This window comes from Solanum pennellii, chromosome 10 (assembly GCF_001406875.1).
Source record: "Solanum pennellii chromosome 10, SPENNV200".
NCBI lineage: Eukaryota > Viridiplantae > Streptophyta > Magnoliopsida > Solanales > Solanaceae > Solanum > Solanum pennellii.
The window spans coordinates 47035353-47107441 of record NC_028646.1 but is presented as its reverse complement, the minus strand read 5'-3'; the positions used below and the strand labels follow the sequence as shown (position 1 = coordinate 47107441).

At 34.2% G+C, this 72089-nt stretch overlaps 1 protein-coding gene and 3 pseudogenes across 2 annotated transcripts; 1 reads left to right on the top strand and 3 right to left on the bottom strand.

Annotated features, from left to right (window-relative positions):
* The first annotated feature begins 15712 nt into the window (after window positions 1-15712).
* LOC107032577 lies at window positions 15713-17877 on the top strand (annotated as a pseudogene).
* Window positions 17878-25038: 7161 nt separating this feature from the next.
* On the bottom strand, window positions 25039-26816 carry LOC107001294 (annotated as a pseudogene).
* On the bottom strand, window positions 26817-29173 carry LOC114073861 (annotated as a pseudogene).
* Window positions 29174-30033: 860 nt separating this feature from the next.
* LOC107002533 (potassium transporter 7) lies at window positions 30034-53112 on the bottom strand. Of its 2 annotated transcripts, XM_027912366.1 has the most exons (11): window positions 52523-52644; window positions 46536-47640; window positions 46221-46449; window positions 45874-46122; window positions 45669-45719; window positions 44780-45040; window positions 35389-35441; window positions 35111-35225; window positions 34662-34916; window positions 31418-31940; window positions 30034-31027 (listed from the first exon to the last, which is right to left on the bottom strand). In XM_027912366.1, the coding sequence occupies exons 3-11, from the start codon at window positions 46351-46353 to the stop codon at window positions 30490-30492; spliced, it is 2178 nt and encodes a 725-aa protein (XP_027768167.1). In that variant the 5' UTR covers window positions 46354-46449; window positions 46536-47640; window positions 52523-52644; the 3' UTR covers window positions 30034-30489. The 2 variants fall into 2 exon arrangements, with proteins under 2 accessions (XP_027768167.1, XP_015056076.1); XM_015200590.2 differs by lacking the exon at window positions 46536-47640 and having other exon boundaries at window positions 52523-53112.
* Between the last annotated feature and the right edge of the window lie 18977 nt (window positions 53113-72089).

The following is a 72089-nucleotide window of genomic DNA, read 5'->3' as shown; positions in this document are numbered from 1 at the left end:
GTATGTAAATATATGATATGGTCTATCATATTAGTAATAATCAATCACAAAATAAATCAATAAATTTTATTTTCAGTATTAAATTTCTATAATAATATTTTTTAAATGAACACATCCGATATCACTTTGTAAGAATACATTACATTATTGTTTTAATTAAACATATAAAGTTGACATATTTTTAATGTGAATGAAAAACACATGACAATGTGAATAAGAAATAAACTCATATAAGAATATATATAAAATTGTGAATAATAAAACCAATGAGTAGAATATTTTCATTATTGTAATTTGTTGTTTATCACGTTTTATGTTTTTTCGTTTGTTAAAACCTTTACATTTTCATTTTATCCTATTAATAAATAAGGCGAGAAACTAATCCTACAAAAATAATCAGAACTTTAAATTTATCATTCGCTAAAATTAATCTCATCAATTCTATCTTCTTAAACTAAGAAATATGTATCTCTTTTCTTCATAACTTATATTTTCATAATCTCTATGTGACACGATCCAAAACGAGTCGTGAGTGGCACCCACACTTAACCTCCTAGGTAGGCGAACCAATGAATCCAAACTCCAATGTATACCAATAATTCAACTATGAAAAACAAAAATAATGCGGAATCTTCAAAACTTATTAAGTAACCAATTAAATAAGCTTCTAAAGTTTAACACTTATATCCCCAAAATCTGAAAGTCATCACATCAAGGACATTTATTTTTAAAATACCAAGTCTAAGAGTGTTTAAGAAACCAAAATAAGAAAAAAGATGGTCCATGTTCGAAATTCAAAGACATCAAGACGTTAATGAGAGAATCCAGCATGAGCTAGAAATAATAGCTCACCCTGAACTCTGATGTGCTGGAGACTCTGAGAGCGAGTTGAAGCCGATGGTACACTTGCTGCACTCTACAAAAGAACAAAGAAGAAAATACAAGTAGGGGTCAGTACAAGGAACACGTACTGAGTAGGTATTATCGGCCAACTCAAAATAAAACTCAATATATATTGAATAATAATATAAAATCAACTACAATACTTAACAGGTGGCAAGCAACAAACACACGAACCATTGACAACACCATAGTAGGTACACCATCAATCATAACATCAAGCACACCTATGAGAACTCATGCCTCCACATCATACTCATTTGGAAAATGGGTTCTTTGAGATTGAGTATATTAAGTTAATTGAAAATTCCTTTCCTTTAATGTTATTGTGTCGGAACCTGACACTCTGATCACATATATCATGTCGGAACGTGACACTCCGATCGCATAATACCGTGTCGGAATGTGACACTTTGATCCAATAATACCGTGTCGGAACGTGACACTCCGATCCAATTATCTCATTATTTTATTTCATCAATCCTTCTTTATTCAAGGCGTCTTTTTACTAGAGAGGGTTCAAGATTAGAAATTCAACAGTCTCATAATTTTAGGCAAACCACAAACCGCACAATCAACACATACAACCACACAATAAAGTACATAGGAGACTTTACAATATTACTTAATACATATCAATTGCTATTGAGAGTTTATCTATCAAATAGAAATAAACCATAATCTACCTCCACCAAAGAATCGAAGTCAAACAACTACTTATCCAATATCTTTCCTTTCCTTATTGCCTCCGAACCGTTCCAATCTATCAAGTATATATATATATATACATAAGGTGTAAGTTAACAGGCCTATAAACACTCTTTTTATATGTCCAGCCTAGACCCAAAACTCACCTAAAATCAATATTCTAAAGTTTAAACTTATGGGTAAGTCTCAATTCTTCAAATATCATAACTTTGAATGTAATTTAAATTAATTTGATACACCTAATATTTAATTATCTATCTCAATGTATCAAATTTTAATTTATAAAATAATAATAATAAGTTATAATATCACAACGAAAGCCACTGGTGTCGAAACCAGTGGCAGTCCTCACTTTATCTCGTTTCAATGTTAACATATGTACATGTATACTAACATTTTTAAATCTATAGTAATGAATTTCATTGGCCAGCATGCTTTCCCTCAATTTTCTATCTTCATTCAGGTGGAATGAATTCTTATATATACATTATGTATACATATGACAATTTAAGATTTTAAAAAAACAATCTATGATATAGGAGAGGATAATATCCACGCAAAAATTGTCTCCTATATATTACTGTGATACATGCTTGTTTTGAGGGAAAGCAAACTGCTGGAAAAACTTGTTTGCCTTGATCATCAAGAATTTGAGAAAAGAGGAAAAGGATTTCAAAACAATAGGAACACAACTACTAGCTCAAGAATTCAAAATAAGTCCGACTGAGGTCATTAGAACCTTCCCCATCCTAACTGTTGATTAGAACTTAGAACGGAAGGCTAAGTTACAACTTAGAGGACAATTTCAGTTTTGAAAGTCAAGTAGGTCTCGCCCTTGTTGACGATTTCTCCGTAACCTAAATAGTGTATGAAAATGATTCCTCCGTTAAAAAAATAAGCATGCTCTGTATTAGACTGCCTCTTATAACATACTAATAAATCATAAATTAACCTCTAAATCATCCATAAAACTCTAATGTCCAGAACCTATAACGTTGCCGCCGAACACCGACAACAATCCTTACTAAATTCAATTTCTGCATTCTAATATAACGATCACAACACTAACATGTACAATTTTCCTACCTTTATCATTTATTCGTCTTTATTGCAAAGTAAGGAAAATTTTTGGAATACCTAAAACCGCCGGTTCAAGCCTTTTGCTATGTCTATGCAACTCTTCGATTTTTCTTTTCTTCTACAGGTTGTTTTCTACCCTAAATATTAAAACACCCATTTAAAATCTATCAAAAATTATTTAATAAAGGAAAATTTTCTAGCGCTCAAAACGATTGAATGAGTTGTTATAATAAATACCAATTTACCCATCGTTCGTCCTCGAACGATCAAAAGAAAGGCGAGGCAAGAAAAGTTACCATAATCGGTAAAAAGGTGGGGATATCTTTCGTGCGTATCATTCTCACTCTCCCAAGTGGACTCTTCAACTGACCGATTTTTCCACTGAACCTTGATAGATGCAATTTCCCTTGACCTCAACTTGTGGACCTCCCTATCTAGAATAGCTACCGGATCCTCCTCATAAGACAAATTCTTATCAAGAAAAACTGAATCCTAACGAATAATGTAGTTTCCATCACCATGATACTTTTTCAGCATAGACACATGAAATACCGAATGCACTCCTGACAACCCTGGAGGCAAGGCCAATTCATAGGCCACCTCCCTCACACGCTTAAGAACTTCAAATAGCCCAATATACCTCGGACTAAGCTTACCTCGCTTACCAAACCGCATCACACCTTTCATGGGTGAAACCTTCAGCAATACTTTTTCACCCTACATAAAATCCTAGTCCCTAACCTTTCGATCTGCATATACCTTCTGCCTACTCTGAGCTACTAAAAGCTTTTCTTGAATAAATTTCACTTTCTCTAACGATTCCCTCAGAAGTTCAGTACCCCAAGGTCTAACCTCAAATGCATCAAACCAACCAATGGGGGACCTACATCTCCTCCCATACAATGCCTCAAATGGCGCCATATCAATACTCAAGTGATAGCTATTGTTGTATGAAAACTCTGCTAATAGCAAAAATTGATCCCAATGACCACCAAAATCTATCACACACGCACGAAGCATATCCTCCAACACTTGAATTGCTCGCTCAGACTGCCCATCGGTCTGAGTGTGAAATGCAGTACTAAGATCTAGTCTAGTACCTAATTTGGCATGTAAGGTCCTCTAAAACTTAGAGGTAAATTGCGTACCTCTATCTGATATGATGGAAAGTGGAACTCTATGCAATCGAACAATCTCCGAAATATAGAGTTTGGCTAACTTCTCTGCATTGTAAGTCATCTTGACCGGAATGAAGTGAGCAGACTTAGTTAACCTATCAACAATTACCCAAATAGAACCAAACTTACCCAATGTCTTTGGAAGACCAACTATGAAATCCATTGCAATTCTTCCACACTTCCATTACGGAATGGACATTCTCTGAAGTATCCCTCCAGGCCTCTGGTGTTCATACTTTACCTGTTGACAATTTGGTCATTGCGCAACAAAATCAACAATGTTACGCTTCATTCTACTCCACCAATAATGTTGCCTTAGATCACGATACATCTTGGTTGCACCAGGATGTATTGAATACCTCAAACTATGAGCCTCTGCAAGTATAGTGAGTCAAATCATCAACACGGGGCACACATACCCTTCCCTTAATTCTTAAGATCCCTTCCTCATCAATTACTGCCTCTTTAGCCTCTCCTCGCAATACCATATCTCGAATTCGGCTCAGCTTCTCATCAACAAACTGCTTTCCCTTAATCTTGTCAAGAAAAGAAGATCTTGCCTCCACAAAGGCCAAAAATCCTCCTTTCTCTAGTACTTCCAGTCTCATAAAGTCATTAGCCAGAGTTTGAACCTCTCAAGCCAATGGGCGTCTAGAAACCTGTAAGTGGGTTAAACTACCCATGCTCCCTGCTTTTCTACTTAAGGCATCTCCCACAACATTAGCTTTTCCTGGGTGATATAAATAGTAATATCGTAGTCTTTCAATAAATCCATCCACCTCCTCTTCCTAATATTCAAGTCCTTCTAAGTAAAGACATATTGTAAGCTACGATGATCTGTATAAACTTCACACTTGACCCCAAATAGATAATGCCTCCACTGCTTCAATGCAAATACAACTACAGCCAACTCCAAATCATAGGTCGGATAGTTACGTTCATACACTTTCAATTGCCTTGAATCATAAGCAATTACATTCCTCTCCTGCACTAGCACTGCACCCAAACCAGCATAAGATGCATCATAATAAACAATAAAATTCTTACCTTCCACTGGCAAGGCAAGAATCAGTACAGTAGTCAACAAGGTCTTGAGTTTCTGGAAGCTTTCTTCACATTCGTTCGACCATACAAATGGAACATTCTGCTTAGTCAAATTGGTCAGCTGGGAAGCAATAGAAGAGAATCCCTTGACAAATCGATGGTAGTAGCTAGCTAAACCAACAAAGCTCCTTACCTCTGAAACATTAGTAGGTCTTACCCAACTCTTCACTGCTTCAATCTTAGAAGGATCCACCATCACTCCATCCTTAGAAACCACGTTCCCCAAGAAAAACACTAAATCGAGCCAAAACTCACACTTGGAGAATTTGGCATAAAACCTTTTCTCCCTTAACAACTCCAATACAATTCTCAAGTGCTCCTCATGTTCTTTCCTGCTCTTTGAGTATATCAGTATATCAGAAATAAATACAATAACAAAGAGGTACATATATGGCTTAAAAATCTCGTTCATCAGGCTCATGAGAGCAGCAGGGGAATTCATAAGCCCAAAAGACATTTCTAAGAATTCATAATGCCCATACCTGGTTCATAAAGCAGTCATTGGCACATCTGTTGCTCGTATTTTCAATTGATGATAACCGAAACTCAAATCAATTTTAGAGAAGACACAAGCACCTTGTAACTGATCGAACAAATCATCAATGCAAGGAATGGGATACTTGTTCTTAATAGTTACCTTATTCAGCTGCATGTAGTCTATGCACATACAAAAACTGCCATCCTTTTTCTTCACAAATAACACTGGAGAACCCAGAGAGATGCACTCGGTCTAATAAAACCTTTACCTAACAACTCCTGAAGTTGAGCCTTTAACTCCCTTAACTCAGTTGGGGTCATTCTATAAGGTGGAATGGAAATGGAACGAGTACCGGACTCCAGGTCAATACAAAAATCAATATCTCTATCTGGTGGCATACCAGGCAGGTCTGCAGGAAACACATCCACAAACTCACGAACTATCGAAACAGACTCGATCGAAGGCACTTTGAAGTACCATCGCTGAGATGTGCCAAGAAATCCAGGCAACCCTTACTCACCAACCTCTTAGCACAAAGAAAAGAGATAATACGAACTGGAGTGGAAATATAGTCACCCTCCCACACTAGCGGATCTGTCCGAGGCTTGGCCAAGGTCACAGTCTTAGAATTACAATATAAGATAGCAAAATTTGGAGAAAGCCAAGTCATACCCAGTTACATCAAAATCAACCATCTCTAGAATAATCAAATCTACATAAGTATTGCTCCCACAAAAGTCACAAAGCAAGACCTATACACCTTCTCAACTATCACAGACTCACCCACTGGAGTAGAGACACGAATAGGCATGTCAAGAAAATCACAATGTAAATCAAGACCAGTAGCGAATGAGGAAGATACATATGAAAATGTGTGTTGACACCAAATTTTGGTCTGATATTTTCAAAATTAATACTTTTTGAGTATGTTATTTTAAATAATTCAAAATACATGTTTTTGTCAGTTTAATGAAATTTTTTGATAATCATCCCTTTTCTCAAAGTATTAGGATTTTTATCGTTTGTTATGTTTATATTATTTTGCCACATCCAGACGTTTAAATATTTGTTCATTTCTTATAAAATTATTATTTCTGTTAAATTGCATTTTTTTACATGTAACTGATTACGTTAATTACATTTTCCTATTCATTTTTCTCTGTTACATTGTTAATATTCATTTTGATATTCTGTGCAGTCGAAGAAATTCATTCAAATTCGAAGACAATTTCCATACACGGATATTTTATCAACAAATAATTTTTGGACCACAATCTCAAGTCCATGACTTGGGACAATGTTGTTACCAATTCCTATTTAAAGAAAGGTTTGCCCATTAGGTTGAGGTTGGTGGATAAGATTTAGGATAGGGTTTTAATAATTTTCAGATACAAAAAAAAGGGTCTCTTCACTGTATTTCCTCTTTCCGGCGAGCTCACTGTCGGAGCACCATCTCCCAAAGGCCACCACCACCAGAAAATTATCTAGAACAATTCATATTTTTCGGTGTAGCTCCAACCAGCCACTAAATCGTTGCTAAACCCAACCTCATTCCTTCACGAACAACCAACCAAGCAGACCCATATACTCCTTTCTTCTTCTCTTCTCCGACCAAACATCGCTCAACCCAAACTCCCCTTTTGTTTCCAGCCAACAACACCAGAAAACATCTCCAAAACCCCCACCAAAAGCCATCGGAAATAACCATTAACTCCGACCACAACGCTTCCAACCAAAAATCCAATCAGATTTAAACCTCACTGGTCTAGCTTCGCAAAGCCACGACGCCAAATTCCGGCGAAACTAGACCCAAAACCCCGCCCTAAACAAGCTCCAACAACCAGCGAGTTCGAAGCTCGCCAACACCGTCTCAGGCGAACAACCAGCCGACCAAAACCCACCAGCAAACAACCATCCTTTTCACACCAAACCGCACTCCATTTTTCTCCACCGGAAACACCTAACACAACCAAAAACTCCGGCGAACGAAATTGGTTCTTCATTCTCACTCTTCTCTAGTTAACAGATCCAAAATCTCATAATTGGTAAAACACCAGCCCTTATTTATTAGTTTATTTTTTCATTTTTCTTTTAATCTATTTTTTTTTCTTAAATATTGATTGATATTCTATTGTTTTACTCTTTATTACTAATTGTTGTTAACTTATTTATTGTTTATAATTTTGTTAAGTTGATTTAGTGTTTGCTCATTTTGTTAAGTCGTGTTTTTCTATTTGGTTTTATCCTCCCTGATGTGTTTAATTTACTTAGCTATTATTTTATTAGTTTTAATTATTTCTTATATGGATAATAGACAAAATTTATAGGCTTAGGGCCCGTTTGGATGGACTTAACAAAAGCAACTTTAAAAAAGTACTTTTGAAAGTGCTGAAACTTATTTTTAAAATAAGCAGTTATGCGTTTGGATAAAAGTGTTGAAGTTAAAAAAAAAAGTTGTTGATGTGTTTGGCAATAAGTGCTGATAAACAGCTTTTTAAATCAAAATGTCTGAAATACCCTCAAAAGCTGTTAACATAATAAAAGTTAATTAATTTATATTTTACAGCCATAAATAATTATATTTTGCTATCATCACATATTTCTTTCTCACAAATTATTTATAAGAGGAATATAAACTTATCATAGATTTTAAAGATATATAATTTGAATAGATTAAAGAATGATTTAAATTTATTTTGGTTTCATCCATAGATAATAATAATTGTCTAAAAATATTGAGGGCAAAAATATTAAGGGTTATGGAAGAAAGAGATGTTAGGGTTATGTAGGTAATTTGGAGATTGTATAAAAATATTAAGGGCAAAAAGGTAAAAATGTGGTCAATTTAAAACAGCTTATAAGCTAAAAAAAAAAGCACCCCTACCCCAGCTTTTGACTTTTGGCTTAAAATAAGTTTTTTTTAACTTAAAATAAGTTATTTTGAGTATTGCCAAACAGCTAAATAAGTCAAAAACCAGCTTTTAAGTCAGTTTGACCAGCTTTTAAGCTGAGCCAAACAGGCTCTTAGATATGTTTGTGTGACTATTTTAATTTTGTTATTGTTGATTAATGTTATTATTAATTATTAGATTCATTAGCTAACTAAGTGCATTGTTTCCTTGGATTGTTGATTATTTCATTATTATTATCATTTATTATTATTATTATTATTTCTTATTATTATATAATTGTTATCTCTTCTTAATATTATTATTGACATTATTATTACAGTTTTTATTTTATTATTATTATTATTATTATTATTATTATTATTATTATTATTATTATTATTTCTTTACATCAATTCCTATTATTCTAAGAAGTTCCAGCAACTCTATGATTTTATTTGAATTATTAGTGTTGTTATATTATTATGTCTTTATTGTTTCTTACTCGCGGCAAGTTATTTTATTTATTCTTTGTTTTCTTTAATATTAATTTTGTGTTTGAAATATAAGTTAAAACTGGCAGATGAAGAAATTACCGTCGATTTCCAAGGCCTTCCATGTTCATAAGATGAATTTTTATTATTAAGTTATTATTTGATTAATTCGTTTTTATTCATATTTATTTATTTATTACTAACACTTTTACTAAGTGTGTTTACAGGTACACAAAGTTGTTTCCCATGAAGTTATTCGAAAAACTCGAATTATATTTTTTTATTCATTATTATGTAAATATTGACGTTAGGAAAATCTTAGGCCGTTTCTTATGTTATTATTTTATTTTATTACTAGTGTTTATTGCATATTTATATTACTTGTATATTATTATTATCTCCTCAATTTGGAAAAATAAACTCAATCGGGAATCACAGTTGTGGATTTCGAAGGATGCCTAACCCCCTCCCTTCGGAATAACTTGAACCCCTTATCTAGAATTAAATTGGTTTCATAGACTCTCTTTTAAGTTAATTAATTAATCGGTTTCTTAGTTTTCCTAAAAAATTAGGTGGCGACTCCCTTATCCTTTTAAACTCATTTACACCCTTTTCCCTTTAATCCCTTTTCCCTTTAACTCCCTTTTACCCATTTTAAAATTTTTTAACTAGAAATTCTTTTTTTTGTTGAGTCACCACAACGTTGCTCCTATTCAAAGGATGTAAAAAATGTGGATCCAGGATCAAAAAATACAGAAGCCGTGCAATCACAGACCAGAAGAGCACTTGTGATAACAGCATCATATGTCTCTGCCTCAGACCTTCCGGGGAAAGCATAACAATGGGCCCTATCACCTGCCTGTCCATTGCCCCTACCAGGCTGCGCTACAGTAGTTCCAACCTGCCCGCCACCCCGACTGAACTGGTGACCACCATTACATTGGCCACCACGTCCTCCAGAATGACGACCTCTACCATGACTATCTCTTCCTCTGACTACTGAAGATCTGTAACTCTGCCTCGGACAATATTTCCTAATATGTCCAGCCTCTCCACCATCCATAACAAATCCTGGAGTCAAGTGTGGGTCTCGGTGGAGAGGAAGAAGTCTAGAGATAACCTCAAAACTCAAAAAAAGGCTGACTGGTCTGCGATGGACCCTCAGCTAAAGCGTACAACGACGACTGAATAGGACGGGCTGGATAACCTCCTGAACTCTGACCTCTGGAGTAAGAACCACTAAACTCACCTCCCTTGCGGAACTTCTTAAATGTCGACGTCTTGGTGAAGTCGTCCTGCTTTACCCCCTCTACCTCAATCAGAATATCAACCACTTCCTGAAAGGATTTTGCTGCAGCAGCTACCTGTAAGGCTGGAATCTGCAAATCTAACCTCAATCCTTTCACAAAGCGGGGAATCATCTCTTGTAGAGTGAAGCAAAGCTGAGTGGCATACTTGGATAGTGCACGAAATTTGGCCTCATATGCGGCAACAGACATCCTTCCTTGCTCTACGCTCAGGAACTCATCTCTCCTCCTGTCCCTCAAAGTCTGGGGTATATACTTCTCCATGAATAAGATAGAAAATGATGCCCAAGTCATAGGTGGTGCCTTTGTTGGTCGACATTTAACATAAGACCGCCACCACATTTTGGCATTCCCCTGAAATTGATAGGTCACAAACTCAACACCGAATCGCTCCACTATGTCCATCTTATGTAGCAACTCATGACAATCAACTAAGAAATCATAGGGATTTTCAAATTCGGCACCCTTGAAGACTGGAGGTTTCAACTTTAAGAACTTAAGGAAGAGGTCATGTTGGTCATCTGTCATTATAGACCCTGTAGTCAATCGAGGAAACGTTTCTGTTTCCAATGATGCATCCATGCGGGGAGACACAACAGCTGCATGTTGTACTCCCTGAACCTGAGGTGCTGGTGCAGAAAACACTGGGGGTGTCTTGCCCTTATCAAATAACCCGCTAAGATAAGTGAGAACCTGATTATTCATCTCTAGGGTAGGCTGGGGTGGTACTTCCTTATCCTGAATCTGCTCATTTTCCCCTTCTTCACCCTCTCTCACTACCTCATCAGTCGGTGGAGGAGTCACTCCTCTATCCCTAGCTGGACCAGGTATTTGTCCTCTGTCTCTAGTTGGCGTCCTCCCGTGACCTCTACCACGGCCTCTTGCAGCTCCTCCTCCTCGAGTTACAGCCCCAATGGTTGGCTCAGACGCACCCTATCTTGCCGGTGTTGGTGTTGGCACAGTTGTTGCTCCAGTCCTAACCATCTATGAAATAGAGTGAGAAGGTCAGATACCAATTTGTATCACCTAGATACCAATTGGATCCAAGTAATAGCACGAAAGAAAGAAAAATATGAGTTTTCCTAGAGTCGTATAGCCTCTCAAAGGAAAGTAAAGGCGTCCTCGTACCATTCCGCAAGAGATATGGGTTAGTACAAACCACATGTACTAAGTATGGAAACATATGCAAGTAAAACAATTCAAAACATGCACAAAGGGACATTTTGTTATAACCATCCTAAGTTCACTTTAAAAGCCTTTATGCACGTTTCAAGAATCATATACAAGTCCATATCACAACAACAAGACATATTCTTAATTCAAGAGTAACATTAAGGTAGAACCATAGTCAACATTTCATAATCAGAGTCCATTTCATCAAATACATCACAAGACCTTACTCATAACCCCAATCCAAGTTTATTAGTGCAATCTATATGTGAAACCCCATAACCCCACATAAACCAAGTAAACTAACAAATAGATCATAAGCAGTGTCTTTTACCTCACACATCATCATCATAACAAATGTAGTCAATACAATGCATAACAATTTAGACCAACATCATAAATATCAAGTGAAACCAATATCATATATATCATATGAGACCAACATCATGCAATTCATTCATAACATATGTACATAAATAACTCACCCTAGAATTCCCCTCAAGGTCCACTTGTGCAATGTATAGGTAAAGTCTCATACCCTTACCTACACTAAGTGACACCTCTTAAGTAGTCCTAGTTAGTTTTCATCTTCTTACTTTCATTAATTCATTTGAACATTTGGTAACTTTGCCATAACCGACATAGACCAAGTGAGCTACATGAAATCCGGTGTCATTCCCTCACACAAAAAAGAGGGTGTCGTACTTGCCAAGTTAAGACATACACATTTGTATAGCATCTAGGTGGAGTCACTAGCCAGGGTTCCTATGGGGGCACATAGTTAAGGAACGAAGAGGTTGTAACTAGAAACTCTCTTTATGCTAATTAGCATTGTAGTTTCCACCTCATGAGAACATCGTGTGAACCTATATTCCTTTGTGAAGGAAAACCTCTCATTGTCAAGTTTACTCGGTGCTAAGATAAATTTCCTTTTTGAAGTATCTTTAAGTATTCCTTAACATTAATTCATAATATAGGTCTTAGGAGTTTAACCCCTCGTATAACATGTTCATAGCTCATAGGTTTTAGGATGAGAAAGCCCTTTCATCACAAATGCAACATCATGTGAGTACATTACATCATAGCATAACCATAAGATATACATGGAAATTACCTTCAATCCCTCGTAAAAGCACACCTATCATCATCTCACAAGCAACATATTCATAGCAAGATCATACATTCATAGCTTCATCATTCATACTTCAATAAATCAACATTACCAAAGATAAACCAACAATACTACAATAGAATGTTCAAACCTTTGAAGATCTTACCAATGGCCTCCAAGAAACCCTTTCAAGACTTCATCTTAAATACATGATATTTATCCATCAAATCAATTATCATCATCATACGATATTTAATTATACAAGAACATACTCAATCACATCACCTCTAGTCATTAATTAACATAATTCAAGAGCTAGGGTTAAGAGAAGAGGGACATTCATGGGTCTTTAAGGAATTAGGTAAAGAAACCCTAAGGTAATACATCAAATCATTCATAAACATTCATAATGTATCATTATTAATCAACTAGACCAAATAAGTCAAGTTTAAAGGTGACCCACGGAATTGAGTGAAATCTAGAAAATTAGAAGAACATTGGAAACCAATTTGAAGGAACCTCTTGGGGAAAGGAATCCCAAGAGTGAAGACTTCCAATACCTTATCAATACTTAAAGATTAATGTATAAAGGCCTTGTTCTTGAGCCCTACTTGAAGCTTTGCCCTTCTTCTTCTTCAATGGAGTCTTTGTATAGTGAGAGAATTTAGAGAATAGTAAGAGCAATTGGGTTTTCAATTTGGAGATTTCTTTTGGTGTGAGAATGGGTATAAATGACTTAAAATCAATTTATACTAAGCCCCTAAAATACCCAAAACACCCCTCACTTGGTTGGACCTTTTAATTAACTCTAACTTGACTTTTATTTTCAGAGTTTTTATCGCGGAATAAGTCGCGGCGCGTTGGTATTACCTAGAGTTTCTGGAATTATTTTTGGGATAGAAAGCTCCGAATCATTTTGGCCATTGGTGGATCTAGTCTGCGACGCAGACCCACTCCCTCTATTCACTGGACAAGCTGCCATGTGCAACTTGTTTGCCAAATGTTTGGGTCCTCTTCAGGACTCCTAGGGTGGTCCTTCGGGGGTTACACCCAGATGTTTTGATCCTAAAAGCATTATTTTACCCGTTTAAAGTATTTTTACAAGTTTCACTCTTCATATGACACTCCCAAGAATTAACAAGACCTAAGAACACCGACTAGTTCAATTTCACAAGTTTCCAGACGTCATGGTCGTTTCTTGATGTTTAGGCTCTATTACTTCCAAATCAAGTTAATTACATTAATTTAGGTCTATAAACATAATTTTAATCATTATTAATTATGTGAGGCTCTAGCCTAGGTCATTGGATTTCTGAGGTGTAACAATATCCCCCCTTGGGGAACATTCGTATTCGAATGACACTATAAACATCTTTTTGGAATTTACGACTCAAGACAAGCAGCCCAACCAACGCATGGTATATAATGATTTTGAATAACAAAGGAGAAAACATCAACTCCATTCTCAAACACAAAAATGCACCATTATAAGATATAAACTATATCTACTGCCAATTATACACTCATTNGAGGTGTAACAATATCCCCCTTTGGGGAACATTCGTATTCGAATGACACTATAAACATCTTTTTGGAATTTACGACTCAAGACAAGCAGCCCAACCAACTCATGGTATATAATGATTTTGAATAACAAAGGAGAAAACATCAACTCCATTCTCAAACACAAAAATGCACCATTATAAGATATAAACTATATCTACTGCCAATTATGCACTCATTTCATCATTTCACATTATGCAAGGAGGAATTTCCTTCTCCTTCTTATATAGCTCAACATATTCAACAAGGATGTAATACATCATTTCATCACTTCATACTTGAGAAATTTCATAATCAAGATTTTTCACATGAGATCAATTATACCAGCCACATAATCAAGTGTTATCAAGTATGAAGAACATATAATTCAAGACACATATGAAACATGAATTCTTATAAGGACATTTATAATTAAAGGAAATCATGGAAGTTGAATAGTCTTATGAACCTTTATAATCCAAAATTTATGAGGGATGACTACCTTAACCATGACTAGAAGAGTAAGGGAAAATATGAGGATATCGGGACATCATATCGACCTCGGCCTCCCAATAGCACTTTCCACAAGATGATTCTTCCAAAGAACCTTTACGGAAGCTACTTCCTTATTCCTCAACTTCTTCACTTGCCAGTCTAAAATCTTAATCGAGACCTCTTCATAGTAAAGGTTAACGAAAATTTCTAAGCCTTATAGAGGAAGGATGAAAATCGGATCGCCTATGCACTTTTTGAGCATTGATACATGGAAAACCGGATGCACCGGATCCAAATCAATGAGTAATTTTAAATTATAGTTAACACTTCCGATGCATTTTAAAATCTCATATGACCCCATATACCGGAGACTAAGTTTCCCCTTATTCCCAAACTTTATCACCCCTTTCATGGGTGATATCTTCAAATAGACCAAGTCATCTACCATAAACTCAAGTTTCTTCTTTCTATTGTCGGCATAAGATTTTTTCTGACTTTGGGCCATCTTCAATCTATCCCTTATGATTTGAACTTTCTCTATAACCTCATAAATTGCTTCGGTACCTATTAGAGCAAACTCACTTACCTAAAACCACCCAATCAGAGATCTACACCTCCTTCCATAAAGATCCTCAAATGGTGCCATGGCGATACTTGAGTAATACTTATTATTGTAGGCAAATTCAATCAATGGTAGATGATCATCCCAATTACCTTTGAAGTCAATAACACATGCCCTAAACATATCTTCTAAGGTTTGGATGGTTCACCAAACGATGTGTATGCTATTGAAATACATAATAAAAAGTTATTTTTGGTCTTAGAGAATTTGGAATAGTTACCAGCTTAAATTGTGTTAGTGATGACATTCCTATCAATGTTCCCGATTCTAAATGTAGTTTGTTGAGTAGTTATTTTTTTAGAAAAAATTACAGTTTCAAAGGAGTCATCTACATTCGTTGTTTTCAGCTAAAAAAATTAATAGATGATGACTCAACTGTTTCATTGATTGTGCTTTACTTCATTAGTGATTTTTTATTTTCATATGAGGACAACAAATACCAAATTAGTAATAGAGATTTTTACCTTGTGAAAAGTGGAAAATTCAAATCATATCTGTGGGGTTTAGATGTCTACAAGAAGTTGTCTCATTCTCTTGTCTACAAGAAATTGGAAGATATAGCTATTCGGGTTCCTGAATCAATTTCAAGAATCTTAAATTGGGGAGACAATTGCCGAAAGTCCATGACAAAAATATATTGAGAATGTCTCTTCATGCCTACAAAAAACAAGGTATTTGTATAAAGTTAATACATTTTATGACATTGTTTAGTTCAATTAAAGTTACTATATCTATTTTTATTTTGTTTATTTGGTTTTTCAATTTGAGAACATAGTGGCTAGTGAAGATGAATTGTCTAAATTAAGGCTTCCTGAACCTCGTGATTACCATGCTAAATTTTGAAATTGGAGTCTCAAGGATCAAGTCATGGTCTAGACATTTTGACCAATGAAGTTATAGAATTGAGAAAAGAACTTGTAAAGGTATACACAAACTTGACTTTAGGATTTTATTTCAAAATTGTTAAATTTTAATATTTTTGTTAGAATTTAATATCTATTAGGTGAATGAAAATAACGAAGCACTTGAAGAGAAGATTGATTTAGTATTTAATCAAATAAAAGAATTTTTGGTGAATTCAAACAAACAATTATTGGAGGACATTTCTTTGTTGTTTGCTAAGAGTTGTGGTAACAACTCGTTATCCGAGAAGTCAGGAAACATCCAAGAAGCAGGCTGGCGAGACATTTTAAGGTGGATTAGATTTTAATGGAAGTTTGTTTATATTTTCAATACATTTTTGTTATAGTCATAATATACTTTTAATATATAGTCAAGTGACTTCTTCCAGTTCATGTAGAAGTGACAGGAACTCAATATTTCATTTTCTTGTTCATCTTTCTGATCTCTCGGTGGATTACAAAATTGATGTCATACAACAATTTTAATATGTTTTTCTTATAATATGTATTAATTACATATACAATTTTCTCCCTATGTTAATGCATCTATTAAATGAATCAAGAGGGCATGATGCTCATGTTATGGGATCAAATCAAAATGAAGAATATCAGTGCTTAAAGCATCAATTGGATTTGTTGATATTGAAAATTTGAAAGAGTATCAAGTAAAATAGGTAATGAAGGGTTTTATAAAAATATATTACATATTTCATATATTTTAATTCAACTCTCTTATTTTAAATGTTCTTGTTATGTACAGATGAAGATGTTGCAGGAATCACTATTGTAAAAGTTCTTTCAGAGGTTATTGGTAATATAAATGGTATTAATTTTCATAACTTCAAATAAACTTCTTTCGTTTTATTTTAATAACATTATAAAAATTTTATTTTGCTTACAGTCCAAGAGACAGATGATGTGAATACAGTTGGGGAGCAACCTAATGGTAATGTAGTCAACAAAGCCAACATAAATAAGTGTTACATTTGTTGATTGTAAATTAATCAATATGTCTATTATATGCAGATGCCTAAGAGAATTGTCAAAAACCTTTACATACACTTGATGACTTTATTTTTCTTGATGAAGATCTTTCTCAGATCAATAGGACGGAAGAATCTTATCTAAAAAAAAAAGTCCCTATTGATCAAAACAAAAAGAAAGTGACACCGTAGAAACATGACAGAAAGAAAAATCAAAGAAAATTAACATCTTCCTTCACACAATATTTCAAATCTAGAGGAACTTTATGTGTTACACGTCAGTTTATTAAGACAAAACATCCTTTTTCATATGCAACCGGATGAGATAATGAATCTAATTTAATCGATTCATTCACTAAGTGGCTTTATACGTGTACAAAAAAGAGGTAATTCATTTTGTAGTTTTTGGGTTAATTTGTTATATTGAATAACTTACATAATTCATAATATATACAAGCTTAATTCAACCTATGGAACATTCAGTTACCTCTAATTCATAACAGATACAATTTTCTTAATTCACTCTTCTTTAGTTTCTTAGTTGTCTCTTTTTGATTTTTTGTTGTCTCGTTTTTGAGTATGTATATTTTAATTTTTTCTGTTTTGATAGGGGAAAGAAACCTTATACAGATGCTCGTAATATTATCAATCCAGCATTTGAATTAGATATTTGTAATGTAGATGAAAGACTATGATTTTTCAAATTAGCATATTCTGGACAACAATGGTGTGATGAGGCTAGTTGTATAAAGTTTAGTTAGACGTCAATATTTATCATTCATAACACTTGTCATTGTAGGAGTCATACTAGCTCTATTGTTAGATTTTCTGAATTATTTGTCTAGTGAACACATGTTTATCTTTCCCAACATCTTATCTATATGTGGTTCACACAAACTTACAACTTCTTGGAAATTAAAGTAACTCTAAGATATTGAGTTTCTTGAGGTTAATTGAATGTTGTTTCTTGAGACTTATTTTTTTTATATTTCAATTTTAATTTTTTGCAACATATTGATGTCTTTTTCTATTACCTAAGAAAGAAAGGAAAATATGAAGCCAACAGTAATGTTCGATTTACGACGACTGATTGTGTGTTCAAGACAAAGATTACTGATTCTTTGTTTCAACTTTGTGCTGCTCAGGAGGATAAGAAAAACTATAAAGTAAAAGATTCTGATGATATTGCCCGGTATATATGTGGACGTCGTTTATTGGCAAGTACCTCGTGGGATAAAATGGATTATATTCTTATTCCACTAAACATTAAAGAGAATCGTCATTGAATTTTTTGTACTATTTGATATTGGGCAAAGATCTTTGGAGGTGTATGATTCATTTCCGACCAGGGGTGGGGTGAATTTAGAGGTAAAAAATATTGTTGAGTTGCTTTTAGGTGTCTTACCATATTCGTTAAGCGTGGTCAAGTTCTATGATAAGCGTCTTAAATTTAAGGCAACACCAAAATACATTGAGATAGAAAACACTTCATTTAATACAATTGTATACATTTTTACTGCAATTATAATTCACTTTTAGTACATAGTTCAGAAATTCAATATAGAAAACACCAGTATCATATTTGAAAGTCTTACCAACTGCATCTAAGGTATTAGCGACCAGTAGTGTACCTTTGTATGCTCCTTTTAAGAAAGTTCCATCAACAACTACAATTGGTCTACAATATTCCCATCCTTTTATCGAGGTGAACAAAGCTACAAACGCATATAGAAAATGGTTATCCTCTGATTTGTGCAATTTTATATGAGAATCTGGGTAAGTTGCCTCTAGTATGTGAAAATAGCTTGGAAATTGTGCATATGATTGAATTGGGTCACCCCGGATTAATTCAAGAACTTCTTCTTTAGCTCTCCAAGCTTGCAAATATGTGAGTTGCACACCATATTCAACTTATATATCACGTTGTATATCTTTTGGTGTGTAAATAACATCTGGTTCAACACATTTACCCACAATAATATTCCCAACAACACTCTAGTTGCTTGCCTTTACGATTATGAATTATGTAACAACAAACATGTGTGTTCGCTTTCAAATTATCTAATCTTGAACATTTGAGATTTGTTCAAGCTTGTAGCTCGTAAACTCCAACTACAATTTTCTCCTAGACACTGTATCGAATAGCTGATGAAAAAAAATTAATATACAATCAATAATTTAAAATGACTTGAATTTAGGTCTTACCTGATTGAGCTTGATCTTGTTGTCTTGCATTGAAAATGCTTAAGAATGAAACGTCTTTTGAGTGCATCGGTGAGGACATATTTATTCTTATACACCTTATCTTTCTCAAATAAAGAGTGATTGGGATTAACAATGATGCATGGTGTTAATTCTTCTAGCTCATCAACTTCCTCACATGATCCAAATCCAATTAACCCTATTGCTTCACCAATATCATTAAATGTATTAGAGAAGTATGAATTGTGTATAACCCTCATATCTTCTACTGTGTTTGAACATAATAGTGGAATCAGTGTATAAGTAGTCTCCAAATTTACTAGTTCAGTTGTTGTGACACACAAAGGGCATCTTGCCATATCTCGATGTTCCTTTTTGGTTTCAACATATACTTTTAGCCCCATATCATTATGAATGTGAAATGGAGGAGATCTTTCATAAATTTTATATCTGATTTCAACTTTACTTGTTGATGTGTCTATTTACAATTGAGTAGCAATTACAGAAATAAGGGTGGCAAACGTTGATTCTGTGTGTATCAACACACCATCTTCTAAATAATTAATATATTTGTTGTCAGGATCCCATCGTTCATTAAAGTAAAGCATCACAACTAGATTAGTCATATTTTTTCTACACATTATTAAAAAGTGTATTGCACAACAATAAAGCTATATTAGTAAAAAAAGAATTAAGCATGAATTAAACAAGTAAATACTGAAATGAAAAGACTAGAGCGATATATATAGACTAATCTGCTATAAGAGCACCACTTGAAGAGAGTGGTTAGAAAAGATCATACTGATTAGAGAAGAGAACTGAACTGAATACCTGATACTCACACGAACTTGAACCAAATGAAACCTCAACATAAATGAACAAACAGAGGATGCCGCACAAAAAGAAGAAATTAAAACCTGTAAAAATCATAATTATAAGCATAGAAAGAAGGAATAGGTGCAAAGAAGGCCAACACAAATGGATTGGGAAATCATGAGAAATAACGCAAATAATATTTAGATATGCCCTTTATCTCTAAACACTAAAAAAGATATCCAAATTGCAGTGCAAGCACCCTAAATGACCAGAGTTTACCAAACACTAACCTTTAAAATTTCCAAATCATTACTATTTCACAACCCTTTTTTTCTCGAAGACCTAAGACAATATCAAGAATGCATTGAAAGCACCTACACAACCATCATACTGAACACTAACCTTAAAAAATTTCCAACTCTAATTCTCCAATACAGTCACGATTTATGGTATATACATCCTTTTAACACAGAAATTCAAGTGGTGTGATAAGCGAAAACAAAATAGAAGCCACAAAGATGAGCAGCAAGAACACAAAAGATAGATGATCATTTTTACTGGGAAAGTGAATTAAGCCTGAACTAAATCTGAATTAAAGTAGTATAACACAAATACTAACAAGTGAATTAAACTTGTATTTATTGTGATTGTGGCTTACAGATACTGCACTCAATAAATAAGCCAAAAATTGAATAAAAATGACAATTGACAAGTAAAAGTTTCAGTTAAACAAACTGCTATAAGAGCACCACTTTGAAGAGAGTGGATTAGAAAAGATCATACTAATTACATAAGATAAGAGAATTGAATACCCGATAGATTAGCAGAAAGACACAAAAGATAGATGAGCATTTTTACTGGGCAAGTGACTTAAAGCTGAATTAAATCTATATTATACAAATGCTAACAAGTGAATTAAAACTGAATCAAAGTTATATAACACAAATACTAACAAATGAATTAAACTTGTATCTATTGTGATTATAGCTTGGAGATACTTCACCCAATAAATAAGCAAGAAATTGAATAAAAATGAGCATTGACAAGTAAAAGTTTCAATTAAGCAAGTTGCTAAAGGAGCACCATTTTGAAGAGAGTGGGTTAGGAAAGATCATTCGAATTAGAGAAGAGAATTAAACTAAATACCTGATAGATTAGCAGCAAGAACACAAAAGATAGATGAGCATTTTTACTAGGCAAATAAATTAAACCTGAATTAAAGCAATATTACACAATTGCTAACAACTGAATTAAACATGAATTGAAGTTGTATTGCACAAATGCTAACAAGTGAATTAAACTTGTGCCTATTGTGATTATGGCTTGTAGATACTACATCCAATAGATAAGCTAGAATTTGAATAAAAATGATCATTGACAAGTAAAAGTTTTAGTTAAACAAACTGCTAGAAGAGCACCACTTTGAAGAGAGTGGGTTAGAAAAGATCATACTAATTAGAGAAGAGAATTAGACTGAATACCCAATAGATTAGTAGCAATAACACAAAAGATTGATGAGCACTCTTAAAGAGAAAGTGAATTAAAGCTATATTACACATGCTAATAAGTGAATTAAAACTGAATTAAAGTTGTATTACACAAATGCTAACAAGTGAATTAAACCTGTATCTATTGTGATTATAGCTTGCAGATACTACATCCAATAAATAAGCCAGAAATTGAATAAAAATGACCATTGACAAGTAAAATTTTCAGTTAAACAACTGCTAGAAGAGGACCACTTTGAAGAGAGTAGGTTAGAAGAGATCATACTGATTAGAGAAGAGAACTGAACTGAATACCCGATAGATTAGAAGCAAGAACATGGTTATTTATATTGCTGCTGATCTATCGGGTATTCAGTTCAGTTATCTTCTCTAATCAGTATGATCTCTTCTAACCCACTCTCTTCAAAGTGGTGCTCTTCTAGCAGTTTTTTTAACTGAAACTTTTACTTGTCAGTGCTCATTTTTATTCAATTTCCAGCTTATTTATTGGATGAAGTATCTGCAAGCCATAATCACAATAGATATAGGTTTAATCACTTGTTAGCGTTTGTGTAATACAACTTTAATTCAGGTTTAATTCACTTGTTAGCATTTGTGTAATATAGCTTTTATTTAGGTTTAATTCACTTGCCCAGTAGAAATTGTCATCTATCTTTTGTGTTCTTGCTGCTAATCTATCGGGTATCTGTTCAGTTCTCTTCTCTAATCAGTATGATCTCTTCTAACCCAGTCTCTTCAAAGTGGTTCTCTTCTAGCAGTTTGTTTAACTGAAACTTTTACTCGTCAATGGTCATTTTTATTCAATTTCTAACTTATTTATTGGATGTTGTATCTGCAAGCCATAATCAAAATAAATACAGGTTTAATCACTTGTTAGCATTTGAGTAATACAACTTTAATTCAGGTTTCATTCACTTGTCAGAATTTTTGTAATATATAATTCAGGTTTAATTCACTTTCCCAGTAAAAATCCTCATCTATCTTTTGTGTTCTTGCTCCTAATCTCGGGTTCTCAGTTCTCTTCTCTTCTCTAATTAGTATGATATTTTCTCACCCACTCTCTTCAAAGCGGTGCTCTTCTAGGAGTTTGTTTAACTGAAACTTTTACTTGTCAATGCTCATTTTTATTCAATTTCTGGCTTATTTATTGGGTGCAATATCTCCAAGCTATAATCAGAATAGATACAAGTTTAATTTACTTGTTAGTATTTGTGTTATACAACTTTAATTCAGATTTAATTCACTTGTTAGAGTTTGTGTAATATAGCTTTAATTCAGGTTTAATTTACTTGCCTAGTAAAATTGTTCATCTATCTTTTCTATTTTTGTTGCTAATCTATCGGATATTCAGTTCTCTTCTCTTCTCTAATTAGTATGATCTTTTCTAACCCACACTCTTCAAAGTGGTTCTCTTCTAGCAGTTTGTTTAACTGAAACTTTTACTTTTCGATGGTCATTTTTATTCAATTTCTGACTTATTTATTCGGTGCAGTATCTGGAAGCTATAATCGCAATAGTTACAATATTAATTCACTTGTTAGTATTTGTGTTATACAACTTTAGTTCATATTTATTTCAAGTTTAATTTACTTTCCAAGTTATCATGATCATCTATCTTTTGTGTTCTTGCTGCTCATCTTTGTGGCTTCCATTTTCTTTTTGCTTATCACACCAACTTGAGTTTTGTGTGTTGAAAGGATGTATATACCCTACATCATGAACTGTAATGGAGAATTGGACTTGAAAATTTTTTAAGGTTAGTGTTCAGTATGCTAGTTGTGTAGGTGATTCCAAAGCATTCTTGATATCATCTTAGGCCTTCGAGAAAAAAGGGGCTGCAAAATAGTAATGATTTGGAAATTTTAAATGTTAGTGTTCAGTTGGCTCTGGTCATTTAGGGTGCTTGCGTTGAAATTTGGGTATCTTTTTTAGTGCTTTGAGATAAAGGGCATTTCTAAATATTATTTGCGCCATTTCTCATGATTTGCCAAGCAATTTGTGTTGTCCTGTTTTGCACTTATTTGTTCCTTCTTTCTGTGCTTACAATTGTGGTCTTAAAGGTTTTCTTTTTGTGGAAAAGCCTTTGTTTGTTGATTTATGTTGAGGTTTAATTTGGTTCATGTTCCTGTGAGTATCAGGTATTCAATTCAGTTCTCTTCTCTAATCAGTATGATCTTTTCTAACCACTCTCTTCAAAGTGATGCTCTTCTAGAAGATTAGTCTATATGTCTCTCTCTAGTCTTTTCATTTAAGTAATTACTTGTTTAATTCATGATTATTCTTTTTTACTAATTTAACTTCATTGTTGTGTAATACACTTTTTAATAATGTGTAGAAAAAATATGATGCTTTACTTCAATGGACGATGGGAACCTAGCAACAAATATATTAATTACTTGGAAGATGGTATGTTGATACACACATAATCAACGTTTTCCATCCTTGTTTCTGTAATTGCTACACCATTGTCAATAGACACATCAAGTAAAGTTGAAATCAAATATAAAATTGATGAAAAGTCTCCTCCATTTCAAATTCATAATGATATGGGGGTAAAAGTATATGTTTAAACCAAAAAGGAACATCGAGATATGACAAGATACCCTTTGTGTGTCACAACAACTGAACCATTAAACTTGGAGACTAATTTTGCACTCATTCCACAATTATGTTCAAACACTTCAGAAGATATGAGGGTTATACACAATTCATACTTCTCTAATACATTCAATGGTATTGGTGAAGTAATAAGGTTTATTGGATTTTTATCATGTGAGGAAGTTGATGAGCTAGAAGAATTAACACCATGCATCATTGTTAATCCCAATCACTATTTATTTGAGAAAGATTAGGTGTATAAGAATAAATATGTCCTCAACAGTGCACTAAAACTACATTTCATTCTTAAGCATTTTCAATGCAAGACAACAAGATCAAGCTCAATTAGGTAAGACCTAAATTCAAGTCACTTTAAATTATTGTTAGTATATTAAATTTTTTTCAACAGCTATTCGATACAATGTCTAGGAGAAAACTGTAGTTGGATTTTACGAGCTTCGAGTTTGAACAATCTCAAATATTCAAGATTAGAGAATTTGAAAGCGAGCACACATGTTTGTTGCTACATAATTCATTATCGAAAAGGCAAGCAACTAAGAGTGTTGTTGGGAGTATTAGTGTGGATAAATGTGTTGAATCCGATGTTATTTACACACCAAAAGATATACAAATGTGACATGTTAGCTGAATATGTTGTGGGACTCACATATATGCAAGCTTGGAGAGCTAAAGAAGAAGCTCTTGAATTAATCTGGGGTGATCTAATTCAATCATATGCAAAGTTTCCAAGCTACTTTCACATACTAGATGCAACTTACCCTGGTTCTCATATAAGATTGCACAAATCAGAGGATGACCGTTTATTATATGCATTTGTAGTTTTGTTCACCTCGATAAAAGGATGGGAATATTGTAGACCAATTGTAGTTGTTGATGGAACTTTCTTAAAAGGAGCATACAACGGGACACTAATGACCGCTAATACCTTAGATGCAGTAGGTGAGACTTTCGAATATGATACTAGTGTTTTCTATATTGAATTTCTGAACTATGTATTAAAAGTGAATTTAAATTGCAGTAAAAATGTATTAAAATGTATTAAACAAAGTTTTTTCTATCTCACTGTATTTTGGTGTTGCCATCAACTCAGGACGCTTATCATAGAAGTTGATCACACTTAACTAATATGGTAAAACAATTGAAAGCATCTCAACAATATTTTTTGACCTCTAAATTCACCCCACCCCTAGCCGGAAATGAATCATACACCTCCAAAGAACTTTGCCCAATATCAAATACCACAAAAACTCAATAATGATTCTCTTTAATTTTTTGGTGGAATAAGAATATAATCCACTTTATCCCACGAGATACTTTCCAACAAATGACGTCCACATATATATCGAGAAATATCATCAGAGTCTTTTACTTTATAGTTCTTCTTATCCTCATGAGCATCACAAAGTTGAGAAAGAATTAGTAATTTTTGTCTTGAACACACAATTAGTCGTCGTAAATCGAACATTACTGTTAGCTTCATATTTTCCTTTCTTTCTTAGGTAATAGAAAATGACATCAATATGCTGCAAAAAAATTAGAATTGAAATGCAACAGTCTCAAGAAACAAACATTCAATTAACCTCAAGAAACTCAATATCTTGGAGTTACTTTAATCTCCAAGAAGTTTTCAGTTTGTGTCAACCACGTATAGATAAGATGTTGGAAAAGATAAACACGTGATCACTAGACAAATAATTCAAAAAATTACACAACATAGGTAGTGTGACTCTTAGAATGACAAGTGTTATGAATGAAAAATATTGACGTCCAACTAAAGCTTATACAACTAACCTCATCACATTGTTGTTCAAGATGTGCCAATTTGAAAAGCCACAGTCTTTCATCTACATTACAAATACCTAATTCAAATATTGGACTGATAACATTAAGAGCATCTGTACAAGGTTTCTTTCCCCTATCAAAATAGAAAAAAAATTAAAACATATATACTTAGAAACGGGAAAACAACAAATAAAAAAGAGGCAACTAAGAAACTAAAGAAGAGTGAATTAAGAAAATTGTATCTTTGTGAATTAGAGGTAACAGATGTTCCATAGGTTGAACTAAGCTTGTATATATTATGAATTATGTAAGTTATTCAATATAACAGATTAACCAAAAAATATCAAAATGAATTACTTCTTTTTTGTACCCGTATAAAGCCACTTAGTGAAAGAATTGATCAAATCAGATTCATTATCTCCTCTGGTTGCATATGAAAAAAGATGTTTTGTCTCAAAAAACTGATGTGTAACACATAAAGTTTCTCTAGATTCGAAATGTTGTGTGAAGGAAGATGTTATTAAGTTTTCTAAATTTTTCTTTCTGCCATGTTTCTTCAGTGTCGCTTTCTTTTTGTTTTGATCAATAGGGGCTCCTTTTTTTAGATAAGATTCTTCCGTCATATTGATTTGAGAAAGATCTTCATCAAGAAAAATAAAGTCATCAAGAGTATGCAAAGGTTTTTAACAATCCTTTGATGCATCTGCATATAATAGACATATTGATTAATTTACAATCAACTAATCCAACACTTATTTATGTTGATTTTGTTGACTACATTACCATCGGGTTGCGCCCCAACTGTATTCACAACAGCTGCCTCTTGGACTGTAAGCAAAATAAATATTTTAATAATGTTATTAAAATAAAACAAAGATGTTTATTGAAGTTAAGAAAATTGATACCATTTATATCAGCAACAATCTCTTACAGATCATCCGGTGTGTGTTTTAACTCTCTATTTACAAGGCAATGAATAACTTGCAATTGTGTGCTCGTTTTTCAAAGGTCAAGAAAGTAACCAAAACATGTATTGCTGAACAACTCAAGTTGTTTATCAGATAAAGATAGTTTGATTTGGTCATTGACACTATGATTAGTGTAAGATGACCACCTACTCGCAACATACACAACATCCGAATATTTTCAGAATTTATGATCCTGCATATGCATTAAACATAAATTAAAAATGTGTTACTGCATACTGAAGTTGAACTAAGATGAATTTCACATACTATGCAACAAAGCAAGGTAGTAAACAGTTGAATTAAAGATGAATTACAACAATGACCACTTCTGGTTCCAAATCCAGACACAAAGCTTATCAACTTCAACACAAACAGCCTAAACAGTGATCAAGTTGTTATATAGTTAAAGCTATATTTTCTATCTAAAAAACAACATCGAAAGCAACTTAAACCTACATTTTCACGTTATCCATTGGAACAAAACATTGAGTGCGGGGGAAAAGATCAGATAGAACATGAAACAATGTTATTCCAAATATATGATGTGTCGTCTCATTCAGCTTTTTCATCTGTTTTCAAATTAACACGAACAAGTGTTACCAGTTATTTGACAAGCTCCCGCTAATTCTAGACAAAATAATGGACAAAGAGAAGATATTTTGCAATTAAGTAAAACAGAAATACTTGGTCAACTATTTCCTTTTGGGGGTTCCCAGTTTAGTAACTTTAAGTATTAGTGAAAATGGTAGACTCTCTCCTTGATAAATCCCTATGTATTTAACTGAAAGTACAAATTTGGGATCTTTATATGCTAGTAATGCTAGTATTGTTAGTGTTATTCGTGATTTCTTTGATGTTTTTCCTAATTAACAAAATTTAAGGTTGTTTTATAATAATCATACTGGCCTGCTTCTTTTGGGGGTTTTGAAATTATGAATCTTTGGTTGAATAATCAACTTAAAAGGGTTCTCATGTAGTATTGATGTGATTGGAAGTATGACACAATTGTCTCAAGATCCCAACATCTCACCCAAGTTACATCTCAAGAAAATGTCTGGATGAGAGAGCCCTGAAGAGCAAAAAGTAGAAAAAATGCTTTTGAGGGAGATGTAGCTTGAAATATCTCAACTACGTAGTCACAAGAATAAAAGAATAGATGTACAAATATATTCATCCTCTCCTATTTACTATGTGATTCAACCACTTTGCTGCTAGTGCTTTCGTTTCTCTAAGACTTTCAAGCCACAAATCAAAATCTAAGATAACAATGTCAAATTCAAAGTGAGTTCTAGCTTTCTGCTATAGTACTACTCTTCATTGGAAGAGTATTGAAATAGTCATGTACTAATATACATGATTCCCACACACATTGTCCCTTTCAAATAGTATGATGGAACATTTGCTAATATTGCTTCCTGCCACTTTTTAAGAAAAACATTACGAGCCCAATATATAACCTCCTAATATATTCAATATACTACAACACTCAATCCCAAACTAGTTAACGTCAGCACTCCGGATCCTATTAATAAACAAATGCAAAACCTGCTCTATTCATTTCCTGTCATTTCTTCAGAGGATGAATCCCTTAAGCCTGAGATATAAAGCTACTAATAGATTCAAGACACCAGGACTCAATCTCAAACTAGCTAGCATTGCAACAGAAGGCATCCTAATTTAACATCTAGCATTCATATTTGAGTGTCTAAAAATAATGTATTACTACATGATAAAGTTGAATTAAAGATGAAATCCACATACCACATCTCAAAAACAAGGAAGTAATCGGTATACAATCATTCCTAAACAACAACTAACTAAGAAAAACACATAGACATAGATTCAAAATACTACCACATACCAGATATCTACTCTCTAGTAGAATGACATTTTTGGGCAATCAATTTCGTGTTTTTGCATCCTTCACTGGCTTCTTCTTCTCCGGTCCATCTTTATTTTTCAATTTTTGACTGATTAAGGAAGTAAATCCTCAAAATCGTCATCACTGTCCACGATTTTCGTCGACGTAGATGCCAAATCAACAATCTTTTTTTCGATTTCTTCACATTTTTCACCTCTTTAACTCGTTTTTTTACCTTTGTTCTGCTTCTTGTTCTGCTCCTCCTTGTTTTGCTCACCCGATACTTGTGAGATTTCCAAACTAAAACTTGGACCGTCATTAACTTCATCTGTACCAGTAGGAGATGAAATTTGACCCTTCTTTCGACTTCTTATATAAACTTTTTGATTCGAAGTATTAACATCACTAAATAGCCGTGGACTTCTTCTAGGCGATTTTCCTTTACCTTCTTCCATTAGAATTTGTGCAGAAAAATGAGGAAGAAAGAACAACAAACCCTAAACTTTCGGACAAAAGAGTAAGAAAGAAAAGAGAGAGGATATGAGCGAACATGCAACACTTTTTTGCTTAGTTTAAAAATTATATGAAAAAGGAAAAAAGAAATTGAAATTGTTTTAAGTAAGTATTGCTAAAAGTTGACAAAAAAGGTAATAAATTAAAAGTATATTTAAAATTGATAATTATAAAATAAAAGACCTTTGTTTATGTAATTTTTTCATTTTCTTTACTTATTTTTGTTTAGTGCTTCCTATTTTCTAGTTAAACTCACTCAACTTTAGTGGCGCTTTTATGGTTGTTAATGGCACATGTTTTTATCCAGTTCTCCACTTTGCAAGTGGCTACTAGATAGAGAATGGTTAGGTCTTTTCCTTTGTGTAAATTCAATATTTCTGCAAATTAATGAATAGCTGGAATTTCATAAGCACTAAAATGTTTTTCTTCAATTCAGTTTCTTGAAATCGATGACCAAAACAAGGAAAGAGCAACGGTTGTTTAACTTTCAGAACATTCAAACTAACGAGTCCTAAATCATTTTATAACAGTTAAATGATATGAGTTTTTAAGTACAATCTAGAAAGTTTCATAAAGTTTGATGTTAAGTATTTCCAACTACAACTATCATGACACGAAAAATACAAAATAGACTTTGCGTCTCACATGTATTTCAACCATTTGTGGCTGATCGTTCAAATCCAACATCAAGGACAATATGGAGTCACAAATTGCAAGACCACAAAAGTTTACCGTTCCATTCGTACAGATGAAAAACAAACAAAAACCAAAAGAAAAAAAAAATGAAAGAGCAAGACAACAATTCTCTAAGAATAAGATGAATGAACTTGTGAATGCGGTAAAAACTTCATCAGCATTTATAAGGTGATTCAATAACAAAATTATGAAAGTTAAGGGTAATAAGTGAAAAAGAATTACAATATTATGAGTTTGCATCTGTGTTGGCTTTCACTGTATATCTGTTCTTCACTTATTCCTGCTCATCTAGCTTTCAACAGATGGAAAGGCATTGAATAAGTCAACGGGTTGAGGCAGTGCCAAATGACTATGGCGATAAGTTTGTTACAGTAACTGGATCAGTGCAAAGATTTCCAGGCTATAAGACGAAGGATTTCAATTCAGCTGTGGTGTGCAAAGAATACATGGACACTTAACTGCACTCATCACTTTGATACAGGGGTCCAACAAAAAATTTGACGCTAAAACTTCCTTTTTCACCAAAATATATTAGTATGGGCCTTTTCGAGAAAGCTAATTCTCACACCATATATGTCATGCCAACCTGCATTAAATGGGAGTGTGGTACACTCAAATTGGCAATTTCCCTCCTGCAATTCTTTCTAAGGAAAGCATAGAAGTAATTTATGAAAAGCTTCTTAATGAACCAGGAACTTTTCTTTGCCCTAATATTTCCATGACCAAGGAGGTAAACCACACCAGATTCTTTGGCCTTGCGTAAGAATGAGAGCTCCTTCTCAAAGGACTGTTCAGCATCTGACGAGAGCGACTCCAACGAAGGGCCAGCCTTCAGCTCTTCTGAAATGCTTTCTTCCACAACTGCCTTGCCGGTGTCCTTAAAATCAGACAAGAGAGGAACACCAAGTGAGTAAACACTCCCATTGGGAGCAATAAGGACCCTTGAAAAGGCATGCTCTTCTTCAGAGTCTGATTCATCATTGCCATCACTTTCAAGTGACCGCTCCTGAGCATCTCTACGAATGAACTTCTCTAGACTTTCAATCAGTAGCTGCTCAAAAGCCTGCTGGTTTTCTTTGCGAACATCCTTGTAACCGTATCTGTCATTCCAAGAATTCCGACCGAAATATTAGTAGCCAAGTTCCATGGCAAATCAAACACCAAATGCAGCAAAGAAAATGCATCCATACAAAGTAAACTGTGGAATTCTCGAAATATAAATCATTGGTCCAAATAGAATCATGACAGAAGCACTGCCCATAGGAGTTAGGCAATTTAACAACCTGTTTGCAGACAAAATTAGGTATCACAACACAGGCAGGTTCCGGTTTCTCACAGTTAACTGTCCATTTTCCACATCTATTTACAGATATCAACTGTCATGCAGCAGACCTTTTTGTAAAATTTATACTAAGTTCTCCTTAGCTACGTAAATCAGACCACCTAGTCTAAATAAACAAATAGAAATGAAAATAAATTAGCATGCTTACCTGGCAATACAACGAAATATGTGGTAGCCTCTGGGGCAGACGCGGCGAAACAGGAACCTTTCATTCTGAGGTACTACAGGAACAGGAATGTATTTTATACAAACAAAAATTATCATTGAATGAACAGCAGGAAGAGTGGTGAGAAAATGTCCAAATATAGCTGGTATGCCCTTTGCCAGTTCATTATAAAGCAAGCCAATTCCAGGTGCTCTGATTGTTCCAAGGTTTGGGCCTAGTTCACGTAGCAAATCCATAGACATCTTTTGCTTGACTTCAGTTTCATACTTCAGCTTGCTTCCATAGTTCCATATGTACATAATAAAAAACAAGACTACAGCGAAAACCAGAATGATCCAACTTCCATCTCCCACACTCCATAAAACTGATGAGAAAAATATTAACTCCAATCCCAAGAAGATAACAACAAAGCTAAGCACAATAATGATATTGATCTGCCATATCAGAAGCATGACAATAGTAACTAGTATTGTTGTCATCATCATCACACCAAGCTCGGCTATTCCTGTGAGACAGCATATGCATCAGACTAGGAAGTCTAGAACAAGCCAGTCTAAATCTTCATCTAATTATGCAGTCTAGAAAGCAACAACATATCCAGTGTAATCCTATAAAGTGAGGTCTGGGGAGGGTAGAGTGTGCCCTACTTGAGAGGTAGAGAGACTATTTCCATTAGACCCTCAGCTCGAGGAAACAAAACAGTCCAAAGCAGTATAGAGAAAGAAATAGCGGAAATGAAGAAGTAACGGCAAAATACTACAGACAAACTTACAAATCATCCTTAACAATAGTCATAACAAGATAAAACAATAATGGAAGTACAAATATCAACCAATAGTAACCAAACTCAAAGGAAAACAAACTATAACAGTAACATACCACTAATAGTATGACTAATAGCACATAAGGATAAGTGAGGCAATGTTTAACTATCTAGCTAATCTTCTATCTTAATCCTTGTCCTCCATAGCATCCTATCTATGATCATGTCCTCCGTAAGTTGGCGTTCTGTCATGTCCGGTCTAATCACCTCCTCAATACTTATTCGTGCTACCTCTCCCTCTCTTGAAACCATCCATATCTAACCTCTCACATCTCCACACTGGGGCATCCATGCCTCTCCATTGCACATTCTTGAACCATCTCAGCCTCATTTCCCGCATCTTGTCCTCTATCGAGTTCACTCCTACCTTGTCCCAGATATCGTCATTCCTAATTTTTTTCTCTCCTTGGATGCACACATATCCATCTCAGCATCCTCATCTCCGAAAGTTGCATATTTTGAAAATGGGAGTTATTGACTGGCCAACTCCATATACAACTAGTCTAACCACCGCTTTGTAGATTTTTCCTTTAAATTTAGGTGGTATCTTCTTATCACACTGGACTACGGATGCGAATCTCCAATTCATCCACCCTGCACCAAGACAATATATGACATCATCATCAATCTCTCCATTTGTTGGATAATAGACCGAAGATACTTGAAACTTCCTCCCTTTTGAATAACCTGTGTATCACTAGCCTTACTTCCAGCCAGCCTCAGGCATTACATTATTAAACTTGCACTACAGGTAATTTGTCTTGGTTCTAATCAGCCTGAACCCATTAGACTCCATTAAAATTGAAAGAATCCCACTGTTTTACTACAGGACCTCTAAATTGCAATCAAAGCAGCATATGAGTATTCTTTTGCTATCTTACCTAACAGGCAAAAACCCTAGATCTTAAGTACTTTCAGTTTCCTCACGCACAAATAAATGGTCATTACATGTTACTATATCCTGTGGAACTAATTGGAACAATACACTTAGATATATTTAGATGATTAGATCCTTGTTTAACAACTGAAAAGTATAGAGTCATGACCTGCAAGTTGAATATTATTTCCTCCATCGCATTTCCAAAACACATTTGACTTCACATATATCGAAAACTGAACAAGATCAAGTGCATAGTTTTAAATTGTAAGACTAAGACTACCAAAATAAAATAAAATTGAAGGACAAGAAATTGAAGTTTAGGTTGTTTTTCTTTTTCTAATGGATGCCTTTTCATCTGTCTTTCTTTTCTGGTAAATGCACTCACAAAATTCTATTTCTCTAAAGGTGTTGTTGACCTTTTAAAGGATTTCTTTTGAATGCTCCCCTCAATGATTATCTACATGCCAGCTTCTAGCTAAGTAACACTTCTGTCCTAACTAATTGAAACTTGGTGATGACAAGATCAAATAACTGAACAGAACAAAATTATAATTGCTAAAGGGATCAAAAGTTCAAAACTGCAGCAGTGTGAGATCTCAACTCTCTTGTCAGTATTTTTGCACTAAGTTCATCGGATGTCCAGATCAGTCAGATGGGGCAGTGAATCTGACATTTCTTGACCTAGATAGGACCCAGTGGGTTAATATGTCGTATTAGAGAATGGTAGATATGGAAGACCGCTGATGGAACTGGAGGTTCTGACAATTAGAGTAGGTGAGGTAGATTTTAGGGATCAGGAGAACAAATGAATTGGTAACTGAATCTATTTCATTAAAAGCTGGATTTGGGACAGTTAGAAGCTCAAATGTAAAGGGAGGAAAAAGAAGAAAATTTGGATAAAGATGCACCCTATCAAAAATTGTTCCTGAGATATTAACAAAGATGCCGACCATAACACCAAAAAGGCCAAGATGAAATTCTTTGGGAAATCTAATGGGATTGCTATGTCCACAAAATGAAGAGAAGTTGTGCAAATTGTAACATATGATTGAAGGAAGTCATCAAATAGGAAATCTAGAACTTGACCTCTTCACATCTTTTAACTTCTTTTCTGTCAGTTGTATCATTTTTTTTATTTATTTATTGTACAAATAGGTAGGTTAAGTTTGTTTTTTTTTTTAATATTCTATCAATATAACAGTTAATTATTATTTAGTTTAAATTATATTTAAACAGGTTTAAATGTGTGTACTTTATACTCATTCAGATACTAAAAAACAAATAGTCTATTATTTTGTGTTCAGATCTCAAAACAACAACTTGATATTTAGATGTTCATTCAGATTCAGATATCTTAATCTCAATGGAAACAAATGAAGCTTACTGAAAAATAAATATCAAGACCTTCAACATATGCACCAGATACATCCAAGTAGTAATAGGGGAAAAGACCACAAGAAAGGAACCAAAAAGTAGAAGCAAAGACATTACTAAGTTCTAATGAACAAGGAACCAGGCATTACCATAAGCATTTCCTATCTCATATATGCTTGAGATAGAACAAACCATCACCAATGACAATGCAAGAAGAAACCAGTTCATCACCGGGATATATATCTGACCCATGAACTTCCGAGATGTATGAATAATTTTAAGGCGAGGGAAGCAGCCTAGGGCTGTGGATTGTTTAATGCAAGAGAAAGTTGCGGTGGTCATCGCTCTACTGGCTATCAATGCAGCTACATTAGCAATCAAGAAGATGGGCCAGAATACTCCACCTGCATCATGATTGGAAATTTTCACTTAAAAAACTTGGTTTTTTACTCCTTTTGGATTCATAAACTTTTATCACCGAAAGCATAGAGATTAAGGATTATTTGCAAGTAAAATTAAATAGAAAATAAGTGTTATCATTTTTTCTCATAGCAAGTAAACAGGGGCTATCAGGGTAAGAACAGAACCAGAAATTTACTTGGCACAGAAGAGAAGAAAGCCTGTGTTGTGTCGGCATGGTTCTCCATAAGATAAGCAGCTTGACCAAGGTAACCCAACAGAAGGCATGGCAGCACAAGGAACACAAAGGTAAGCTGTAAATAAGAAACTCAATAAATTTTTTGAAATCGTAAAAAGAAATAAAAAATTATCAAGAATATAAAAGGGGTAGGTATAATTATATTGATACACCTCCCAACTCCCACTCCAATCCCAACCCCAGCCACAAATTCTATCACCAGATCTGCTGCTGCATACCTGGACTGATCTCACAGAAAAATAACAAAGATCTGCAAACATTGCCTCGGAACCTGAGTTTTAGAAATGATGATCAGCTTCATATCCCAGAAAGTAAAGAGAAATAATGATATTATAGAACAAAAAAGTTAACCCCCTAAAAGAAGAAGATTGAGGAATTATAAATATTCTTAAAATTCGTGGAGAAAAAGAAGAAGAGAATTGCGAAAAAATGCTTACAGACACACACAGAAGTATATTTCTTCGGAAGGCCAAGAAAATGTCAAATAGTTAAGAAAGACATGTGATATAAAAGGTGAGTATAAGATGACTTCATCCAAGTGGAGAAAACGCATCAAGAAATTACGATGGCTAATATCAATGCCAAGTGGAAACGTTAAGCAATTGACCTATCTCTCAAAAGAGAGGTGGAGAGTCAAAATTTATCTGCCGCATGTTTCATCTGCATAGTTGTCCTAAACATTTAAGTGTACATTTTCGCAAAGAAAATGGAAGAGCTGCACCTAACTTTGTTAGACCAAACCCTAAAACTTAGTTCTTGAAACAGAAGGTTTTCCCAGTACACAATCACAAATGGACAATGCAAGAACAAATGGAGAGTAGCATTCAGTTATGGGTTCACCCCAAGACCACAAACCGACCCAGAGACAACCTTAATCACCTTTTGTTGCATATAGTAAACCAAATCTCAAAGCTTTTATTGGAATTCATTGCCTGTTTGGCCAAGCTTTTGGGAAGCCAAAACTGTTTCTTTTTTTTTTTTTTTTGATAATGGTAACTTTGCTTCTATATATCCCCAGGTATACTACAACCATAGTGTAGTACCCCTTCAAAAGTATTACAACTTACAACTTGTAATTCAGTTCTGTACCTTACAAAAAGTTAAAAACCTCACAAATATCTTCTGTTTGAGCTAGTAGTTTTTGCTCACACCAAATAATAAAGGCCTAAACAATTCATTTTAAGATTATGAATGTTGTTTTGAGTCCCCTCGAAGCACCTTTTGTTCCTCTTAATCCAAATTGACCACCAAATACATGCTGGGACGATCTTCCATTTTTCTTCCTTCTTGCTCACATTACCATCCATATTCCAGCATCTTAGGACGTCTGCAATGCTTCCAGGTTTCACCAAACTAATCCATTTCCAACTGATGAACATCCTCCGAAGCTGATCTGTCCATTTGCAGTGCAAAAAAATATGGTTAATTGTCTCAGCTTATTCCCACATAAAAAACAGCTAGCGGTTAGTTGGTGACCCCTTTTGTTCAGGTTATCATGAGTTAACACTGCTTCTTTGGCCAGGAGCCAGATGAAACAGTTAACTTTGTAGGGAATTTTTGGTTTCCATATCATCTTCCAAGGCCAATCTCTTTCCTTCACCACTTCTACATTTAGCTCCCTATATGCAGATTTGACAGAAAAAATTCCCTTACTGTTTCTGTTTCATTCTAGTCTGTCCACTTCGTCAGTCAGATTGTTGAAACTTGCTACTGAGCTATAGAATTCTGTTATCCTCCCAATCTCCCAATCATTCAGATATAAAGAGCTTATTTCAAAGTTAGGTGTTTTACCAAACTTTTAGGAAAAAAAGTGTATTTGAGTTGTGGCAGAAGCTATCTTTCATAAGCTGAAAAAAGTAAATTTTCCCTGAAGCAGTTTTAGATCCTTCACCAAGAATAATAACTGCTTTTATATTGACAAAGGTGCTTTAAAAATAGGTTAACAAAGCACAAACTACTACTCTCCAAAAGTACCAAACACAAACTACTTGTTGAATTTTACTTTTGTTACTGCAGTAATTTTAGTCTAGGTTTAGGAAAAATTTGAAATTTAAATTTTCCTAGGTTATTTTAGTTATTGAGAAATTTTAGCTTTTTTGAATTTTGAATAGCAGATTTTCTGCATATTATGTGCTCAAAATGGCTATTTAAAGCCCTCCCGTACTTCTTACATTATTGAGACATTTTAATCAATACTTTTTGCTGCCCCGTCTTCTAAAAAACCAACACTACTACTCTCCAGAAGTACCTTTTTAAAACACTTCTGACAAAAAGCATTTTTAGAAATAAGCAAATTTTGAAACCTTGACCAAACAAGCTAACCTTCCAAAAGTTAAAGGCCAAAAGGAAGCACTTGAAAAAAGGGTTAGGACAATAAAGGAGAAAACGATTAAATGTGAATAGCCCTGATTGCTCTAGACAATAACTTAAGAAGGCCTAGACAGATGAAGATTCAAAACGACTATCTAGTTCAAATGATATTGTTATACCTTCGTGCTTCACACGCCCATTTTAAAGAATGATTTCAATTCTTGAGATTCTATTTCATATCGCCTAACGATTGGCAACTCAAAGGCCACATCCACTTCCTTTCTGTTGAAATGTACAACAGGTATAACAATCCACGAATCATGCACAGTTGAACTCGAAAGTGCGTTCCCCATGAAGCTTGCCTTAGGCAAATCTTACATCCCAATGGGATTACAAAGTAAGGGATCATAAAAGCGCGAGTTTAGGATTCAACTGTGCTTTATTGGATAAAACCGAAGGGGAACGAAAGCGTGAGGCCCTAAAGGACCAAAGGTTGGATCAAAGAGGACAATACCATGGCAGTTGGGCAAGAGTCGTTACAAGCGGTATCAAGGCTGGTACCTCCACTTGTACAGCGGTGAAGCGAACCTAAGTGAGGACTGAGGACGCTGAATCTCTCAGGATGTGAGCCAAACAGCCTGTAGATCGTTGATTCTTAAATTTGAAAGGGAGTTTGCTGTAAAGGTTACCTTGGGTAGATCACACATCAAAATGGGAGGGAAAAGTTAGTGGTCAAATGAAAAGTTCAGGATTTAGTTGCAGAGGAGTCTTTAGGGTCAAAACCAAGGGGAAAAAACGGTGAGGCTACAAAAGTTGAGCCATAGCAAACAATACCTTGGAAGTTGGGCTAGGCTGTTACAACAGGTCACATGATTTTACTTAATACTTGATTAAATTTGCTCAACATACATTAGAAAAAGTTACAATATGCAGATTGGATTTCTATGCAATCAGAGGTGTAGCTTTGTAGTCAATAAAGTGGAAGGAAAACTGGTGAGGTCTCAAGTTCTAATTCCAGCGAAGGCAAAAAAGATTAGGTAATTTCTTCTCACTTGCTTAAGCCTTAGTTGATATAGTTACCCAATACATGTGTTGGTGAGGTAGCATGTACCTAGTGGAATAGTTGAGATGAGCACAAGCTGGCCCGGATATTGTCATAAAAAAAATAAAAGGATCCCTACAAAAAATTAAGGAATGGAGTAACGACATTTGAATAAAAGAACTATCATTATCGAGTAACACGACTAAAACTAGCATGATGCATTAGAGAGAACTCCAAGTTTGAGTATTGACTAGCATAAGGCACCAGGTTCACAAGATTCATCTATTCATTTAATAACCGAGAATTTCGACTGTAACCTGCCTTTTGGACCAATCACAGCCTTCTAAACTCAGTGGATAACGGACACGCCCCTCAACCTTTGTCCACTAAAATACCGGGCTTTGCTTTGCATGGTATGGGGCTTGAACCTGCGATCTAAGCGAAAAATCCTCCACCTTTTGCCACTCGAGCTAGACCTTGGGGGCCTGTTTTTTGGAATTATACTTCCACAAATTATGCATATACAATGTGAAGATCAAATAGAGAGCCTTGACTAAGGACAAGACTCAGAAATTGGGGGAAAAACTTGTTGGCAATGGAGCCTGGAGGAGTAGCACAGATGCGAGTTGTATGAGGTCTGCGACAACGACTTGCATTAGAGAGGCAAGAGAGGTGCTAGGGATCTCGAGGGGTTACCTTGGTAGACATAAGGGGAACTGGTGGTGGAATGAAGAGGTTCAAGGGAAAGTGGAAGCTAAGAAAGTGGCGTATGTGAAGCTAGTGGAGAGCAAGGACGAAGAGAATAAAATGATGAACAAATAGGTATAAGAAGGTGAATAAGGGACAGGTGAAGTTGGTGGTTACAATATCAAAGACGACGGCATTTGGACGTTTGTATGAAGACTTCGGGACAAAGGAGTTGTAGAGAGTAGACAAGGTGAGAGAGAGGAAGGCACATGACTTGGACCAAGTGAAGTGCATCAAAGACAAGGAAGGCGTAGTATTGGCGGACGAGGCACATATTAAATAGAAGGCAGAGTTACTTCCATAAACTCGTGAATGAAGATGGGACATGAACATTGTTCTTGGTGATCTAGACCACTCTGAGAGTTACCGAGATATTGGGTGTTGCAGGTGTTTAAGGGTTGAGGATGTGGAGGAGGCTATGAGAAGGTAAATAGGGAAACAAATGTCGGGCCATACCAAATCCAGATGGAATTTTGGAAGAACGCGAGCAAGGCAGGCTTAGGGTAGCTTACTAGGTTATTTAATACCATTTTTCGGATGACGAAGATGCAAGAAAATGGAAGTGGAGTATGGCCATTCTATTGTATAAGAACAAGAGGATATCAAAAACTGCAGCAATTATAGGGATATAACATTTCTAAGCCACACTAATATAGTTTGGGAGAGACTGGTGGAAGCTAGGTTTAGGTTGAGTGTGTCTATTCCAAAGAACCATTTTGGATTCATATGAAGGAAATTAACTATAAAAGTCATTCACCATGTGAGGAGGTTGGTAGAGCAGTATAGAAAGAGAAAAGAGGGACTTGCATATGGTGTTCATAGACCTTAAAAACATACGGAAAAGGGCCTAAAATACCCTCGAAGTATTGAAAATGGTACAAAATTACCATCCATCCACCTATTGGTTTCAAAATGCCCTTCTCATCCACCTATTGGCTCCAAAATACCCTTGTCATCCACCTTTAGGTTCAAAATTGACCACTTATTTAACTGAACTGTTTTAAAATTAAACTATTTAAATAATTTTTAAAATATTTCGCGTTCAACTATTGGTTACAATTTAATTTATTAATATAATTTATAAACCAACCCATTACCCACTCATTACCAACTAAACTCACCCAATTCACAAATCAATTATAATATCACAATCGCCATAAACACTACTAAAACACGACAAAAATTATAGATTCCTGAAAGTGACATTCAAAATTATTCGAGTCCGAGTCAAAGCCTCAATTAAATTTAGATTGAGCCACTTATTTAGGAGTACACTTTCAATAAGATTCTCTTTCAAGATTGAATTAGAATTTTACGAAAGGTAAAGAAGTAGTACATCCCGAATTAACTCATGTACTTTTTTTAATATAATTTTACAAATATTATTACTTTTTTAAAAACCAATATATTATTTTGAAAAAAAGTTATCTATGAAGTAACATCACATAATTGAGACGAACGAATAATTAACATAAACATAGTCAGACTTTTAAGTTTATCGGTAATTTTTATTTAAACACTTGAATGTATGATAATTTACTTCTATAAATATTTTCTCCTCAAATTTTAAAAACCACTCATTGGTAGTAGCTTTCCCGTTGTTGCATTAATAATGTGACAGGTTTATTAATTTGGAGGGCTGTAATTAGTAATGGGTGGGTAGTGAATTGATTTATAAATTATACTTATAAGTTAAATTATAACAAATAGTTGAGTGCCACGTATTTAAAAAAATATTTAAATAGTTTAAATTTAAAATCGTTAAATAAGTGGTCAATTTTGAATTCAAAGGTGGATGACAAGGATATTTTGGAGCCAATAGATGGGTGGGAAGGGTATTTTAGAGCCAATAGGTGGATGAAGGGTAATTTTGTACCATTTTCAATACTTCGAGGGTATTTTAGGCCCTTTTCTGAAAAACATGTGACAGAGTCCCAAGACAGGTTCTCTAGCGATACTTGGAGGCTAGAAGTGTGTCAGTATCTTACACTAGGGTGTCTAAGGATATGTATTATGGTGCTAAGACCCGAGATAGGAATGTGGAAGGCGACTTAGAACAATTCTGGTCATGATGGGTTGCAGTGCACTAAGGATCCACTTTTAGCCCTTTTCATTTGCATCAATGATGGATGTACAAACGCGACACATTCAAGGCGAGGTGTCATTGTGCACGTTATTTGCGGGCGACATAGCACTGATTGACAAGACGTGAGGCAGCGTTAACGCGAGACTAGAGGTTTGGAGACAGACCACGGAATCAAAAGGTGTCAAGTTGAGCAAGACCAAAATCGAGTACTTGGAGTGCAAGTTTAGTGACGTGACCCATGAAACGGGCATGCATGTAAGGATTCACGCATGTCATCCCCAAGAGAGGAAGTTATAAGTACCTACAGATCAATATTCAAAGTAATAGGGAAATTGATAAGGATTTCACACATTTTATTGGGACGACGTGGATGAAATGGAGGCTCGAACCGGTGTTATGTGTGATAAAGAGTGTGCCACCAAGACTTGGTGGTGAGTTCTATAGAGTGGTGGTTAGACCCACTATCGTTATATGGTGTGGAGTGTTGGCCAGTCAAGGACTCTCATGTCCAAAAGATAAGAGTAACATAGATGAAGATGTTAAGATGAATGTGTGGGCATACCAACAGATAAGATTTTGAATGAAGCTATTCGGGTCAAAGTAGTCCTATTTGGAAATCTTTGGATCTAAGCTAATTTTCAACTTCCCAAAGAATTTTGTATTATATTTACTAGTTCAAATTGATTCACTAAGCTAGTTAAAAGTCTTATTACACAATTTCACCAATGTGTAATACATCCAACATTCTCAATATTACACGTTTTTAGCAAGCCACTGCAATGAAGCCTATGGAGGATAAGATGCAGGAAGAGAGGTTGAGGTGGTTCGGGCATGTGAAGAGACGACATGTAGATGCCCCAGTAAGGACGTGCGAGAGGTTGGTCATAGTGAGCTTGGCAAAAGGTAGAGTATTAAGGGTAAGGTGATTATGCAAGACATGGTACAACTTTAGCTCACCGAGGATATAACCCTTGATTGAAAGGTGCAGAGTTCACGAATTAAGGTAAAAGATTAGTAGGTGATCGGATGTATTGCTTTCCATTGGCGGAGTATTAGTATTTTTAAGAAATATAGGAGAAAAATATTATTGAATTGCATATCTATATTATTACATTGAGACCCTATTAATAGACATTACATTAGACTCCTCTTCTAACTAGGACACTACATTACAATCCGTTTCTAAGTAGGATTCTATATACTTTTCCTATTCATATTCCTATTCTAAGTAGGATTGTACATACTATTCTTCTTCCTATCCCTACTCTAACACTACCCCTCAAGCTAGTGTATACAAGTCATAATACCTAGATTGTTACAAATATAATTAATACGAGGATCGATGAGGGCCTTGATGAAGATATTTGCAAGTTGATCACTCGATTTCACAAAATTGACACTCAATCTCAATATGCTAAGCCTTCTCATGAAATATTGGATTGATGCAGAATGTCGATAACACACAGAGTGATCAGCTCGATTATGTGTCATGCCGAACTCTTGAATTACTATGCTACCTTCCCAAACCAAGCTTGAGAAGACTATTTCAGACCATAAAATGACCTCCCAATTAACATACAAGGCTGCTAGACTCAACTTGAGCAACAAAACCAAGTGGTTGCTCCTTATAAACTTCCTCAAGATCATCGTGGAGAAAAACATTCTTAATGTCCAACTAACTAAAAGACCAATGACGAACAACAATAATAGATAGAACAAGGCGGACATATGTTACTTTAGCCATGGGAGAGAGAGTCTCACTGTTTCTGGAAAAATGCTCGAACTATATAAATCAAATCTGAGTCACCAGAAAGACGCATGGTGCTACATAACTTAGACATGAGAAAGTAGTCACCAGAAGATGTATGGTGCTGAGAAAGTGGTCACCTTAAAGATGGCACAATGCTACACAAATCAGATATGAGAAAGTACTCACCGAAAAGATGGCACGGTGCTACACAAATTAGATATGAGAAAATAGTTACCGAAAGAATAGTGAAGTGCTACACAAATTAAATATGAGAAAGTAGTCACCAGAAAAGTGGCACGATGCTACACAAATCAAATATGAGAAATTGGTCACCAAAAAGACGACACAGTGCTATACAAATCAAATATGAGAAAGTAGTCACCGAGAAGATGGCATGGTGCTACGCAGATCCTTATGGATATGGAGTTTGACATAAAAAAGTCCTAGAAAGTCATCAATAATTGACACACGATGACCTGCCTGACTGAGTTATCTTCCCTTGAATATAGGGTTCATGCATGTATCATTGGTCCTACTTTTGTTAACACAACCATCGGCCAGGTGGGCAGCATATACGATTCAATGTCACTCGTCGGCAGTAATCTCTTAAATTCTTTACCAAAATCATAGAAGCTTTGGCTCTGATACCATGTGAGAGATATATGAGAAAAATATTATTGAATTGTGTATGTACAAAGTTACATTGAGACCCTATTTATGGACACTAAATTAAACTCCTTTTTCAACTAGGACACTACATTACAATCCTTTTCCATGGAGGATTCTATATACTTTTCATATTCTTATTCCTATTCTAAGTAGGATTGTATACACTATTCTTGTTATTTATGTTCTTTTAGTTTTATTCTTTTTCTTATTCATAGATTTGTATTACTACGAGTTATTTCTTTACCCTCGATTACTGCATTATTTTGTTGTTGTTTCTACTTGTTGCTATTGTCTTCTTTTACATCTTTCTTTAAAGGGTCTATCGGAAACAACCTCTCTACCTTCTCAAGGAAGGAGGTAATGAAGGTACACTCTACCCTCCCAAACCCGCTTGTGGCCTGTGGGATTACACTAGGTTTGTTGTTGTAATGCAAAGAAAAGAAAAATTGCATATTCCAATCACAAATTGCATTACAAAGGTTAAAGGAAATGAAAACCGGAAGCAACTTGTAGTCCAATGAAAGATGTAAAGAGCATCTCAGCAAGAAGATAATTATCTTTCTTACAGGAAGCAACTTAGGGGTGGTATTCATGGTAACTGCAAGTCTTTTGTTTCTTTCCAAAGCTGACATAAGTTCATCCCACTGCCCTATTTTCAGGGGAGTTCTCTTTAACTAGCAACTCAAGGTCTCATTTGTCAGTTCCGGAACATTTACTTTTTTCTGAAAAAGTGAATAAATTTGCAGAAAGAAGCTAGTTAAGTGAGCTTTCAAATACATATCAAGCTGTAACAGTAGATGCAAAAATAGAGTCCAAACATAAGAAAGTAAACCTCGTTGCATTTCAAAATCTTCTTAATAAAGAAAAAAGAGCACCTGCATTCACTCAAGTAACCCAAGAACAAACAAAATAAAAAAGGAAACAAATAACAGTGCATTTTTAGTGTGTAATTCCGACTACAAGTTTAGTGTCAACTATCGGAAACATCCATTATCAAGAGTTTACCTGTTGCACAAAGAATACAGCCTCCAAGTGAGTACCACGCCTTTGTTGAATTGCGCTTAAAGTAATAGTATATATGAACTGGATTAAATGCTCTCCAAACACTAGAATCATACTTAATGAGGTTGTAGACGCCAATGCCACCCAGGGAACAGAACCATATAAACAAAGCAGGACCTACGAAATGCCCCATTTTACTTGTCCCATACTTCTGTACACTGAACAGAATTACAAGAAACGCCACTGATATCATCACAACTTGATCTGCAAAGACATTAGAGTATAAGAAATCTAACTGCTTAAAGGACTTCGAGTGCATCAATATAAAATAAGGTAGAAAGAGCAAATCATATCCATCCTATCATCTAAGTCATAGGGTAAGCCTAACACCTCAAGATACAAGGTATAAGCATTTCAACTCAGTGTTGTCAGTCGAAATTATCAGAGTTCACACAACTGTGCTTTCTTGGCAATTTTGAGCAGCAGAATTATTAAAATGTACAAATTCTCAATGAGCAAAACGATACAGAATGTAATATAACCATAAATTTCTCTCATTACTGAGCTAGGCAATATCAATGAGGTTTATACCTCATGTGCAATAGCAAACTGCATTTAAGAACAATCACTGACCATTCCCTCAGTTGGTGCATGTCATCCGTCAATGTGGCACACTAATCTTCCTTGTGTCATTACAATTGTAATGGATGTCGTGAAGGAATGATACTATAGAAACTATAAGCAAACTATCTACCAGAATACAGTATTCAATTTATAGAAAGCATGCTGAGTTGATAGAGAATTATGGGATCAAAAGACTTGCAGATCACATAAATTCCAAGTAGTGAACAATTCTTTAAAGGTTTGTGCTCAATAAGCAAGATTACATTACCTTGCTTAACCCCAGAGACTCCAACTCTTAAACCACCAACAGCAGACATTACTGCATCAACATAGTTGAAAGAAACTTAAACTTCAAAAAGGGGAAAATAACTAATTCATTCAAAAAAAAAGGACCTCTGAGGACCAAAAGGCAGTGCATACCCCAGTTTCCCTCAACCCACTTATTTAACAGGTAAAAAGAAGCCTACAGATACCTGACATAGCAGGTGTAACAACTCCATCAGCTATCACCATAGCAGTACCAGCAAGAACTAACATCAGAAGAAGCTTTTTCAATGTCAATGAAGCTTCAAGCCTTTCTTTTATTTTTAAAGACCTCTCAAGTTCTGGAGATGGCACCTTCAGTCTGAAGCCTGATACTCGAGCATCTGATGCTAGTTGGTTTGGAAGAAGATTAACCTTAGCATGCCTACAAAGCAGCGAGTACAAAGCAAAAGTACCACCTGCAGTTATTAACCGAAGTCATTGACTCAATCAGAAGACACAAAATATGGAGCATAATGATGTAAAACAACTTGCCAAATTTCAAATGTCAGCTCACCTTCACCATCATCATTGGCCCAAAGAACAATAAGAACATATTTAACCAAGGAAATGAGGATTAAGGTATACAAAACCAAGGATAATGCACCAAGAACATCTTCGTTGCCATTGACAGGGGCCTTGCTGAACATCACACTGAAGGTATATAGGGGACTTGTCCCCACGTCCCCAAAGACAACTCCAAGAGTCTGAAAGGCCAATAGGATTTTCCTACCTGCTGAAACGTCCTGCAAATAAACTTGAAATCACTCACTAGTTCACTCTGTTCTCTGAAACGAATGCTTATTAGATTTCATAAGGTCAAAAGAAAGACCTGGTTTCGCTAGCGATACAGACAAGACTTATTTGTAAAGTCTCTTTTGTAACAAGATCAAAAAAGAGGGAATTATCATTACAAACATCATCTCATCGGTGGTAATCCAATCATCACTGCTTGTCCAAGTTGCCCAGCTCACATGAAGGAAGAATTGCAAAAGTTAATGTTTTAGTATTGATTTTGCTTGTACTATGGTCTATGGAGGAATTTTGTGCTAACTACTTATTAATATTTAAATTGAACATGTACTTATATATATTGTCTCTGTGTAAGGTTTATTTTGGTCTTTCATTAAGAAATGTGCTACACTTCAGTGAAGCGAGCACTTTGCTTCAAGCAAAGCAGGGCCTTGTTACTTTTTCTACTTAAAAAAAAAAACACTGGTACAGAGGTTCATTTAGTATTCTCCCTCAGGAAAGGACATCCACTGAATGAAGTAAAAGAAAATAGAAACCACAAATGAAGGTTGGAGGAACAAGAGAGATAAAACTGGAATTTAGTCAGAATTTTCTCGAGTTGGGTACACGTTTGATAAGAACATACATACCTTGTTGTTACCATGTATGGACTCAAGGCAGATTCGTGCAAACTCTAGGTCAATGAATATCATGTGGAAATTCTTCTTCATATAAATAAATTTTATCCATCTTCTTAACATAAATCAGTAGTAGATCTAGCAATCATAAATCCGACCTAGCTCAAGTCTATAGTTTATCACTCTTTCCCGAAATTTCATTGAAGTGACTTATAAGTTCAATATTGTGACAACTCCTGTTACTTTGCACCTGCTTTGCTCTTGTATATCAGAACAAAGATACACTTCTTCACTCATTTGGTATTTCTCAAATGAGTGCAAATAGAGATGCCACATTCAATGGTGGACATGGACATAGAGTTTGGCTAGTGTTGAAGTAGCATTGGGTTTTGCTTGGAAACTGACAAGTTTCTCGTTTCCAAATGAGTGGTACCCCTTTCTTTAGTTACCCGTATGTCACTTAAGTTGCCTAAATCTGTTCTTTGTCTGTTGTTCTGTAGCTGTCTTCCTCGCCCCATCTTCAACTTTCAGAGTTGTGCACTAAGGGTTTGTTTGGTAGCTCAGTAGCTGGATAAAAAAAATAAGTTATCCATGTATTAATTTCCATATAACTGATACAATGTTTGGTAGGTAGCTATGAAATAAGTTATTCTTGTATAAAGTTAATTCAGCGTTTGGTTGACACTTTAGAAACCCGCAAAATTAATACATGTTTAAGTTATAAGGAAATTTATGTATTATTTTATGTAGGATAGAAGGAGAACTAACTAATACATGTATAACTAATTCATGATTAACTAATCCTTGCGTAACTGATAGAGGTGCGCTCCCTTGCCCCATGCCGTGACACCCCTGTTTAACGGATCTGGGTTCATAAAATCATAGAAGAGTTCAACCAGGATTAGGATTCTGACTCTACTAATATAAATATGCCATTTTGACTAGGATCGCGAATTATTATTAGGGATTACCCTTAGTCATAGAAGTAAAGGATTCTTATTAGCTTAAGAGTTTTCGGCATTCTTAGCTTTTTAGGATTAATTACTGTTATCTTAGAAGATTATTATGGAACGAACAAGATACTCTTACAAGAGTTGCATTAATCAAAGGTTTTTACTTTCTTTTACATATATATTTGTTAGTTCTTTAAATTCCTTTAGTTATTATATCCAACTAGTTATGAATTGCTTAACTCATAACTAAGGTTATGGAACTTAGAGTGGGGATAATGATAAAAAATTATTTACACTAAAATCTTCTCATGAAAGGGTGAACATTGTGTATTAAGGTTCTTTCATAACAACTATTTTTTAATGGTTGCAAACATTAAGAGCTCCCTTGTATTCTAACTTGCTTGACAAAAAAGTGTTAATATTAGGAAAAAGAATCATATAAGGAAGTTAGATCTCAACCTCATCTAATATCTTGAGCTAGAGATAAGCTAGCTAACCTGAGACATGTGATGAATGAACAAACTAATTTGAAACCCAAGTATCGACGTGGACATAAGGTGATATTCTCTTAATTGAGCCGAGCGGCTTTAGGAGACATCTAAATTCGCTAGTTTTACACAATTAACACACATAAATGAGCTGATAGTCAATTATCTGCTTGAATTTCGACATCTAAGAATTGTAACCTTAGTTCGTCTCTAATTCTTGATTACAAACTGAGTAATTAAGTAGTTAATAATTCCCCATTTAAAACCCACAAGTTCAATTCTAGTTACTAGTTTGACCTTTAATAGCAAATTATAAAGATCTCTCACTGGGCATTAGCGCACCTCCTCTTCACATGTCTAAACCATCTCAATCTTGTCTCCCTCATCTTGTCCGCCACAGAGTCGACTTCCACTCCACCTTCTAGCAGATAACTTCAATTCTTATCTCGCCGCTCCTAGTATGTCCATACATCTATCTCAACATCCTAATATATGCAACATGTATTTTCTGAACACGTGAGTTCTTCACTGGCCGCACTTTACCCTATACAACAAGGACGTTCTAGTTACCACTTTGTAGAACTTACCTTTTAGTTTGGGTGATACCTACTTATCATACAAGACTCAAGCCACAAGCCTCTATTTCATCCATGCCGCACCAATGCGATGTCTGACATTCGATGTCCCACTATTTTGGATTACTGACCAAAGATACTTAAAACTCTCTCTTAGGGACAGTCTATGTGGCAAGCCTTACTTCTACATGCGCTTCATCCAACACAACACTGAATTGCACTCCAAATATATTGATCTGATCTTGCTCAAACCTGAACTCTTTAGACTTAAGACTCCTGAGTTTGTCTTCAAACCTCCAACATAACATTACATTTGTTCTATGTCTCATCAAGTAGTACTATGTCGTCCACAAATAACATACACCATAGAACCTCTTCCTTAATAGACTACGTCAACTCATCCATCACCGGCGCAAATCGGAAAGCGCTACGAACTGATCTTTGATATAGCCCATCTCAACTGGGAAGTACTTCGAGTCTTCTTCCACTATTCTAACCCAAGTTTAGGCTCTAGCATATATGTCCTTTATCACACTAATATAAACCATCTGGACAACTTTTACCTCCAAACACCTCTAGAGGACATCCCTCGAGACTATCATAGGCCTTTCCAAGATCAATGAACATCATATGTAGGTTCCTCTTCCTTTCTCTATATTTCTCCACCAGTCTGTGAACAAGATGGATGACTTTAATAGTCGATAACCCAGCATGAATCCAAATTGATTTTCGAAAATGGGCACCCCTCTCCACACCCTCATCTCTACCACTCTCTCCCAAACCTTCATAGTGTGGCTTAGCAATTTGATGCCTCTGTAATTGTTACAGTTTTGGATATCACTCTTGTTCCTGTACAATGGAACCATCATAACCTCCATTCATTGGGCATTGTTGTCGTCTTAAAATAGATTAAACAACTCAATCAACCACATCAAACCTGCCTTGTTTATGCCCTTCCAAATTCCACCAGAATCTCATCAAGTCTTGTCGCTCTTCCCCTGCACATCCTTCTAATAGCACGTTAAGCCTCTTCAACCCTAAAACACCTAGCGTACCCAAAGTTCTAAAGTCTTTCAGAGTGCACCAATTCACCCTACACAATGTCTTTGTCCCCTTCTTCATTGAAAGTTTGTGGAAGTATGCTTGTCATCTTTGCTTACTGGAGGTCTCTTTCACCAACACCTTGCCTTCTTCATCCTTGATGCACTTCACTTGATCCAAGTCGCAAGCCTTTCACTCTCGCTTTTGTGAGCATGTACAATTTCTTTTCCTACCTTTTGTCCCTTAGCTCAGCACACAAGCATTTAAGAGTTGTCGTCTTAGAAGTTGTACCTGCTAACTTAGCATCTGTCTTTGACATCTTGTAAGCTCCCTTAAGTGTCCACTTCTCTTCCTCATCCACGCACTCCACCAACTTTGTATATGCAACCTTCTTTGCTTTCACTTTGCCTTGAACTTTTCCGTTCCGCCACTTATCTCCTTGATGACCATCAAAGTTCCCCTCGATATCCTAGCACATCTATTGCTTCCCCAATGCAACTAGCTATGTTATCCCCCAACCCCCATGTTGTTCACATCCCCGCTACTACTCCAGGCCCCATACCAATCAACTTCTCTCCATCTCTCAAGAAAAGGTAGAGGTTAAGCCTCATTTAATCCTCAATTGTTTATACAAAATCTTTTTATCCCTCTTAATCTCCAAGTCTATCATCAAAAACTTGTGTTAGTAGTACGATTCTAACATAGAATAACCTTGCAACCCTTACAAATGCCTCTATCACCCTTCCTAAGGAGTAATAAATCTATAGGATTCTTGGGTCGTGCTACGAACGAAGGTAACCACTTGGTTCTCCCTATTCGAAAAGCACGAGTTAGCAATTACCAACTCAAAAGCTTTAGCAAAATCCAAAAGTGCAGCTCAATCCCCATTGCTCTCCGCAAAACCAAAGCCTCCATGAACATCATCAGAGCCACTCGAAGTTGCTTCGATATGGACATTAAAACCTCCACCAACGAAAATCTTCACGTGTTCGATATACCTTTCACTACTGTTATAAACTTAAGGTCCTAAACACATCATTACATTTCTATTTTACGGGTAAATGGAAAATTTTAAAACAACATATTTCTTGGGTATAAAAATGTGTCATTCTTTTTTAAACATGTTAAAAGGAAAGAGTTTCACATAAAATGAAATATGGGGAATATTTATGCATTCATACTCTGATCAAATCAACAAAAGAGGAAAACCAAAAAAAACTCAATTGGTGTACAAAACAACAAATTCCTTCAAAGCGTCCACATTCCTATCCTTCTATATGACCCATAATATTGCATAATGAGGTTGTTTCCATAGCTTATTGTGATTCTTCTCTAGCTTCATTCTAGCCCAACTTTTGAAAAAGAAAAATTGTGTCAACTTCCCAAAGATGGCCCAGTTGATGTTAAAAAGTTAAAGGAACATATTCCATAACGTCCATGCTATTTTCCAGAACAAGCACAAATGACCAATCATAACATAATGGGACGACACTCTTACACTCTTAAAAGACTTGTCTATTTTATGAAATAACAAATTTACATACCATTCGTTTTTGCTTTAACATATTTTTGCACCTCCTCATTTCAACAGAATACTTGTGAAGTGTGATTGAGGTATTAGGTCACAGACACACCCACAACTTCACTAAATACTTTAAGTTGTAACTTGTCATTCCTTCCCTTGGATATCTGTTCCACTTCAATATCATGGTTTCCTTCCATTAATTTGTCACTAAATGCTATTTATATGCCGTTCAGTGTCTACTGTAGAATTCTTTGTTGCATGATACGTTTCTCTTTTTCCACTACTCTTTCTGACTTCACATCTAGGACTACTAGTCCAAGTTGAGTGGTTAAGTGTTCCTCTGTTGCTTTAGAAATACTTTACTGTCCTGTTCCTTTCTTCTAACCTTCATTACCCTCTATATGTTTTGTTTTTCCTCTTCCTGCCTCTCAGTGTTAGCATACTTGGTGGTCAGATAAGCTTCACTGCCTACAGCACTATAATTCCCTCCTTATAGTGAAACTATCAAGCATCTAACAGATTTTATAGTATGTTGATTACATAAGGGAAGTGAAATCAATGCACAAGAATTGGCAAGTAAGGCCTTAACTGACAAGCCTCAATTCTGGGCTAGTTAAGGTTGGCTATACAACAAATAAAATGAGTACCATTTGTTTGGGGGAGATTACCTATTTATCTTAAAGTCATCTATATGGGCAATATCACTTCATCAACAAATAAAGATCATCTATATGGGAAGTTTATGACACAAGACGAGGTTGTAGAATGTAAATACCATAATTTCACAAAATAAACTATGCTATAACACATAATATTAAGTGGATTAAAGGTTTATGCAGTTCACAGAATTCACCAACAATAACTCACATCAAAGTCATTCCGTTGAGCACCAGGGACTTCAAGAGCATCAAACGAATCAATCCGAGGGCCAGTACGGATCAGTTTCCTCATGGCATTATCATCATCATCATCAGAGTCCAATTCCAAGTCATTGCGCGGCGTTGAACCGTCATCACCATCATCAGTACCATGGTCACCACTATCCATATCTGAATCATACTCATCCTGGAACACCCACCTAGATTCAATCGAATCTGTAGCCGTTAATCCGCCATTATTCTCTAAATCCTTCTCTCCCTCCGATCCCATCTCCACCATACTGAAAATGTTCTGTCAACTTGCGTATAAGATTTGATACTAGTTCTTCTCGTACAATTCAAAAATCAACCAAAAGCAACTGAATATTCCTTCTTCTGTGCATCTTCCTATACGTATATGTGTACATTTTCCAGAGGATTGAATCGAAACCCTAGAAAATTGTGAAGGATTTGGATGAGATTTTACAGAGATTTGGGTGTATGGAGTGCTTTATGTTTAATGATAACTTGTTTTCATCAGATCACGTAGTTTGTTGCCTTTTTTACATTTGCTAAGAACTAGGGGTGTACATGGTAAAGCTAAAAAAACCAATTACCATGTGGAAAATTGGAAATCCAATTTTTTGTACTTCCCAATGGCATATCCAAGTATTATTTTTTTAATTAATAACATATCCAAGTATATAATTATAGATGCAATTTATATAGAGTCCAGAATCTAAATAAGTCAAAAAAAAAAGTAATCAAAATAAGTCACTATTTTAGAAGTAACTAAAATAATATTAGTAAAAGAAAAAACTTCACTTAATAATTGTATAGAATGACAAATTAATAATGTAAAACATATAAGGTAGCTATCGTTTGATTTATTTGTATTCCATAGCAAACTGTTTGTCAGTTGTCTCTCTCCCTCATATTCTCGCTGGTCACTCTCCTTCTCTCGCTCACCTCTCTCGCTTTATACAATAGAATTGTATTAATTGTGTTTTTGTTTGTATAAAGCAAGGGAAAATTGTATATACACATGCAAATACATATATCTCCGTCCTATACACTTATAGTTATACAATACAAGTATTTGCCTGCCCAAGTCTATTTTGCCTTTCTCTCTTTCTCGTTTAATACAAATTCAAATTATACATAATTTCTCTCTTTCTCGTTTTATACAATTCGATTCAATTGTATATTCCCCGCCCAAGTCCCTTTTGTCTTTCTATCTTTCTCGTTTTATACAAATTCAAATTATATATAATTTCTCTCTTTCTCGTTTTATACAATGCAATTCGATTGTATACAAATTCAAATTTTATACAGATATACAAACTCATACAATTGAATTGAGAGGCTAACAACGATTTATACAAATGAGAGACTAACAACAATTTATACAAATGACCTGCCAGCGAAAGTATACAAATCTGAAGAGGAACCAACGAATTATACAATTGTTTCTTTGTATATATGTATATCGAAATAGGCATAACTTTCAGTTGAATATGTGTAGCAAATTATACGTATATACGTTTGTTATGGAGCACAATTATGCAAACTTTGCTATAACATACAAATTTGAATTTTGTATTTGCTATATGTGAAAGTTTTCCTATTCAATATTCTAAACGTTTTCCGTTAGTCTCATAATTTGTATATTTTAATAGGATAATTGTAGAGAATGACAAACTAACAAATGTAATTAAATGAAATAACTTCCCATTCAATTATTCCCTTTAATAAGCAAAATATCGGTCACCTTGCTATATTAGGGCCCACTGAATTGTACAAAATATTTGCCCAAAAATAAAACTGTCTGTTTTCTCTTTCCCCTTCATATTATACAATATCTTCTTTTTTTTTCCTTCAATTTCTCCTTAATATTCTGAACAAATTCAATTTCAAATTTCAAAATTCTCTAACACATCATCGTCGTTATTAAAAGTACTTCAAAAATTTCAGGTACCGCCAAAAACTCATCTCATTTTATCAATTTTTGTTATCTTTTTCAATTTTCCCAAACTAATTTTTCACTTCACTTCATAATCTATACAGATTTTTGGTTCAAACAAAGAATGTTCAATATCCATCGAAGAGATTCACAAGAGGTATACCATATTGCATGTTGAAAATAATGTTGAACACCCATCGTTTTCCTTGGGTCTAACTCAGGATTTTGGGGAAATTTCAGGTTCAATGTCCAAATCGAATATCATGCAAGAGATCAAATCCAAATAGAGGAATAACCCAACTAGATTTGTGGATGGAGGAGTGAAAGATCATATCGATGTTGTTGATGGGTCAAGTAAGAAAAGGAAAGATAAAACTGACATTTATACAGTACACAATTATAAAAATGAAGCTGTTGGTTCTAGGTCAATCGAGCATCATAAGGTATCTGTATAATTATTGTCCATGTATATGTTCAATTTTGATATTATATTTATATTTTTGTGTTGATTCATGTCTTATACTGCCTGCATATACAATAGTGGCTGTATAAATGTATTATATATCTTACTATTTGTTTTTGTGTTGTTTTGATTCATGTCTTATACAATTGTGGTTGTATAAATGTATGATCTATCTTAGTATCTGTTCCTGTGCTTATACAATTGTGCTTTTATAAATGTATAATCTATCTTACTATCTGTTTTTGTGTTTGTGTTGATTCATCTCTTATACCGCCTCCTTATACAATTGTGGGTGTATAAATGTATAATTTGCACAGTATAAATATACAAATTCGTATAAACACTCGACATCTTCATATAATTATACAATTCACCAAAAACACTAAATATATATATGTGTGTATATAATTTACAAATTCGTATAAACACTCGACGTCTTCATATACTTATACAATTCACCAAAAACACTAAATATACATATGTATATAACTTACAAATTCATATAAATACTCAACATCTTCATATACTTATATAATTCACCAAAAACACTAAATATGTATGTGTATATATATATATATATATATATATATATAAAATACAAATTCGTATAAACACTCGACATCTTCATATACTTATACAATTCACTAAAAACACTAAATAAGTATATGTATATAACTTACAAATTCGTATAAACACTCAACATCTTCATATACTTATATAATTCACCAAAAACACTAAATAGGTATATGTATATAACATACAAATTTGTATAAATACTCAAAATCATCATATACTTATACATATTATGAATATACAATAATATAAAAGATCATATATACAAATTGCAACTTTATACACAATTTTCCATTTGAGAAAACTTCAAATAGTATAGTACTTCCACACAATACACGTTTTTGCATTTGTATAAACTCAAATATCCAAAAACAGGATGAAGATGTACACTATAAATTGAAAGCATAATAATTTCATACATGAAATCAGCGAATCTCAGATTACATAGACATTTTCAAGCACAAAATTTACTGTGAAATTAGTGAATCTCATATCACAAATTTTTGAACTGACTACAATAGAGTTATTACGGTTGAAGGAGATGAAGAAGGGATGAAATTATACTGAAACAGAGTTCGCGTGAATTCTGGAATATTTTTCCTTATTTATCTAACAGAATATACCACCTATTTTTTTTAAAAAAAACAATTAAAATGTATAAATGGCATCCAACAATTATTCAGATTAACACATCCGTAGCAAACTTAAATTTTGCTACGGAATGCAATTTTAAAAATTTTGCTATAGCCTAAATTAAGAATTTTATATTTGCTATACATAAAATTTGCCCTATTTTAATATATAACGGAACTATTTATTACACTATATAAAATGTATGTTTTTCTTAAACTTTATAAAGAGAAAGAAAAAAATTATGTTTTACAAAGAGAAATATAGATTTAACATAGGTTTCAACCGATAAAGGAAAATGTTGTTGATAAGTCTTAGGCTCCTTTCTAACATAAATTTCAAGTATTATTAACTTCAGTTGATTCATATAGTCATTTAAAACCCTCAAAAAGTCGGTCAACAATTCGTCATTCTAAATAATCAACTCTCTAAATTTTATTTGTCCTTGTGATAAAAATGAAGTAGGATATTTTTCGACTATAATCAAATTATAGTAAGTACTATTTATACACATTCTTTTATAAACTGATGAAGAAATTTATGATATCGGACATAAATTGAATATTTAGCATTGTGTTTGGGAGGACAATTATTATAAACGGTATTTTCTTCATGTACAATTTCGCCATCCCAATTAATCAAAAACTCTAACTTTTGGGTAGAAGACATTTTTTTTGTGATTGAAATGAAGAAAAATAGAAGACTAAAGATGTTGAAGGTGCTATGTTTGAATGTCTTTAAATAGAGCTTGGAAGAGTTTTCTATTTTAAAAAAATAAAAACACATAATGTAATAATTTTTCCGTTTTTATGATATGTCAAATCAATATAATTGTATGACAAACACTGCAAAAGCTTCATAAAGCTTCAAAATGTGAAAATATTTCTCTTTGTAAAACATAATTTTTTCTTCCACTTTATAAAGTGTAAGATTTCGTTATATATTAAAATGTACACGTTATGAGACTAACGAAAAACGTTAGAATATTAGATAAAGTGGAGTTTTTTTTTCCACTAAGCCTATTTTAGTTACTTCCCAAAATAGTGGCTTATTTTGATAAATTTTTATCTTTTTGTGGCTTATTTAGGTTTCGAACTCATTTATATAGAAGTATATTATTATGATAAAGTAAATATACAAAATATCGTTTAGACAAAAATAATTAATTAGACGTTGGAAAATTAGCTAGGGGAAAAGGACAAATGTATCTCGAACTATCCTAAATGGTATGCAGATATCCTCCGTCATACTTTTGGGACATTGGTGTTCCTGCCGTCCAAAAACTAGAGCGTATATGCCCTTCACTCTAACTGAAGGTTAAATAAGGACATGTGGCACAATCTTATCTATCAATCTGATATCGGGTCGGTGGATAAGATTATGTGCTTGTCTGTTAGTATATATGCTCTAGTTTTTGAACGGTAGGGGTACTTATATCCCAAAAGTATGACCGAGGATATCTGCATACCATTTATGATAGGTGGGGGGTATATTTGTCCTTTTTCTCAATTAGCTATTTTATGTTGATTGAAATTTTATTTTCATGTAATTGGCTAAAGAAGGAAATTGCTTGTACTTTTGAACATTTCTATATCCATATGTTTAAGGTGTTTGTATGATATAATTGATGTATTTCATAAAAGTCAACGTGAAGAAATTATGATTATCGATACTAAAAGTGAATCCTGTCATATGTGATTTGCGAGCTATTGCACAGAAGTGAGAGTTTTACCATTTACGCATCCAAAAGATAGCAATTGTGGGTTCACTTGTCACAAAAAAATAATAATACTGAAATTGAACTTTTAAATATCAAACCATACTGAAATAATTTAGTATAATTATGATACAATATATTTAATAATAAAAATCATATTACCAAACCAAAGTTTTCTATATCGCATCGTGCCCACCCCTGCTTAGAGTTTTCATTTGGAAATAGTGGAAAGATAAAAGTCATTTTTATTCCTCTATTATTAACTCCATATATCCGTTTAATATGATACAATTGATCCATACATACTTCTAGGGATCATTTGGTAGAGTGTATTAGTAAAAATAATGTGTACATCAGCTTTATGTTGTTATAGTATCTTTTTGTAATGGAGTATGTTATTAATACATGAAAATCTTTGGTGTAAGTAATACAAAGAAATTTAATGCATGCATTAGCATAGTTAAAGATCCAAGTGCCCCTTAAATTTTTTTTTACATCTTTTCCACTATATATTTTTAATAGGCATAATGTATAAGTACCCCCTCAACCTATGCCCGAAATCTCAGAGCCACACTTATAATATACTAAGTCCTATTACCTCCTGAACTTATTTTATTAATAATTTTCTACCCCTTTTTGGCCTACGTGACACTATCTTGTGGGTCCAACGCTGGTTGACTTTTTTTTCAGATTAGTGCCACGTAGGCCGAAAAGGGGTAGAAAATTACTTATAAAATAAGTTCAGGGGGTAATAAGACCTTAGTGTAGTATAATTGTGTCTTTGGAATTTCGAGCATAGGTTGAGGGGTACTTGTGCATTTTCCCTTTTTAATACACCAAATCAAACAATCCATAAAAATCATTGAAAGTATAACTAATACAAGCATTACTAATAAATTCTATTTAGCAATATTCTTATACATTCTTAGTGGTATATGATTCAATTTTTCCCTTCTAATTCGTTAACTCCATCCATCTTAGTCAAAATGGCATATGCTAATTTACCACACTAATCCTTTTTCTACTACTATCCCAAAGTCACCACACCTTCATCATATATTTATTAGGCATAAAACTCAAAATATAAAAATAAATTAAATCTAATTGAATCATTCATATTAACCCTTGAATTTTGTTGATGCCTTGAATTTTTCATGGTATTTATCTATTTTCTCGTTTTCAAGTATAAAGTTGAATTCTTTTGGGTTAGGTATCAAGATTTTCTTCATGAACTTTGATAATTAACTTATTTTTAGTCTAATAAAGAAAGATTAATTAGTCAATAATTAAATTGATTATCGTGAGATATTGATATTACATTGTGTAGGAAAAGACAAAAGGTCATCAAAATTCAAGGTCGTTGCATTTTGTACATCTTGTGTATGTCTCCTTTTGTGATTCGTACCATATCTTATATTTTTTATGATTCACATCCTAGCCTCTTTTAAGTTTTTGTAAAACAATGAAAACACTACTTTTTTTTCAAAATGTTCACAATGGAAAAATTTGAATATACAAATAATAAAGAAAGAAATGCCACAATATATTAAGAAGAAAATAAATAAGAAAGTGAGAATTTTCAAAAATTAGAAGCTACACTTTGTTTTATGGTCTTCACAACCGTTTTACTAAATAATTTCAACTAGGCTCTTTATTTTTCTATACTCGAAAGTAATAATGTAAGAAAGACAACATAAATCAATTTCATTAAAATAGAGGAGACCTCAAAAATCATGGCTTAGAGTTTGAATTTCGATAAATTAAAAGACATCTTCTCTCACAATCAAAATTAAACTAATTCAGGCTTATGTCCATGTCGATCACTAGCAAGCCATCACTTTTGACTTACGCAAACTTCTTTATTACATCTGTGTAATGACTCTGAAGGCCATTTTTTGAATTTTTTTTATAAAATTATCATTTTGTCCATGATGGTTACCGAAATCGTTTTTGATCGGTTAGTGAGGTTGATTTCAAGTTTTGAGTAAAAATTGTGATTTATGTACTTATTGAGTTTTTGAAAGATTAAGTTGTAAAAGTGATTTTCGATAATAATCAGAGTTTCGAGTTTCCGTATAGAGCTTCATCAGTTGCATCGCTCCATAATATGGAACCTTGTCTAGGAGAGTTGTTGGTTTCATACTCTTAAATGTTTCGTGAATTTGAGGTCTTAAATAGAAGTTTGGGTGGTTTTGGTCTTTGGGTTTACTTAAGTCAACATTCAAAGTTTTGATACTCGGATCAAAATTTCAATGGTTCCATTGGATTCGAGGATGATTTAAGTACTACAACAAATTCGATTATCTAGGACAAATAATTTCGTCATTTATAAATCATATTTTGTCATTAAAAATCTTGTGAGACGAAAAATAATTCGTCACTCAGCGTCACTAAATGTGTGTCTCTAAAAGTATACAAAGACGATTTAGTACTTCGTTGCTAAAAGTATTATATTAACTACAAAAAGAAAAATCATCCCCAAATGATTAAACATTTTTGAAAAATTTATTGTCGTAAAAAGTATATTTTTTGAAGATAATAATATGTTTTGTCACTAAAAAAGTTATTACAACCAACAAAATTATATTGTTGCTAATTATTTTACTTCATTCAGTGATGATATCATTTGTCTCTAAAGTTATAAGCATTTCGTAATTGAACAAAATCTAATTTCATTACTAATGACTATATTTTATATACCAAAAATTATTTTGTTATTAAATGTATCAATTAGGGACAAATTTATTAATATAAAAAAGGTTAATTTTCCTATTATCCTCCCCCCTCCCCCCACCCATCTCAAATTTATTTTAAACTTCTCCCTAGGATCTCCCATATTATGCTTTCTTGGGATTCGAACTCACAACCTTAAAGTTGGAAGTGAGGACTGCTTACAATCTGATCAACTCTTTTTTGTCTCTCATTTTTAATTTATTTTCTACTTCATTCACTTCTTTCAAATTTAACTTTTGTTGATATAATATATTATATGATTATTTATAATAAACATACACAAGTGAATGAAATTTACCACCCACAATTCATTCAAATGTAGATTATATTTTAATTAAACTGTATATTTTTAAACATATCTTTAAATATATTCAGTACAATTCTGTCACTTTATCCAATTTTTTTATATAAATTTTAAAAATTATTTAGTACAATTATAAATTTATATAAAATTAAAATTATGAATTTATTTAAAAAATTGAATAAGCGGTTCAGTTCGGTCAGTAAATCAATTACTTTGAAAAAAAACATCGATATGTCACGCCCGAGAGTACCCCCTAGACGTAACCGGTGTCTTCAACCTCGAAGAGGTCTTGGACAAGACCTTAGCATTCATCATCGCATATTAGATAGAACAAAAGCGGAAAATTTAAAACTTTTCATTTGAAGTTCAACTTTACTTCATATATCGAAAATAGAAACTAACTTGTCTCACATTGTCATCTAGACGTGAGAGTATGAAAATTGGGACTTAGCCCTTACATCATTACAAGTCTTATAAAATAAATACAACATCGTCCTTGAAATAGGAGAAATAGAACAATGTCTTCCAACATAAGAAAAACAACTAAATGATCCGAAGATACATTTGTGTAGAAAATAGAAGAGATATGGGTTAGTACAAACCACATGTACTAAGTATGGAAACATATGCAAGTAAAACAATTCAAAACATGCACAAAGGGACATTTTGTTATAACCATCCTAAGTTCACTTTAAAAGCCTTTATGCACGTTTCAAGAATCATATACAAGTCCATATCACAACAACAAGACATATTCTTAATTCAAGAGTAACATTAAGGTAGAACCATAGTCAACATTTCATAATCAGAGTCCATTTCATCAAATACATCACAAGACCTTACTCATAACCCCAATCCAAGTTTATTAGTGCAATCTATATGTGAAACCCCATAACCCCACATAAACCAAGTAAACTAACAAATAGATCATAAGCAGTGTCTTTTACCTCACACATCATCATCATAACAAATGTAGTCAATACAATGCATAACAATTTAGACCAACATCATAAATATCAAGTGAAACCAATATCATATATATCATATGAGACCAACATCATGCAATTCATTCATAACATATGTACATAAATAACTCACCCTAGAATTCCCCTCAAGGTCCACTTGTGCAATGTATAGGTAAAGTCTCATACCCTTACCTACACTAAGTGACACCTCTTAAGTAGTCCTAGTTAGTTTTCATCTTCTTACTTTCATTAATTCATTTGAACATTTGGTAACTTTGCCATAACCGACATAGACCAAGTGAGCTACATGAAATCCGGTGTCATTCCCTCACACAAAAAAGAGGGTGTCGTACTTGCCAAGTTAAGACATACACATTTGTATAGCATCTAGGTGGAGTCACTAGCCAGGGTTCCTNAGAGTGAAGACTTCCAATACCTTATCAATACTTAAAGATTAATGGATAAAGGCCTTGTTCTTGAGCCCTACTTGAAGCTTTGCCCTTCTTCTTCTTCAATGGAGTCTTTGTATAGTGAGAGAATTTAGAGAATAGTAAGAGCAATTGGGTTTTCAATTTGGAGATTTCTTTTGGTGTGAGAATGGGTATAAATGACTTAAAATCAATTTATACTAAGCCCCTAAAATACCCAAAACACCCCTCACTTGGTTGGACCTTTTAATTAACTCTAACTTGACTTTTATTTTCAGAGTTTTTATCGCGGAATAAGTCGCGGCGCGTTGGTATTACCTAGAGTTTCTGGAATTGTTTTTGGTATAGAAAGCTCCGAATCATTTTGGCCATTGGTGGATCTAGTCTGCGACGCAGACCCACTCCCTCTATTCACTGGACAAGCTGCCATGTGCAACTTGTTTGCCAAATGTTTGGGTCCTCTTCAGGACTCCTAGGGTGGTCCTTCGGGGGTTACACCCAGATGTTTTGATCCTAAAAGCATTATTTTACCCGTTTAAAGTATTTTTACAAGTTTCACTCTTCATATGACACTCCCAAGAATTAACAAGACCTAAGAACACCGACTAGTTCAATTTCACAAGTTTCCAGACGTCATGGTCGTTTCTTGATGTTTAGGCTCTATTACTTCCAAATCAAGTTAATTACATTAATTTAGGTCTATAAACATAATTTTAATCATTATTAATTATGTGAGGCTCTAGCCTAGGTCATTGGATTTCTGAGGTGTAACAATATCCCCCCTTGGGGAACATTCGTATTCGAATGACACTATAAACATCTTTTTGGAATTTACGACTCAAGACAAGCAGCCCAACCAACGCATGGTATATAATGATTTTGAATAACAAAGGAGAAAACATCAACTCCATTCTCAAACACAAAAATGCACCATTATAAGATATAAACTATATCTACTGCCAATTATACACTCATTTCATCATTTCACATTATGCAAGGAGGAATTTCCTTCTCCTTCTTATATAGCTCAACATATTCAACAAGGATGTAATACATCATTTCATCACTTCATACTTGAGAAATTTCATAATCAAAATTTTTCACATGAGATCAATTATACCAGCCACATAATCAAGTGTTATCAAGTATGAAGAACATATAATTCAAGACACATATGAAACCTGAATTCTTATAAGGACATTTATAATTAAAGGAAATCATGGAAGTTGAATACTCTTATGAACCTTTATAATCCAAAATTTATGAGGGATGACTAACCTTAACCATGACTAGAAGAGTAAGGGAAAATATGAGGATATCGGGACATCATATCGACCTCGGCCTCCCAATAGCACTTTCCACAAGATGATTCTTCCAAAGAACCTTTACGGAAGCTACTTCCTTATTCCTCAACTTCTTCACTTGCCGGTCTAAAATCTCAATCGAGACCTCTTCATAGGAAAGGTTAACGAAAATTTCTAAGCCTTATAGAGGAAGGATAAAAATCGGATCGCCTTTGCACTTTTTGAGCATTGATACATGGAAAACCGGATGCACCGGATCCAAATCAATGAGTAATTTTAAATTATAGTTAACACTTCCGATGCATTTTAAAATCTCATATGACCCCATATACCGGAGACTAAGTTTCCCCTTATTCCCAAACTTTATCACCCCTTTCATGGGTGATATCTTCAAATAGACCAAGTCATCTACCATAAACTCAAGTTTCTTCTTTCTATTGTCGGCATAAGATTTTTTCTGACTTTGGGCCATCTTCAATCTATCCCTTATGATTTGAACTTTCTCTATAACCTCATAAATTGCTTCGGTACCTATTAGAGCAAACTCACTTACCTAAAACCACCCAATCAGAGATCTACACCTCCTTCCATAAAGATCCTCAAATGGTGCCATGGCGATACTTGAGTAATACTTATTATTGTAGGCAAATTCAATCAATGGTAGATGATCATCCCAATTACCTTTGAAGTCAATAACACATGCCCTAAACATATCTTCTAAGGTTTGGATGGTTCGTTCCGCCAAACAACTGTTTGTGGATGAAATGCGGTACTAAGTTTCACCTTGGTACCAAGCCAACCTTGGAATGCTTTCCAAAAATGAGAAGTAAATTGAGTACTGTTGACACCCAATTTTGACCTAACATTTTAAAAATTCGTAATTTTTAAGTTTATTTATTTAACAGTTCAAAAATATATTTTTAATTTTTGAATAAGTTTATCGATAACTATCCTTATTTTTTAGAATTTCTTATTACTTAATTTTAAAATTGCATCTTTATGTGTCGTAGGTTACGTTCATTAAGTTCTTTCTTTAATATTACAGATAAAATTTACACCGATAATTTTGAATCGCAATTCTAAGCCCACACATTTGGGCCCATTGTATTCTTTTCTATTTAGGTTTAGATTATGTCAAAATAGGGGGGGGGAGGGGGTAGTGGATAAGTTTTAAGGCGAATTTTTCAGATTTTGTAAGTGAAAAGAAAATTCTTTAGAGCTCATATTTTCCGGTCACCACCCTCGCCGGAGCACTTTTCAACGAAGCCAAAACCCCCAATTATTTTTCTTTTCATTTTTTCAGCAAACAACACCCACAATACCCCTCTCTTCCGGTCAGAATCTCGCCTGAAACAACCTCCATTCACCTATTTTTCCAGTAGCCCACCTTGAAAATCTCCATTTTTTCGAGCTCCCCATGTCACTGCCGGAGAACAATCAAAGTACAACCCTCCATACTGGAGCACCACCTCCAAATCGCGACCAAAACGACTCCAAAACCACCAAACAACCGACTAAAAACAGCTCCTAAACCTGTTCCTTTCCCGACCAGCTTCCAGACCATCCCAAACCACCACCTGAAACCCCCAAAACCGCCAACAAACAGACCCATTTTTGCTCTTCTTCTCCAACTATTTCCTCACCATAGAAACCCAACCTTTTTCCTTCATTTTCCAGCTAACACCATCACCCAAATCCACCAGTTCAAAAAAAAATAAATCAACCAGCCAAACAACCCCAAAAGCCTCTTCGTTTACTCCTTTTTCCGGTGCAATAGTCACCGGAAACCACCCTATTTCCACTTTCTAGATTTTAGCTTTGAGAACCAGCAACAGCCACCAGAAACGAACCCTTCTCTATCTCTCCAACAAGCTTGTGAGCTCCGAAGCACCGGCAAACCAATCAAAACCATTCGGAAAATGGAGCCACTGCGCTCAACAACTAGATCTCACCAGATTTGCTATCTCTAGGTGACCAAACTCCTTTCTTCTCTTTTTATTCCATAATTTTGACTACTATGTATCTCTTCTTTGAGTTTAATGTTTGTGAAGTTGTGTTTAATTGTTTTATTGATTTATTTAATTTTTTTTGTGTTATTATTATTATTTTTTAATGAATAAGAATGTTGTTGATATCATTTAGATTATTTTATGGATTTGGTGTTGATCTAGTTTAGGAAATTAGTTCCAGTAAGTTTTATTTTGTTTTAATTATGGATGCTTGTTTATTTATTAATTTACTTTTAATCATTTATTTTCGTTATTTTTGTCACACTTTCTATTTTGCAAAAATTTGCTTGCTCATTTTATTTCCACTGATGTGGCCTTGTTTGTAATTCAGTTAGTATAAATTGTGTTTATGATATACCCTCTATTTGGATTAATTTTATTCTAGGATTTGGATAACCTAGGTTATTGTTCTGTTTACTTTGTATTTAAATTTGATTTTCTTATTTGATTGTTGCTTCTCCATTTACTTGTTCCTACACGGTCTCTCTTTGATTTAATAAAATCGTTTATATGCATTCCAAAGGTATTTCCAGCCAATGTAGTTGTTAAAGCGGTCATTTTTAGTATTTTATAATGTTGTTATTTCGGCATATTTATATTGCATGTTATCTTGTAGCTAGTTTCATATGATTGTGTATTAATTTTATATATTTCAAGTTAAACTGGCCAATGAAAAATCTCTTCTTCGGGTTTAGAGGCCTCCGCATTTTAAAAGACGAAAATTTATTTAAGTTTATATTATTTATTTGTTAAATTGGCCAATGAAAAATATATACGTCGGGTTTAGAGGCTTCCATATTTTAAAATACGGAAATTTAATTAAGTTTATATTATTTATTTAAAATGACCAATGAAAAATCTCTCCGTCGGGTTTAGAGGCCTCCACATTTTAAAAGACGGAAATTTAAATAAGTTTATATTATTTATTTGTTAAATTGGCCAATGAAAAAATCTCTCCATCGATTTTTGAGGCCTCCCCATTTTAAAAAGATGGAATTTTAGTTTAAGTTTATATACTTTATATGTTGAAATTGACCGATGAAGAAATTACCCTCGTTTTCTAAGGCCTTCCATGTTTAAAAGACATATTTTTATTTTAAAGTTATTATTTAAGTTATTCATTTTTATTCATAATTAATTTATCACTAACTTTTTTACTAAGTTATTCTCATCGAAGCTATTCCAATGGAATTCAAATGTATTTTATATTCATCATTGTGTATATAATTTTGACGTTAGGCAAACATTAGGTCGATACTTACATTATTATTTTATTTTATTATTTGTTTATATTACATGTTAGTTAGACTTGTATATTATTTTTTATTTGCTCCTCAATTTAAAAAAAAATAAATTCAGTCGGGACCCACAATTGTGGATTTCGAAGGGTGCCTAACACCTTCCCTTCGAAATAACTTGAACCCCTTACCTAGAATTTCTCGATTTCGTAGATCACTTATTGGTTTCCTAGTTTTTTCCTAAAATTAGGTGGCGGCTCCTTTAAAATAAGTTAATTCTTTAATAGAGTGAGATGTAAATAGAATGACGACTACGCTGGGGAATATAGAGGTTGTAACCAATACGAATTCACTATTCTCAAATTGAGGAACATTTTTTTTCATTGTGCTATACCTTATATTTTGTATATTTTGGTAATTATTTTTATATTGTACTTGTTTCTCATTTACTATTCATTTTATTGTATGAATACAGTGATTGCATTTCATGTCATTTTTTCGATTTATGTATAGTATATTTAAGGATGGTTTTTCATAACCGCAACCAGACCTTTTTATATTCAATACTTTTTAGGAATGATCGACAATTTATTGGTTCGTAATGCGTCCAATGGTTGTCGTGAATTCCAGCCTAAGTTGTCCACTTGAGTTCCCGGTCTTTCAAAAGTCACTCTTAGTCAAACTAGCGTAGAGCGAAACCAATTTCCGGATTTAGCGCATTGGCCTAAGATAACTCAAACACCAATGGCGTATTGGGTCCATTATAAAGATCACCTTGAGTGCATAATGACCCCCGGCCTAAATGGACGATCATAATTGTGTGTAATTTGAAGGATGTATACGCCATTTGACAAATCGTTGTCCATGGGGGTTAGGGGTTTATTTTAATAATTTAGTTTAGTCAAATTAGGATCTTCACAAGCAATCGTTTCATCCAAAAGGTGTTGACACTCGGCGATGACAAGAAGTTCAAGAGAAAGTACCTTTCACAAAGGCTTAGAATAGGATGGTACCCATGCATGAGATTGATTATTTATATTTTTTTCCCTTAATTTGTAATTCTATTTCATTTATTCATGAAATTTGTACTAAGTGTTTTTTGGGACAATGGAATGTTGTCAAATGGAGTATTACATCCGTCAGATCGATAGGCACACCCTTGGCATAAAAGGGTCACATATTTGTATAGGACGCACAATGATTGTTTGTATGTTATGTGATACAATTGAACTTGTTTTAAATTAAAACAATGCTTATGTGTTTAATTCGTTATTTGTGTGATCTTTTGCATTATTCATTATGATGACGGATCTAACACTCTTACCTTTGAGTTGTTCTTCTATAAAGCGAGAGGTACACTCTTACCTTTTGAGTTGTTTTTCTATAAAGCATAAATTGATTTATGTCAGAATTCGAAAATCATTGTTCGTCCGAAGTTGCAAAATATAAGAGGACAAGCGAAATTTGAGTCTTTGTATTTCACAAGACATCAATATCAAGTCAAAAAGATAAATCAGGGAAGTCCTTGACTATGAAGTTATATTTCTTTATTTTATTTTGTTTTTATTATTATAGCCTCGATTTTACACATTTCTCTTTTTTTTTTCCAGGAGAACCATTCCCGACGATTCATAACAATGTCTGGATTTCGTAAAAACTTGAGAGGAGACGCAGTTCCAAGAAAACATCCAAAAAGAGTATAACAAGTCGTTACTGTAGAAATTCGTAGGTTACATTCAACATACAGTATAAATATTGACGATTAAGAGGTTGTAAAACATATTGGTGCGAAAAAAAGGGTATAAAAAAACACTTCATGACTACAAATTTTAGTGGTGCTAGACCTAGGAATTTCTTTGAGTTTGTCTAAATCTTTAAATTATTATATGTCTTATATCAATGAACTATGCGAACTTGATTCTCATTTCGGTGAGATACATAGGCAATCCTTCTTGGGTTCGGTATTACTTTTTTCAAAAGTAAAAAAAAAACATAAATAATATAAAATAGTTTGTGCATATATTCAAAGTTATATCTGCACGAACTGCGCGAACCTGATTCTCATTTCGATGAGATACGTAGGCAGCCCTTCTTGGGTTCGGTATTATTTTTTTCCAAAAGTAAAAAATAAAATAAAAAGGTTTATGTGTATTTTCAAAGGCATGACTGCATCAATTACGCACACCTGATTCTCATCTTAATGAGCTACGTAGGCAGCCCTTCTTGGGTTCTGTATTCATTTTTTTTAAAAAAAAAAACATTGTGTCTTCAGCTCAGTTGGGACCAATGCAGTTAGGAGCATGCAAAAGTATTCGATATGTTGGAGAGGATTGATTTTGTGGTAAGCTATAGATTCTCTTGGTATCTCTCACTAGTACTTTTGTGATGCTTGAAAATTCTCTTGCATGCATTCAAGATAAGAATAAAACCAACCTTATGTTTCATGTGCATTGTGTGATGAGCTTTTAGATCAAAATTCAATTGTATCGCACTGTTGATCTAGAAATTGGCTTGAATGTCATCAGGCAAAATTCTGAGTAATGTTTGGTTTGAGAAAGGATTGTAGGTTTTTTTTTACCCGATTGATTCTTTCAAAGCTTATCAAATTACACTAATTCCTAGTTTTTCCCACTTTAAGCCTGAAACCTTTCTTTGGACAACCACATCTTAACCACTACCCTTTTGAGTGCTTATAAACCCCATCCTCTCTTGGCCAAACCTTCTTGAGTGCACCAAGAATGTGCAAATTATAACAGGAGATCCATGTTTGAAATTTCAAAAGCAAAGATATCGAGTCTCCCAAAATCAAGGAAGCAAAGACTTCTAGAGAAAAAAAAGAGAGAAAGGAAGAAATAAAAGGTGAACGAAATAAAGGAACGCAAAATATACCCTTACAGGGTCAATGAAAGGTGGGAAGGAAAATACTCCAACAAAAAAGGAGAAAAAATTATAATAAAGAGGTGAAATAAAAGAAAAGCTCCAAAATAAGGACTCAAAAGAAGTCAAAACGAAGAGGAAACAAAAAGAAGAAGGGAAAAGCTCCAAAAAAATGAGAACTCAAAAGAAGTCGAAACAAAGGGAAAAAAAGAAGAAGAAGAGAAAAGCTTCAAAAAATGAGAATTCAAAAGAAGTTGAAAGGGGGGAGAACAATGAAAAGGATCTAACGCCAAAGGCATACCAATCATTAAGAGCACAAATTTTCTGTGACGCTCATGGAGGAATTCAATCACTTGTATCCCAAATAAATATCCTATCCATCCCTAAGCCTACGTTACAAGTCAATGACAAGCCCTACATGATCTCATTCCAAATATTCTCACATTAGTGGAGATTTACATAAAGGAGTTCACTTTGAAAAATGTCCTAAATTTAAATGTTTCAAATATGTGTGAAATAGGACCAGTCTTTTCGTGAGGCACCTGAAACATTAGGATTGGTACAATTCAAAACCTGTTTTTGAAGTAAGATGAACGAATCTTGTTGATTCTTAAGTATGATTGAGATACCACTTGAAGCTGTAGGGATTACCTTGAATTCAATCTTAATTAGAAAAAGAGAAAGAATAAGAGTGAGAGATTTACCTGCAATCCTAAGTGTTGGTATCAATTGTAGTCAAGATTCGAATATCTCATCCCAATCTTTATTTCTTAAAAAAGAAAAGAAAAACAAAAAAAATTGAGAAAGCACCCACTCTTTAATATTTTTCGAACCTTTTTAGAATCTTTTCAATTCTTTTCTAAAAAAAATAAAGGAGAAGAAGGAATTGTCTTATTGAGTTGTTCATTGTAAAAAGCGTCATTAAGTTAATCTTGTATATGTGAGAGTATATTACTTCATTGGATTGTCCATCCCAAAAATATGATAATCTTGTCTTTAAGTTTTGAGTAAGCAGGGAATATCATTTTCATATTTCATTATGGTCATATTGGGCATTTTCTACTGATGATCTTGTCTTAGATTCTGTGCAACATTCATCATCTACAGAAGTGGAACTACATTTGACCTGATTCATTGCTCAACAGGATATGTAGGCGCCACAACGGCTCGGTCACATACCCAGTGTGATTATTATTTCTCCTTGCATAAAAACTGGGAAAGAATTTTTGAGAATATCTCAAAAATTCACAATAAAGGTGTTATCTCCAACAAGTCAAGATTGAAGATCATTTTGAGATTTGCCAAAAAATCTAACTGGGACAGAATTTTCGAGGAAAACCTAAAAAATTTTGATAAATACTGCGAGAAGCTTGATAGCAACTTCGAAGATCATTTAGCGCTTGAAGCTCAACATCAACGTGCAAATCTTCAGCGTTGTCATGGCAAACCAGCATCTCCTCGTACAAATCCTCAATAAAACTTGAGTCACAATAAACATAAAAGGGTCAGGAGTAAAATGTTGATTGCTCACATGTGTTAAAGTTGTCACACTTTTGTACATATTCTCTTTTAAAAAACCTTTTCTCAAGGTTTCTTGACTAAGTCGCTAGGTAAGGCGACATTGTGTCTACTAATTGTTTCTTTTCAAGTACATAAACAGGTGAAAGCATTGGGCGGTGAAACTTTCAAGACAATCATCGAGCCATCCACCTCGTTACAATGGACAATCATCGAGTCATCTACCTTATTATACTTGGACAATCATCGTGGCCATCCACATCGTTACAGTGGACAATCATCGAGCCATCCACCTCGTTACAGTGGACAATCATCGAGCCATCCACCTCGTTACAATGGACAATCATCGAGACATCCACCTCATCACAGTGGACTATCATCGAGCCATCCACCTCGTTATAGTTGGACAATCATCGAGCCATCCACCTCGTTACAGTGGACAATCATCGAGCCATCCACCTCGTCATAGTGGACAATCATCGAGTCATCCACCTAGTTACAGTTGGACAATTATCGAGCCATCCACCTCGTTACAGTGGACAATCATCGAGTCATCCACCTTGTTACAGTTGGACAATTATCGAGCCATCCACCTCGTAACAGTGGAAATCATTGGGCCATCCATCATTTGCATTTTAATTATATATTTTTTTATTTTATTTGCTGAGAGGGCCACTGCATTTTTTTAATTACCAAAAAGGTAATTGCATTTTTATTTACTAAAAAGGTCGTTGCATTTTTATTAACCAAATAGGTCATTGCATTTTTATTTACCAAAAAGGTCATTGCATTTTTATTTAGCAAGAGGGTCATTGCATTTTTTTATTTACCAAAGAGGTCATTGCATTTTTTTAT

Bases quoted from the DNA above. Each gene is read 5' to 3' on its own strand.
- LOC107002533 (XM_015200590.2), bottom strand. From the start codon at position 52,813: ATGGTGGAGATGGGATCGGAGGGAGAGAAGGATTTAGAGAATAATGGC. The intron at 46,123-46,220 runs GTGAGCTGACAT...TAATAACTGCAG, and splicing joins GGCCAATGATGATGGTGAAG to GTGGTACTTTTGCTTTGTAC. The intron at 45,720-45,873 runs GTATCTGTAGGC...ATGTTGATGCAG, and splicing joins TGTTACACCTGCTATGTCAG to TAATGTCTGCTGTTGGTGGT.